The following is a 65,792-nucleotide window of genomic DNA, read 5'->3' on the forward strand; positions in this document are numbered from 1 at the left end:
GCGATCACAGGACGGATATATCCGTCCTCCTGCGCGAACTAGCAGCTGCTGAGGACGGATATATCCGTCCTTCGGCGTTAAGGTCATGGAGTGGCCTAGCCATTCTCCAGACATTAATCCCATCGAAAATTTATGGAGGGAGCTGAAGATCCGAGTTGCCAAGCGACAGCCTCGAAATCTTAATGATTTACAGATGATCTGCAAAGAGGAGTGGGCCAAAATTCCATCCAACATGTGTGCAAACCTCATCATCAACTACAAAAAAACATCTGACTACTGTGCTTGCCAACAAGGGTTTTGCCACCAAGTATTAAGTCTTGTTTGCCAAAGGGATCAAATACTTATTTCTCTGTGCACAATGCAAATAAATATATATATAATTTTGACTATTTGATTTTCAGTTTTTTTTTTTAAATATAATCTATCTCTCTCTGGTAAAATTAACCTAGCCTAAAAATTCTAGACTGTTCATGTCTTTGACAGTGGGCAAACTTACAAAATCAGCAAGGGATCAAATACTTATTTCCTTCACTGTATATATATATATATATATATATATATATATATATATATATATATATATATATATACACACACACACACACACACACACACACACACACATATATATATTTATATACACACACACACACACATATATATATATATACACAAACACACACACACACACACACACATAAACACACATGTATACATATAAACACACACACATACTTTTTAGAAACGTAGAAACATCCCACATGTTGCTCTAATGTGGTAATAGAGTGAAGCACAGGCCTCAGAAGCAAAGGAGCACCTAGTGGATTTTGGGGCCTCCTTTTTTTAGAATATATTTTAGGCACCATGACAGGTTTGAAGAGGTCTTGTGGGGCCAAAACAGTGGAAATCCCCCAAAAGTGACACGGTTTTGGAAACTACACACCTCAAGGAATTTATCTATGGGTATAATTTGCATCTTGACCCCACAGGTCTTTTGCTATATTTATTGGAGTTTGTCTGTGAAAGTGAAAATCTACTTTTTTTCTGAAAAAACATAAAAAAAAATATTTGCAATGAATAAACAATAAAAAGCACCCAAAAACTTGTAAAGCTACTTCTCCCGATTATGGCAATACCCCATATGTGGTACTAAACTGCTGCTTGGACCCACAGCAGAGCTCAGAATGAAGGAGCACCATTTGGATTTTTGAGCGCATATTTTTCTGGATTGGTTTTCAGTGTCATGTCGCGTTTGCAACACCCTGGAGGGACCAAAACAGTGGAAACCCCGCAAAAGTGCCCCCAATTTGGAGACTACACCCCTGAAGGAATTTTTCTAGGGGTATAGTTAGCATTTTGACCCCACAGTTTTTTTGCTGAATTTAGTGGAATTAGACAGCGAAAATGAAAATCTTTATATCTTTTCTCTGAAAAAACATAGAAATGTTTAATTTTTACAATGAATAAAAGGAGAAAAATCACCAATTTGTCCGGAATCCAGCAATACCCCATATGTGGTAATAAATTGCTGTTTGGACCCACGGCAGGACTCAGAAGGGAAGGAACAGTATTTGGCTTTTGGAGCTCAAATTTAGCTGGAATGGTTTTCGGGTGTTGTGTCGCATTTGTAAAGCCCCTGAGGTACCAAAACAGTTTAAACTCCCCAAAACTGACCCCATTTGGGAAACTACGCCACTTAAGGAATCGATCTAGGGGTATAGTGAGCATTTAGACCCCACAGGTCTTTTGAAGAATTTATTAGAATTAGGCCGTGAAGAAAAAGCACCCGAATATTTGTAAAGCAATTTCTCCCAAGTACGGCAATACCCCACGTGGTCATAAATGCTTTTTCAGTAGAAATGAATTAACCCTTTCAGGAGGGATCCATTTTTTGCTTTTACATTTTAGTTTTTCCCTCCCCGCTTTCAAAGAGCCAGAACTTTTTTTATTTTCCCGTCAATAGAGTGGTGTGAGGGTTTTTGCGGAGGGAGTTGTAGTTTCTAGTGACACCATTTAATGTACTGGGAAACTGAAATTAAAATTCTTTGGAGGCTGAAATTGGAAAAAGCTGTGATTCCTCCATTGTGTTTTGGGTTTAGTTTTTACGGCTTTCACCGTGCGATAAAAACAAGACTGAGACTTAGTACAATTACGGTGATTCCAAATTTATACGTTTTTTTTTTATATTTCACTACTTTTACAAAGTAAAAACTGTTTGTTAAAAAAACAAAAAAACGTTTTGTTTCACCACATTCCGGGAGTCATCAGTTTTTTTTTATTTTTTGGTTGATTAAGCGGTATGAGGGCTTATTTTTTGCGGGACGAGCTGTAGTTTTTATTGGTACCATTTTGTTTACATACAACTTTTTGATCACTTTTGAAGATTTTTTTTTAAAAGCGAAGGTGACCAAAAAACCTGCGATTTTGGAGTTTTAAATACTTTATTTTTTCAGCCGTTCCCAGTGCGTGTTAAATAACGGTATATTGTAATAGTTCGGACTTTTACGGATGCAGCGTTACCAATTACTTTAGAAGAAACATGGGAAAGGGGGATTTTTTTGGACTTTAAATATATTATATTTTTTGTCACTAATAACTTATTTTATTTTTTACATATTTTATTAGTCCCTTTAGGGGACTGGAACGAGCGATCATTAGGTCGCTGGTACAATACACTGAAATACTAATGTATTGCAGTATGTAATTTTTACATGCTCCTGTAACAGAGCGATCACTGTTCCTGTCCGTTAGTCCCGGGTGTCAGCTGTAATACACAGCGGACACCTGCAGTATATGGAGCCGGCGCAGCGCATGAGTCCGCTCCATATATAACCCCCCGCACCACGACATGCTATTAAGTAGTGGTGCACGAAGGCGTTAATGCGCAGCGGATGGTGCAAAGTGAAAATTAAAATTTTCCACTGATATGCCATTTTAATGCACAATACGTTGTGCCCAGTTTGTGCCACTGAAGACAAATACCTCATACAATGTTTAGCGGGTTCTCCCAGATATAAAATATCATATGTGGACATAAGCTGGTGTTTGGACACGCTGTGGGGCTCAGAAGGGAGGGAGCACCATTTGGCTTTTGGAGCACAGATTTTGCTTGGCAATAGTTCTGTTTGGGGTTTTGCTGGTATTTCAGTTTATAATGCGAGTTGTGCGGGGTACATCAGGGTATAATAAGAGGGTATAATCATGCGGTAAATAAATAATAATTCATAGATATGTGGCTGGTGTGGCTCTGATAAATGGCGCCCGATCTTATCCGCTTTTGGACACTGCACAATTTCTGTCGCTATATTCTGAGAGCCAGAACTTTATTATTTGTTCTCCCCCGAAGCTGTGTGAGGACTTATTTGTTGCGGAACAATCTGTAGTTTTCATCGGTACCATTTTATGGTACGTGTGATTTTTTTATCACTTTTTATTAGATTTTTTGGCAAGCAAAGTGACAGAATAACAAATTCTGACAATGTTTTTTGTCTTTTTTTTACCGTGTTCACCGTGCGCTATATATAACATTTTACTTTATTTTGCGGGTCGATACGATTACGGCAATACCATATGTATATCGTTTTTTTATTTTTTGTGGCGTTTGCGCAATAAAATCACTTTGATAAAATTATTTATTTTTTGTGTCACCATATTCTGAGAGGCATAGTTTTTTTATTTTTCAGTCAAAAAAGCTGTGTAAGGGCTTGTTTTTTGCGGGAAGGGTTGTCGTTTTTATTGATACTATTTTGGGGTACATGCGACTTTTTGATAACTTTTTATTCTATATTTTGGGAGGGTTGATGACCATTCTGACATTGTTTTTTAATTATTTTTTTTGCGGTGTTCACCATGCGGGAAAAATATTTTAATTTTATAGTTTGGGTCGTTACGAACGCGGTGATAGCAAATATGTGTACTTTTAACATTTACATCCTATCATAAAAGATTATTATTTTTACACTTTTTTCACACGGAGTATTTTGACGAGTTTTTTTGACGCGGAAACCGCGTCGCAAAACTCGGCAAAAACGGCCCGAAAATGCCTCCCATTGATTTCAAGGGAGGCGTCGGCGTCTTTTTCCTGCGAGCAGTAAAACTGCCTCGCGGGAAAAAGAAGCGACATGCCCTATCTTCGGGCGCTTCCGCCTCTGACCTCCCATTGACTTCAATGGGAGGCAGAGAAAGCGTATTTCGCTGTGTTTTATGCCCGCGGCGCTCAATGGCCGCTGGCGAAAAACGCCGCGAAAAACTCCGCGAAAATCGGCGTGCAGGGAGAGGAAAATCTGCCTCAATCATCCAAATGGAATTTTGAGGCAGATATTTCTCCTGCAACATACTCCGTGTGAACATAGCCTTAGAAAACATTTTTATTCCTTTTTTTTTTTTTACTTTTTACTTGAAGACCTGCAGCACTGATGGCTGCTATAATACATTTCACTACCTAGGTAGTGTAACGTATTATAAACGGTCAGTGTGACGTTGACAGTCACACTGACAGGAAGCCTATGAGGATCGGCCTCCGGCTGGTACTCATAGGCTGCCGTGCATGGCAGACCCGGAGGATGTTGTATGGCCTCCGGTTTTCCTGGTCCCCGGGAAATTTTTGTTGTAGCAACAAACTTTCCAGTTTGTTATAGTAACAAACTTTCCCTGCGATGACATGATCAGGACCTGAACCAATCAGGTCCCGATCATGTCTCCGGGACCAGAGGCAGGTGTTAACAGCGCGATCCGGGTGTCAGCGCTACTGAGACACCCGGATCTCGCTTTTAACAAGCACCGTGAATTCACGTTGGCGCTGCAGAGAGCCCAGCAAGTGCCGACATGAATTTACTGTGGGCGGTCGGGAAGCAGTTAAAGGGGTTGTCCACTTTTAAATTGTTTTATTCATTTATTTATAAAATAGGAAATTATACAGATTTCTAATATATACTTATTTAAAATTTGGAAAACAAATTTCTTATACCAGTGTAGTTGCCTTTGTCTAAAAAAATGAATACTATTTTTTTATAGATTAGAGATGGAAATGCATCCATAAGATAACCGAGTAGACTGAAGATAGTGGCAGTCATGTGACCCACATCTTGTGACCCCTGACATTCAGGTAACGATGTCTAGGTATATAATAGGTTATCGAGGAGCAAAAATTATGAAGTATTTCTACCTACAGCAACATCTCATGTCGGTCATTGTCTGTGTAGGAGCTGCTCTTACATTCTTCTCCGTGTTTTTATATTAATATTTAACTTTATTAACATCCCTAGAGACAGGCAGCCATTTTAAAAATCAGGCACAGTAAATACAGGCACAGTGAAGTAGATGTTCATCATCATTCCACCATAAGTCCTATTCACTTAGCCCATGCATGTGTCCTCTATCTGGCCACAACACGTATGTCATGCAACTGAATGCTAGGGGGTCACATTACGTGTGCGTATGTGGCCTTGTTTAGTCATATACCGCTAGCCTGTGGATGCATTACACAGGACTAATCTGTGGGTTATACCATTCTACTGTGACAGGGGCCTCATGCATGATAAAGAAAGGTATCTTTTGATCAAAATGTGCACTCCCTATTGTAAGTAGATTTAGCAGTAATGCATATTTATTTAAATTTAGTGGTTTAGGTTACATTGGTGTTCGCAGGGTGCTGTCGCCATTTCTTTTTCTGCTGTATATTTGCAGTCACAGGTGTCCTGCACCTGCTTACACATTTTATATCATTTTGTTGGAATGTGCAGTTCAAACTTGTGTTGTTTATGTGATCCATATATGTGGGGTTAGTGACTGCCTCCATTTTTTTGTTCTTGCACTCATCCCATTCTGCCATGGGTGATTTTAATTAGTTTAACCCCTTCCCGCCACAGCCCTTTTTCAGATTTTTTATTTTTTTCCTCTCCTTGCTCGTCGTTTTTACGGAATTCACTGTGCAAAACAACATGTTAACTTTATTCTGTGGGTCAACACGACTACGGCGATACCAAATATATATAGTTTTTTCTATATTTGACTACTTTTACAAGTAAAAACCTAAGTGTAAAAAAGAAAATGTATTTTGTGTCGTCAAATTCCGAGAGCCATAACTTTATTTTTCCGTCAATTAAGTGGTATGTGGGCTTAATTTTTTCGGGATAAGCTGTAGGTTTTAATAATACCATTTGTATATGCGACGTTTTGATCACTTTTTATTTCATTTTTTGTAGAGGTGACCAAAAAAATAGAGATTCTGGCGTTCACGTACGGGTTAAATAGTGATATATTGTAATAGGGATGTCACGATACCAGAATTTGGACTTCGATACGGATACTTCGTTTAGTATTGCGATACTTTGCCAACAGTAATAAAAAAAAGTTCTTCCATTTTCTGATGTGAGGCACGGCGTGTGATTCTAAATTTAACCTCCATTTGCCTCACATTAATAGTAATTAACCCCATCATGTTTCTCAGTCATAATGGGTTAATGTGTGAGGTACATGATGGGGTTAATTACTATTAATGTGAGGCACATGGAGGTTAAATTCATCACACCTCGTGCCTTACATTAATAAGTGAAAAGTAAAATTTTTTTTACAGCGTACACATCATAAATGCCGCAAAAAAATTGTTGTGCAGGTTATTGCGGCCACGCCAATACCGAATGTGTGTATATTTTATGTATTGAGACTTTTTTTTTTTTTTTACAATAAATATTAAAATAAGGCGTATGTGTATTTTTTTACATTTAACATTCCTTTATGTTTTTACTTTATTTTTAAACTTTAATGTACTGGCATATATCAGATATATGCCAGTACATTAGCCTGTGTGTATAGTACTCAGGCAGTTGTTAGGACATACCTAAGTAAGCCCTAACAGGAAATATGGTAAGACAGCCCTGGGGTCTTTCAATAGACCCTGGGCTGTCTGCCCATATATGGTATGGCTGTCAATCGAGTCACAGGAAGTCCCTGTGACGCAATCCAGGAGCATCCCCCCTTCTCACTTTCTCCTGAATGCTGCAATTCGCTGTGATCGCAGCATTCAGGGGAATAGCGGCGGAGATGAGAGGTTTCTCTGATCTCCGCCGTTATAGAGCGGGGCTGCGGCTGTGTAATAGTCATTGCCCCGCTCCTGACAATAAGTGCGCGCGCGGTCAGCATGAAATGATGCGGCCGGCGCTGCAGTAATGAGCGGCGGCGCAGGCACGAAGACAGAACACGGGGGTGTTTTGCAGTGCGGCCACCATGTTCTGTCTTCAGTGCCGGCAATCATTAGTGCTGCGCCGGAAGCATCACCTCATCCTGACGGCGCGCACTGGTCAGGTCTCAGGAGCAGGACAATGACTGTATTACACAGCCGCAGCTCCGCTCTCATACATTCATATATTACTACACTGAGCTGTGCGGGGGCCGCACAGCTAAGTATCGAAATACATGAAATAATAGTATCGAACAGTTTGGGGATGCACAGTATCGAAGTTTCGATGCATCCCTATATTGTAATAGTTCAGACTTTTACGGACACGGCAATACTAATTATGTTCATTTTTTTTTACTATGCTCTAGTTTTTTTTAAAACTAATTTTTTATTATTTCACCTAGAGGACTTCAACCAGCGATCGTTCGATCGCTTGCACGATATACTGCAATACTAATGTATTGCAGTAAACCGTGATTCTGACAGGCATCTATTAAGCCCTGCCAGAGGAGGAGCATAAAGATGGCAGACCTGGGGGGCAAACACTTTTTGATCAAAATGTGCACTTAGAACCTCCCTATTATAAGTACATTTAGCAGCAATGCATATTTATTTATATTTCGTGGTTTAGGTTGCACTGGTGTTTTCAGTGTGCTGTCGCCATTTTGTGTCTGCTGATAAAAAGGTATGTGAGCAGCATTTCTAATACACGTATATTAGAAAAATGTATGATTTCCTATTCTACAAAAAAAATAAAAAAAATTGAATGCTCCGTTAAGTGTTTTTGCTGGCTTTAGAAATGTGCAATGCTACAACAACCTAAAATGATTTAAATTGGCTAAATTGTTCAGTAAGAATAAAAGGGATTAAAAAAAGCCCTCACCCTCGAATTTTACTTGTGCTTTAGCAATTATGTCACTTGACAAAAACCTGAAAAGACTGCATTTGTTGTACATAAAGTCTGCATATAAACATTACTATCATAAAAGTATATTTCGTATGACAAAAGTTTACCAACTAGACTTTTAGGCTTCGTTCACATCTGCGTCAGGTGTCTGCTCTGATGTTCCATCAGAGCTTCCCGTCAGAACGGAGCCCTGACTACTGATCCGGCGCAAATGGTTTCCGTTTGTCTCAGTTGTGCAAGGGTTCTATCGTTTTGACGGAATAAATACTGTAGTCGCCTAGGAGCTGCTGCTGCTCCTCGTCTGCAGTTACTGAAGACGTATATTTTTAGGAAGTTTGAGAGATTTCAGAGAGCCTGCATTCAGGGAAAGCGGAGCTAGAGGCTGCTGGAAGCAGAGAAAGAGGTCACCTTCCCAAAATAATAAACTTTCATGTATTTCGAAGTATTAGGCCTCATTCACACGATAGGGATTCCCGTCCGGGTGCCAGCCGTTCATAAATAGGCCGGCACCCGGCTGCATTAGGAATAATAGACCCCTAATGGGGCTATTCACACGACCGATTTTTTGACGGCCGGGAAAACCGTCCGTCAAAAAATAGGACATGCTCTATTTTCGGCCGGGTGCCCGGACGCCCGGCTCCCATAGAAGTCTATGGGGCCGCGTAATACACGGCCATCACCGGAATGTGTCCCGAGTGATGGCCGGGTTTTCCGTGGCTTGCGCTCCATCTCCTCCTCCTAGTGCAGAGTGCATGTGAGGAGGAGGAGGAGGAGTTGATGCCATTCGGACGAATGGCTACGCTGTACACTGGTTGGCAGGGCCGGGGTGTACAGCAGGTGGAAGGGAGCGCTGCGCTGGCTCCCTTCCCCTGCTTGTTAAAAGCGCCCTGGCCCGGCGACACCTTCCATGGCACCGCTAGCAGCTGCTGCTGTAGCGACGCCACTATAGCAGAGCAGGGAGGTATCTCCCCGCTCTGCTATGTGCTAGCTCCATTTTAGCTCCCTGAAGGAGCGGAATCCCAGTGTATTCGGGGATTCCGCTCCTGGACAGAGCGCTTGATGTCTCTGTCCATATCTGGGCAGTGACATCAGGGGAAACTCCTGAAGCGGAATCCCCGAACACATGGGGATTCCCCTTCAGGAGTTGCCGCTGATGTCACTGTCCAGATCTGCCCGGCCCGGATGCAAAATGGCCGATTTTACCGGCCGACACTCGGGCTCGGGCGGGACCCAGTCGTGTGAATCCCGCCTTACTATTCTATGCAAAAAAAACACTGTTACATTATCTGGTAAGCTTTATGGAAAGCACAGCTGGTCTGGTTTGCTAAACCTACGACGCCCCGAGTCATGGTAGTTGCTTCATGTAGTCTAGATTAAAGAGCTGTTTCATGATCAGGCCGGATTCACACAAGCGTGTGCGTTTTGCTCGCGCAAAAGGCACTTGACAGCTCCGTATGTCAGCAGTGTATGATGCGCGGCTGTGTGATTTTCACGCAGCCGCCATCATTATGACACTCCGTTTGGATGTTTGTAAACAGAAAAGCACGTGGTGCTTTTCTGTTTTCATTCATCCTTTTCACAGCTGTTGTGCAAATCATCCGCGTCACAATGAAGTGCTTCAGTGTGGTGCGCGTGATTTTCACACCCCCTTTGACTTCAAGTGCGTGATGCGCGAAATACGCCCAAACGACGGACATGTCGTGACTTTTTCGCAGCGGACTTACGCTGTGGAAAAATCACGCAACTGTCTGCACTGCCCCATAGACTAATATAGGTGCGTGCGACGCGCGTGAAAATCACGCGCGTTGCACGGCCGTATTTCCCGTTCGTCTGAATAAGCCCTAAGAGTCCCTGTCCATGTGCCCTGTAAGGGAATACGGATATCATAGAGATGGCTCCCCTGCTTGGTACCTGATGAGCTAGATTGAAAAGCCGATATGCAAGACTCCCACTTTGGTAGACTGACTGCATGCATGCATTACATGGTCGGCGATTAATCTAAACAGATATTATATCTTTGTTGTTAGACATGGCTTTTCCTTCACTAATTGACAATTGTTAAGTGTTAGAAACACTAGACCTGATGGGATAAGCTGATTAACCCTTGAAGTGGCAACATGGCTTATACAATATGATCAAAACGTATACCGAAATCTTCACGTTCATCGTAATTTATTTTTTTTACTTACTGCTAATAGATCATCATTTGGATGTATTTGTGGTATTTTGAGGTGCTATTTTGTCTGCATAAACACTTCATAAGCAAATATAAAAAAAAAAAAAAATTTCCAAAGTTTTTTTTAAATACATTTTTGGGTCTTTTAAACTAATTTTCATACACCAAACTTAAACAAACACACCACTAATGTTCCTGCTGTCCTTGTGCCGTCCCAATTACCATTAGCAGATTACAAGCCATAAATTGTACATTTAGAATATTATTTGTCTGCCCTGTGTATACACCAACTAGTTCACTCGAAGAGCCATCAGAAAGAGAATTACAATATGTATTTCTAATATCCCATAAGCGAACAGAGTTGTCCATTGATGCAGAGGCAATTAAAGTACTATCGGGGCTGAAGGCAAGACTGTTGACATTGTCAGTATGCCCTCTGAGTTCCTTATAAAGTGTACCGGATATCAGATCCCATAGTTTAAGTCGGTTGTCCTCTCCAGCTGAAGCCAAGTACCTTCCATTAGGGGAAAAAGCAAGAGCAAGAACAGGCCCCCGGTGGCCAGTAAAAAGTCTCACAGAGTTTCCCTGCTGACTGCTCCATAAACGAACAGTTTTATCCATAGACCCCGTGGCAAGGTAATTAGAATTGGGATGGAACTTAACACAGTCCACATCTGCTAGATGTCCAGAATATATCCGGAGAGGAAATTTTCGGTCAAATGACCAAAGTCTGGCTGTGCGATCATGAGAGCCACTGGCGAAAAACAAACTACAAGGGCTAACATCTAGATCCCATACTGGGTATGCATGACCTTCATAAAGTACTGTGCTCGTAAAGCTCTTCAAATCCCAGTAACGAATAGATGCATCTTCAGAGCACGACAGAAGTCCTGAACTGTTTGACAGGAAACGTGTGCTATAAACTGGTCCACAGTGGCCTCTTAGAACCTTCATTTCAGTTGCACTCTGGTCATCCAATTCATCCTGTTAACATAAAAAAAAAAAGTATAACGTTCCAAAATGCAATCCACTTTAGAGATTTCATACAAGATGTAAATATAGGTCTGCTGCATGTATACTTCATTTTAGTACTTTATCCTGGACCTGACTGTTACAATCTTCAACTCTTATTAAATGTACACTCTTCATGTACTTCTCAACATTTACACTTCCACAATGGATTTGAAACAAAGCAATGAATATTATAGCCACCTTAAAAAGGGAAGGTGTCATGATTATTTTTTTTGTAATTAAATAGCTTTTTAGATAAATGTAAAATATGTTTTTTTTTAATTTATGTTGTCACTTTCAACTTTTTAATGTATTAATACTTTTACTTCTCTATGTGGGGGGCTGCCATTTTTTTTTTCATCTCTGTATGTGGTCGATTAACGACACATACTAAGATGGTATACGCACATACAATCCCATAGAGAATGCGAACGGGAGCCGTTCCATTCTCAGAAGCGTGCGCCATCTGTGTGTGAACTGCGCTTGCGCAGTTCACACACAGACCAGAACGAAGCTCGTTCCTAGAGAGAAATCTGGCGCCATTTTCACGTGGAACGGAAGTCGGTGCTGGACAGTAAGATGACAACTTCCGGCCACGGCTTCCTGCCATATGTTCAATGAAGCATAGGCAGCAAGAACTCGGTAAGACGCTCAGAAAATGGTGGCACACAATGTAGGCAGTTTGAAGACATTCAAACCCCTCCCCCGCCTGGCACTAGTCAGAAGAAGGGAGGGGGGGGGGGGAGGATTGTGTGAGGACACTAGAGGAGTGTGTGTCCACTCCAAATTTGCAGTAGAAATCAATGAGGTTGCTTTACCACATGCCAATGCTGCAATTTTGGGAAATGCTCCCTCTAGTGGCCAGCACATGGAAATATTATAAATTAGAATCTAATTTATAATATTTTTGGACTTGTGAAAAAATTAAAAACATTAAAACAATGTGTAATCAGTTATATACTCATTGTTTAACTGAAAAAAAATATATAGAAAAAAATTCTAGCGACACATTCCCTTTAAGCCTTGAAATGCAGCAGAAACTGAATGGGTAGCTCAAATGGTTTTCGTCATCTTCAATTATGATAATACCATAGCAGAGAGCAGTAAAGATCAAATCTGTGGCACTCTGCAGGCTGTCTGGGTGCTATAGGTAGGGTACCACCCAGTCTATATTTAGAAGGTAAACTCAAGCCCTCTTAGGTCAATATGCAGAAAATAGATTTCATTTGAATGAGGCAATATACAGAGATAAGTAATATTTCGGCCACAATTCGGCCTTTGTCAAACTCTGCAAATAAATGCAGAAACAATATGTAAATATAAAATAGAATTATTAAAATCACATAGAGTGGCCATGTTCCAAATGTGGATTATCCTGCTATACTGAAAATATATTACTATTATTCTCTGTGCACAAATTCAGTGTTCTTGAGTCACTCTACTCGGTCTGGACTATTTTGTATAAGCCTAAATGTATTACTTCAGTGCATATATTGCTGTATTCTTTGTCCTGTATTAAACATTCCAGATATATACACATATCTATACCATTAGAATGGGAATACTGTACATGTCTTATGTTCGTTCTGCACTACTGTTATTCCCAAGTATATAGTGACTTTTGTGCACCATACATTATACATATGTATTTAAATCATAGATCAGTTCCCTATAGGACCACAAGTGGCCCACACACTTTTCCTCTTATTTTTTTCTTTAGAATTTTTTCTTCCTTAACCCCTTAATGACCAGGCCATTTTGCACGTTAATGACCAGGGATTATTTTTTGTTTTTTCACGGTCGCATTCCAAGAGTCGTAACTTTTTTATTATTCCGTCGACATAGCCGTATAAGGGCTTGTTTTTTGCGGGACGAGTTGTATTTTGTAATTGTACAATTTTTAGATGCTTATAATATATTGATTAACTTTTATTAACTTTATTTTAGGAGAAAATTCAAAATAAGCAGCTATTCCAGCATTAATTTTCACGTTATAAATTTACGCCGTTTACTATGCAGAGTAAATAACATGTTAACTTTATTCTATGGGTTGGCACGATTACGGGGATACCAAATATGTAAAGGTTTTATAGGTTTTTCCTACGTTTGCACAATAAAAACCCTTTTAGAAAAAAATTACTTGTTTTTGCATCGCCGCATTCCAAAAGCCGTACTTTTTTTATTTTTCCGTCGATGTGGCCGTATGTTGGCTTGATTTTTGCGGGACAATGTGTAGTTTTCATTAGTACTATTTTGGGGTACATAGGACTTATAGATTAACTTTTATTTTTTATGGGAGAAGAGAGACTTTTGCCCTTGCTTTTTGCGTTTTCTTTGGACGCCGTTCATCCGGCGGTTTAATGTGTTCATTTTATTGGTCAAGTTGTTACGATCGCGGGGATACCATATATGTGTGATTTGTTTTGACACTTTTACAAAATAAAACCACTTTTTGGGCAAAAAAAGTAGTTTTATTTGACTGTCATGTTTTATTTTTTTTCCCACAAACTTTATTTAACCCCTTCCCGCAAAATCACGTACAGTTACGTCATGGGAGATGGACTGTTCCCGCATCTTGACGTAACTGTACGTCATGGAGATGAAGCTGGCTCAGGAGCTGAGCCAGCGACATCACCGCCGGGTGACAGCTGTATGTTACAGCTGGCACCCTGAGGTATCGGCCAGGACCGGAGCTAGCCTCCGATCCGACCGATTAACCCCTCACATGCTGCGTTGAATAGCGATCGCAGCATGTGAGGAGTTTATAGCCACCGGCGCCCCAGCAACATGATCGCTGGGTTGCCGGTGGCTGCAAAGGCGATCGGAGGGCTAATGCTTACCTCCCGGTCCGCCAGCAACGGAATCCTCCTATGCCCCGTCGTCGGCGGGGCCCAGGAGGCTTCCGGTACCATCGGCAAGATGGCGCCGGCTCAGCTTCCGGCTCAGAAGCTGAGCCGGCGTCATCAGCAGTGGGTGTCCGATGTATGTTACAGCGGACACCCCGATCTATCGCCAGGAACGGGAGCTAGCTCCGATTCCTGGCATTAACCCCTTCGATGCAGCGATCCATTGTGATCGCTGCATCCTAGAGGTTTGTAGCAAATCGGCAGCCTTGCCACGCGATGGCAAGGCTGGCGACTGCTACCATGGCAACAGGAGCCCTAACAATGGACTCCTGTCTGCCATTACGTAAGCTGATTAGGCCCCGCCCAGAGGCGGAGCCTGATCGGATTGCTGTCAGTGAACAACTGACAGTTCTAATACATTGCACTACATAGGTAGTGCAATGTATTAGAACATCAAACAAACTGTTGGACCTTCAAGTCCCCTAGTGGGACTAAAGAAAAGTGTCAAAAAAAGTGTCAAAAAAGTAAAAATAAAAGTTGTAAAAAATACAATAAAAGTTTCAAATAATAACACAAAACACAATCGCCCTTTTTCCCTTATCAAGTCATTTATTATTGAAAAAAATAATAAAGCATACATATTTGGTATCGCTGCGACCGTAACGACCTGAACTATAAAAATATTATGTTATTTATTCCGCACAGTGAACGCCGTAAAAAAAATAACTAAAAAATACTGACATAATTGCTATTTTTTGGTCACTTTGTCTTCCAAAAATTGAAATAAAAAGTGATCAAAAAGTCGCATGTACCCAAAAATGGTACCTATAAAAACTATAACTCGTCTCGCTAAAAACAAGCACTCATACAGCTCCGCCGACTAAAAATTTAAAACCGTTATGGCTCTCACAACTTGGAGACAGAAAAAATCCATTCTCTTTACAAAAGTTATTTTATTGTGCAAAAAGTTGGAAAACATAAAAAGTGCTATAAATTAGGTATTACCGGAATCGGACTGACCCGCAGAATAAAGGTAACATGTAATTTATAACACGTGGCGAACGCTGTATAAAAAGAACTAAAAAAATATGCCAGAATTGCTGTTTTTTGGTCACCTTGCCTCCCAAAAAAAAAAGGATAACAAGTGATCAAAAAGTCGCGTGTACCCCAAAATGGTACCAATAAAAACTACAGCTCGTCCCGCAAAAAAAAAACAGCCCTCATACCACTACGTCTATGAAAAAATAAAATTAGTCAAGGCACCAATAAGCCAGGAAATAAAAATATGCAGTTGTGCAGCCCGAGGGGAATATTTCTTCTGTTTCAAGTGGCGAATTATCAAGGCCCCTAAAATTAGGGATCCAGGAAGGGGAGGGCCCAAACATATCTGCTGGAAGTGAGGGCGCCCGTATTATACCAGGACAACACGTCCCAGCAAAATTCCCCAAACTTCAAAAGGTGCGGAGTGCGGACCAAAAGGGGGATAAGTAAAGACCATTTATTAGTGCGACACCGGCCTGTGCAGAAAGGATTGTGTCACAGCATAACACACATCTATGGATTATTTTATTGTTTTTTTTTTACCCCACTATACCACCTAACTATGCCCCTTATATACTCCGCCCGCCTTACATGTACCCCCACATTATAAACGGAAACACCAGTAAGACTCCAAACAAAACTACTACAAGCAAAATCCACGCTCCAAAAGCCAAATGGCTCTACCTCCCTTCTGAACCCTACAGTGTGCCCAAACAGCAGTTTACTTCCACATATATGGCATCGCCATACCCGGGAGAACCCTTTTAATAATTTTTGGGGTGTGTGTCTCCAGTGGCACAAGCTGGATATTGGCATAGCTATTGAAAAACCATTTTCACTCTGCAACATCACGTGCACACCAATTTCTGCCAATAACCTGTGGGGTTAATATGCTCACTACACCCCTAGGTGAATACCTTGAGGGGTGTAGTTTCCAAAATGGGGTCACTTCTGGGGGGGGATCCACTGTTTTGGTCCCACAGGGACTTTGCAAATGCGACATAGCGCCCAGAAACCAATCCAGCAAAATCTGTACTCCAAAAGCCAAATGGCGCTCCTTCCCTTCTGTGCCCTACTCTGTGCCTAAACAGCAGTTTATGACCACATATGTGGTATTGTCATACACAGGAGAAGTTGCTTTACAAGTGTTGGGGTGCTCTTTTACATTTATTTGTTGAGAATATGAAACATTTTCAGCTAAAACTACGTCTTATTGAAGAAAAAGGATTTTTTTTATTTTCACTGCCCAATTCTAATAAAATATATGAAACACCTGTGGGGTCAAAATGCTCACTACACCCCTAGATGAACTCCTCAAGGGGTGTAGTTTTGTGAATGGAATCACTTTTGGGGAGTTTCCACTGTACTGACACCTTAGGAGCTTTGCAAAAGTGACATGGTGTCAAGAAACCAATCCAGCAAAATCTGTGCTCCAAAAGCCAAATGGCACTTCTTCTCTTCTGATCCTTGCCGTGTGCCCAAACAGCAGTTTATGACCACAAATGGGGTATTGCCGTACTCCAGAGAAGTTGCTTTACAAATGTTGGGGTTCTTTTATTCCTTTATTTGTTGAGAAAATGAAAAATGTTGAGCTAAAGCTACGTCTTATTGGAAAAAAAGGATTTTTTTTATCTTCACTGCCCAATTCTAATAAAATCTATGAAACCCCTGTGGGTTCAAAATGCTCACTACACCCCTAGATGAATTCTTCAAGGGGTGTAGTTTCCTAAATGGAGTCACTTTTTTGGTGTTTTCACTGTTTTGGTCCCTTAGGGGCTTTGCAAATGCGACGTGGTCTCCGCAAACCATTCCTGCTAAATTTGAGCTCCAAAAGCCAAATGGCGCTCTTTCCCTTCTAAGCTCCGCCGTGTGTCCAAAAAGCCGTTTATGACCACATGCGGGGTATTGTTTTACTCGGGAGAAATTGCTTTACAAAAGTAGTGGTGCATTTTCTCCTTTTAGTCCTTGTGGAAATTAGAAAAAATTAGCTAAACCTACATTTTCTTTGAAAGAATGTAGATTTTCATTTTCACGGCCTACTTCCAATAATTTCTGCAAAAAACCTGCGGGGGTCAAAATGCTCACTATACCCCTAGATAATTTCCTCAAGGGGTATAGTTTCCAAAATGGTGTCACTTTTGGGGGATTTCCACTATTTTGGTGCCGCAAGAGCCTTTCAGATCCGACATGGAGCCTAAAATATTTTCTAATAAAAAGGAGGCCCCAAAATCCTCTAGGTGCTCCTTTGCTTCTGAGGCTGGTGCTGCAGTCAATAAGTGCACTAGGGCCACATGTGGGGTATTTCTAAAAACTGCAGAATCTGGGCAATAGATATTGAGTTGCGTTTCTCTGGTAAAACTTTCTGTGTTACAAAAAAAATAGATGAAAAATGAATTTCTGCAAAAAAAAAAAAGACATTTGAACATTTCACATCTAGTTTGCCTTAATTCCTGTGAAACATCTAAAGGGTTAAGAAACTTTCTAAATGCTGTTTTGAATACTTTGAGGGGTGAAGTTTTTAAAATGGGGTGACTTATCGAGGGTTTCTAATATAGAAGGCCCTAAAATCCACTTCACATCTGAACTGGCCCCTGTAAAAATAGCCTTTTGAAATTTTCTTGAAAATGTGAGAAATTGCTGCTAAAGTTCTAAGCCTTGTAACGTCCTAGAAAAATAAAAGGATGTTCAAAAAACGATGCCAATCTAAAGTAGACATATGGGTGATGTTAATTAGCAACAATTTTGTGTGGTATTACCATCTGTCTTACAAGCTGATACATATAAATTTAGAAAAATGCAAATTTTTGCAATTTTTCGCTACATTTTGGTGTTTTTCACAATTAAATACTTAATGTATCGAGCAAATTTTGCCAGTAACATAAAGTCCAATGTGTCACGAGAAAACAATCTCAGAATCGCTTGGATAGGTAAAAGCATTCCGGAGTTATTACCACATAAAGTGAAACATGTCAGATTTGAAAAAATCGGCTGTGTCCTGAAGGCCAAAACAGGCTGTGTCCTTAAGGGGTTAACGGATTGACTTTTTTTTTTAAGTCCCACCAGGGGACTTCACTATGCGATCTGCTGATCGCATATATAATGCTTTGGTATACTTAGTATACCAAAGCATTATTGCCTGTCAGTGTAAAACGGACAGGCAACCTGTTAGGTCATGCCTCCGGCATCGCCTAACAGGCAGATGCTGAAGGCAGACCTGGGGGTCTTTGTTAGGCCCCCGGCTGCCATGGAAACCCGACGGCGACCCGCGATTCGTTTGCGGGGGCGCCGATCAGGTGACAGAGGGAGCTCCCTCCCTCTGTCAAACACATTAGATGGCGCTGTCACTATTGACAGCGGCATTTAATGGGTTAAACTGCCGGAATCAGAGCGCGCTTCGTTTCCGGCAGTTGCAGCAGGAGCCAGGCTGTGTATAACAGCCGTGCTCCTGCCGCTGATCGCGTGGGTACAGTGGCAGTACCCGCGCCATCACAGGACGGATATATCCGTCCTCCTGCGCGAACTAGCAGCTGCCGAGGATGGATATATCCGTCCTTCGGCATTAAGGAGTTAAGGACGCAGCCTGGTTTTGACCTTAAGGCTCAGAGACCATTTTTCACTTTATGTGGTAATAACTTCGGAATGCTTAAACCTATCCAAACGATTCGGAGATTGTTTTCTCGTGAGACATTGGACTTTGTTAGTAGTAAAATTTGGTCGATATATTCAGGGTTTGTGAAAAATAGCAAAATTTAGAGAAAATTTGAAAAAAAAAATAGCATTTTTCTGAATTGAAAGGCATCTGTTTGAAAGACAGGGTTATACCACCCAAAATAGTTACTAGTTCACATTTCCCATATGTCTATCTATCATGTAGGGGGCCGTCGATGTTAGTTTAACTCCGAAGAAGCCGCTATCGCTATTGAACGCGGCTTCTAAGGGGTTAATCAGCGGCGACAACACGATCAGTCCCCGCTGAAGGAGCTGCGGAAACTGCTGTACAAGACAGCAGTTGTCACAGCTCCTGTGTGTGTTGGGAACACAGCCGAAATGGCCGTTCCTCCCGAGACGTACTATTAGGTCATGGAGCGTGAACGATGCAGTTACCATGACCTAATAGTAGTTCCTGGAGTGGGAAGGGGTTATACTACATATTTTGCATTTTGATTGCCATAAATATGCCAAATGTTTTTCATGTTATCCTTGTATGACTATTCTATATGTGATTAATAATTCTATTTTATATTTACATATTGTTTCTGCATTTATTTGCAGAGGTTACTTATCTCTGTATATTGCCTCAAATTAAGTCTATCTTCTGCATATTGACCTAAGGAGTGCTTGAGTTTACCTTCTAAATAGCAGAGAGAAGTGTGAGTGGAGGAGCTTCGGTGCTGGTGATATACAATGCAGGGGGAGGGGGGGGGGGGGGTTACTAGTTCGGTATAGTGCTGCTGATAGTAAATCTAAGACTTGCCACAGACGTTATGTCCAAAGAGAAGTCAAATCACATGCAGACTTTGGGGGTAGTTTATACACCTTTCTACACCGGAAAAAGTCATAAAAGGGCCCAGAAGTCACAATTTGCTGTACAAGTTGTAAAGCAATGTGAATGGAGCCTTATGTGTATTTTACCTCAGGTCTCACTGTTCTCCTGCTACTCATACATGCACCACACCATATATACTGCACACTGTTTACTAGCAACGTACCATATATAGCCTGACTGGTATTTTTTTTTAAAGTTTAACAAAAATCAAAAGAGATTTAAAAATCGAAAAATAGTTCATAGAGTTGGGGGGGGGGGGGGGGGGGGAATAAATAAATAGAGATTCTATTTTTTGGGCAAAATCGCCCAGCCCCACAAGGGGTTTAACTAAAATATTGGATTAACAGTTTAGGAATTACAGCCATTTTTTTTTTACATGATCCCTTCATTTCCACAGGCTCAAAAGTAGCTGGACAAGATTATTTTTAATACTTGGATGAAAATCCTTTGCAGTCAATGACTGCCTGAAGTCTGGCAAACAGAAATAGGCAGCACTTCCAAAAATATAAGCTTTTAATCACCCGTGCAACATTTCGGTTGTTTGGACTGAAACATTGCATGGGTGATTAAAAGCTTATATTTTTGGAAGTGCTGCCTCGCTGTCTACTCCAGTTTGCCGGATATTGAGGACCGTGGACCAGAGGTGGCATGCACCTCTTCTGTGGTCCAGTGCTGTGGAATCTTTTCCTTTGTGCCTGCAGTCTGGAACGCATGGAGCTGAACAGAGGAGTTTCTTCCCTTGGGATGCTTAGCCAGGTCTTTTCTGCAGCCTTCAGTTACTGCTTGTTTGTGGTCTTTCTGCCTTGAGTTAATGAAAAGCCTGTTCAGTTGGGTTGAGGTCAGTTGACGGACTTAGCCATCAATTTCTTTTTCTTGACAAGCTCTTAGTTTTATTTTGCGGTGTGTTTTAGTTAATTATCCATCGGTACTGTTAAAGAGGACCTGTCACTAGCTTGTACAAAGTGAGTTATTAGACTTCCGTAATTGGCGCCGTGACACGGAGTCTCACGCGATGACGCTGGCCTAGGAGAATCTAGAGCAGGGGTCTCAAGCACGCGGCCCGCATGCGGCCCCTGAGGCTGTCATCTGCGGCCCGCGGGACACAGAGCCGCTAGTGCAGGCTCTGCTCTGGTACTCTGAAATCCCTAACATCGCTGTCCATGAATGGACACGCGATGTCAGGGGCTTACCCAGAGCGGAGTCCCGGGCAGAGCGCTAGCATAGGCTCTGCTCCGGGACTCTGGAATCCCCTGACATCGCTGTCCATCACGGACAGGCAGCCTATTCAGTCCTGCCTCTGGAAGGGCCTAATAGGCTTCCGTAGATGGCAAGCCATAAGGCCTCTGGTTGACATAGCAACCATCTGTACCCTGCGATTGCGATCAATCGCAGTATTTAAGGGGTAAATTGGCGGGGACTACCGCGATCGGTCCCCGTGGAATAAACGGTGATAACGGCTGTACGAGACGGCAGTTTTCACAGCTCTTAACCCCTTAATGACCGCCGATACGCAGTCATTAGTGGGCTTTATTCTGATGCAATAGCCTTATCACGGCACCGCATCAGAATAAACAGAGAAGGGAGCCGTTAAATGTCCCTGCTCTCAGCTAGCTGAGAGCATGGGGCATCGCTGCTCGAACGGGTGAGATCGATATTTGTAATCGATCTCACCCGTTTAACCCTTCAGATGCGGCGCTCGATAGTGAGCGCCGCATCGGAGTTGTTTTGGAGAGAGGGAGGGAGGGAGCTCCCTCTCATCCCACTGACACCCCGGTGTCTTTGGCTCCAATGGCAGCCAGGGGCCTAATAAAGACCCCCAGGTCTGCCTGTAGTAAATGCCTGCTAGGTCATGCCAGAAGCATGGCCTAGCAGATGCCTGTCCGTTTTAAACGGACAGGCAGTAATACACTGCAATACAGAAGTGTATTATAAATATACAGTGTATTATAAAAGCGATCGGATGATCGCATATTACAGTCCCCTAGTGGGACTAGTTAAAAAAAAGTTTAATAAAGTTAATTAAATTTTTTTTTAAAAAAAGTGAAAAAAAATAAAAATGAGAAACACACTTTTTCCCCTTACTAAAAAAACCAAAACAAAGCAAAAAAGTTACACATATTTGGTATCGCCGCATCTGTAAATACCACGACTATGAAGCTATTACAATATTTAACTCGCACGGTGAACGCCGTAAAAAATAAGAAAATGGAAAAGTTACTGTTTTCTGTGAATCCTGCCTTTAAAAAAAATATGTGATAAAAAGTGATCAAAAACTCGCATCTACTCCAAAATGGTACCAATAAAAACGACAAGTCGACCCGCAAAAAAAAAATAGCCCTCATACAATTGCATCGGCGGAATTAAAAAAAGTTATGGCTCTTCAAATATGGAGACAAAAAAAACAAGTAATTATGAAAAAAAAAAAAAAAAAAAAAAAGGGTTTTTACTGTATAAAAGTAGTAAAACATACAAAATCTATACAAATTTGGTATCGTTGCAATCGTAACACCCCATTGAATAAAGTTAGTGTTATTTATACCACACGGTAAACGGCGTAGATTTAGGACGCAAAAAAAAGTGTAGAAATTTAAGTTTTTTTTCTATCCCCCCCCCAAAAAAAAGTTAATCAATAAATATGTACCCCAAAATGGTGCTATTAAAAAAATACAACTTGTCCCGCAAAATACAAGACCTTATACAGCTATGTCCACGCAAAAATAAAAAAAGAAAGTTATAGCTCTTCGAATGGCACGATGGGAAAAACTTTAAAAATTGCTTGGTCATTAGGGCCCAGAATGCAAGCAGGGGGAGGGGGTTAAATATGTTAAGGGAGGGGGGGCTAGTGCCGGGTTAAATCTGCGACGAACTATTACTGAGCGCGAACGATAAGCTCAGCTCTACGTAGTAGTACTGCGCAGGGCGAGGAGGGGTTAATGACCAAGCAATTTTTTTCAGTTAATTTTTTATTTGCGAGTTTTCAGGACCAGACACCGTTTAGCCCTTTTTAGCACGTGTTAGTTAAATGGCTATAACTTTTTTATTTGTTGGGCTAACGACGTGATTTTTGCGAAGTTTTTCCGTAGACAATGCAGGTTTCTTTTTGTATCGTTTTTATACACCCCTTTTTTGCGATTTTAGAATTTATTCATAAAGTTTGAAAAGAATAGTAAAAAAATAAGCTTTTTTACGTTTCAGCTATTTTATTTTGGTAATAACAGTTTTACCCTAAAATCGACCTTTTATTTGTGATCGTCATTGTCTACCGTAAATTTTAATATATTACATGTCTATATTAGGGTAATTGGGTCAGCGCTAGCGTTACAACAATGATTGGCGGGGGTGGGTATTTTATGTGTAATTATTTAATTTTTTTTTGCACTTTACTATTTTTGTATTACTATGGTCTATCCCTCAAAGGTCAAAAAAGACCTTTGGGGAACTTTATATATATTTTTTCTTTCTTTTACACCATGTTTTTCCACTGTAACTGGAGCTGCAGAGCAGCCCCAGTTACAGGGGAAATCAGCCCTCATAGTGACGATTGTCACTAATAGGGCTGTGCTGGGTCTTGTAAGACCCAGCAGCTGTCTGTCAGTAAGGGCACCCGGCGATCATGTGACCAGTCGCATGATCACCGGGAGGAATAGAGACAGCGCCGCTGCCGGAGACCCGACATTCAGCTGCCCAATCGCGCGGGCAGCAAGTTAAAACCCGGGCCGTAAAAAATCTATGGTTCGGGTTTTAAGGACGCTGGCCGTAAAAATACAGTCAGCGGTCGGGAACCAGTTAAAAGCAATAGCTTTTTTATTTTCCCATAGACAGCCATGCGAGGGCTTGTTTTTTGCGACACAAACTAAGAGCAATAACATTTTTAGCTTTCCGCCGGTGTAGATGTAGGAGAGCTTATTTTTTTTGTAGCGACGAGTTGTTTTTATTGGTACCGTTTTGGGGTAAATACAACTTTTTGATCACTTTTTATTGCATTTTTATTGATTCTGGCATTGTTCAATTTAATACAGCGTTCACCGTGCAGGTTAACCCGTTCCCGCCACAGCCATTTTTATTTACGTTTTTTCATCTCCACGTTCCAAAAGCCAGAACTCCTATTTTCCCGTCAAAGCTATATGTGGACTTGAGTTTTGTAGGACGAGTTTTATTTTTTTAATGGAACCATTTATTGTACTATAAAATGTACTAGGAAACTGGGGGGAAAAAAAAGTGTGGGGGTGGAGAAAAAAATAAAAAAAAGATTCCATTTATTTGAAGTGGTTTCGTTTTTAAAAACACTCGTTAGAGAGACTCTGTCCACATAATGTGATCGGCGCTGTAATGTACAATACAGCAGTGTTTTTTATTTAGAAAAACCATCATTTTTGACAGAGTTACGACCTATTTTAGCTTTATGCTAAGGAGTTTCTTAATGCCCAACTGGGCGTGTTTTACTTTTGGACCAAGTGGGTGTTGTGAAGAGAAGTGTATGACGCTGACCAATCAGTGTCATACACTTCTCCCCATTCATTTACACAGCACATAGTGATCTTACTAGATCACTATGTGCAGCCACATACACACACATTAACGTTACTCAAGTGTCCTGACAATGAATAGACATCACCTCCAGCCAGGACATGATGTCTATTCAGAATCCTGACACTTCGCTAACGTTGGTGTGTGATTTACAGCACAGCACATAGAGATCACGCTGGGCTGTCATTTACAGCGTAATCGAGAGATTACGCTTCCTGTGCTGTAAATCACACACAAATGTTAGCGAAATGTCAGGATTCTGAATAGACATCACGTCCTGGTTGGTAGTGATGTCTATTAACTCTCAGGACACTTGAGTAACGTTAATGGGTGTGTATGTGGCTGCACATAATGATCTAGTAAGATCACTATGTGCTGTGTAAATGAATGGAGAGAAAAGTGTATGACGCTGATTGGTCAGCGTCATACACTTCTCTCCACAACGCCCACTTGGTCAAAGTAAAACACGCCCAGTTGGGCATTAAGAAACTCATTAGCATAAAGCTAAAATAGGTCATAACTCCGTCAAAAATGATAGTTTTTCTAAATAAAAAAACACTGCAGTAATTTACATTACAGCGCCGATCATATTATGTAAAAGATAGGGCATTTATAATGTGGTGACAGAGCCTCTTTAACGTTATTCTGCGGGTCAATACAATTACGGCGATACAAATTTTATATAGTTTAGGTTTTACTACTTTTACAGGAAAAACACTAATTGTTAAAAATAAAATTAGTTTTGTGTCACCATATTCTGAGAGCCATAACTATTTTTCTGTCGACTGAGCAGTAGGAGAGCTTATGTTTTGCGGGGCGAGCTATAGTTTCTATTGGTATCATTTTGGGGTACATGAGACTTTTTGATCACTTTCTATTAAAAAATTGCGTGAGAGGGGGGTAAACTAAAAACAGTGATTCTGCCATTTAAATGTTTTTTTTCTTTACGGAATTACGGCTTTCACAGTGCGGGTTAAATGTTATATTGTTATAGTTTGAACTTTTACGGAAGCAGTGATACCAGTTATGTTCATTTACATATTTTTTTTTACATTGCTTTTCGGGGAAAATAGAGAAAAAGGCTTTTATTAATTTTTTTAGGTATACTTGCACAAAGTCATTGATTTTGTAGGATTATAGTCAGGTGTCTGATTATACCAAACAGGTGATGATGATCATTTTCATATGTAGGTTGAAACAGTCATTAACTGTAACAGCTGTTTAGAAAGCTTACAACTGGGCGTGGAACAGCCAAACTCTGCTGCAAAGATGAGGTTGTGGAAGACCGTTTCATGTCACAGGTCCACCATGGCAAGACTGAGCACACCCACAGGATACAAGGAAGTTATACTGCATCAGCAAGGTCTCTTCCAGGCAAAGACTTCAAAGCAGACTGGGGATTCAAGATGATGTTCAAGCTCTTTTGAAGAAGCAAAAGGTGGACCGTAGATCGGCCAAGGATACTAAGTGCAGCAGACCAAAGACAAAAAGATGTCAAGCAGTGCCATCAGCTCAGAACTGACAGAAATCCGTGGGACCCAGGTACACCCATTTACAGTTCGAAGACAACTGACCAGAAAAGGTCTCCATGGAAGATTTGCAGCAAAAAAAGCCACAACTTCGACGTGAAAACAAGGCCAAGCAATTCAACTATGCAGGAAAGGTAGAATTATGCCTCATCGATAATTAGGTTTTCATGAGTCCACCTTCACAACATCAGCACCGCAGACATTGTAACTAATAGGAACAGGAAACAGAGGTTAAAAGCCCCCTCCCCCTTCCTATCCCCAGTGACTTCCAACTTAAAAAAGGACAGACACCAGGGAATTAAATACAAGCAGAAAGTTAATGATGCACAAAGAGGAAGGGAAATAAACTGTGCTGTCACGGTGGACTCATGAAAACCAAATTTAGGGTAAGGCATAATTCTACCTTTACATTTTGCCACCATGACCGCACCAGCACTGAAGCCTTGTAGGACTCACATATAGCCATTTTTAGCCATCGGGCAATGGTGCCTTTGGAGGCTTTTTTTGTCTTTGTTAGGCGCCTGATATTGAACAGGTTTAAATCTTTTCTCCATGTGTGTCATATGTAGGTAGTTTAGGTTAATGCGTCGGTTATCCAAAAGTATGGAATTCTTCTTCCTTTTTTGACTTTGGATTAGAACGGAAGGAAGGATGAATATATTGTATGTATTTTTGGGTGATTACATTTACTGGTCACATTTGCATGAATTGTTATTTGTATGTTCTCTTGTGCTTTATAGAAAAAAATTATTTTTTTCCTGGCCAGGTAGCTTTTTTTTACTGTGTCTCCTTAATCTAACTTTTTGGTATTTCCTCATGTGAATTGGTCTGTGATATGACTTTTTTTACTACTTAATAAAATTATTTATTTTTACTACATACCCATGTGAGTGCTGATATATCCTAGAGGGTTTTTTTGTTTTTGCTTTTCTGCTTTAATTACTAGGATAGCACCGTGTGGCATTCGGTCCACAAAATCTCTTGGGTTATTGGATATCAAATCTTTTCTTTTTTTCATGAATATATTGTGACCTACGAAAGTCAGTAACTACCTTATTGTGACCTACGAAAGTCAGTAACTACCTTAGGTAGTAAAGCCAGATCAGCCCTGAGCCTGGTGACTCATCTGAGGACTAAAAAAGAGGTTATTTTATGGATAAGGCCTGTAGTGCACCTGTCCTTCTTGCTGATGTTATGGTTACCAGAAAAATTGCTTGTATGGTGATGAACTTGATGGAAGCTTCTGAGAGTGGTTTTGCTGGTTAACGCTGTAAGTACCCAATTTGGTTTCCAGGAAGGAACCAAGTTTGTAATTCTAGGTCTTAGTTTGTTGGCCTAAAGAACCATTTAACCCCTCAATGACACAGCCAATTTGAGTTTATTTTAGTTTTTCCTTCCCGCCTTCCAAAAGCCATAAACTTTATTTCTTCGTCGACATAGCCACATGAGGGCTTGTTTTTTGCAAGACAAGTTGTAGTTTTTCAAGGCACCATTTATTGTACCGCATTCACATTATGTACTGGGAAACTGGAAAAATTATTTGTGCGGTGAAATGGCCAAAAACAGCGATTACGCCATTTGGGGGGGGGGGGGTGGGCTTGTTTTTACGGCGCCCATCAGGCGGTAAACCGGCTTATTCACCTTATTCTACAGGTTGATACGATTACGGCAATATCAAATTTATGTTTTGTTTTACTACTTTTAAAAGAATGAAAGCAATTTGCTAAAAAAAATAAATAAAAAAAATTGTTTTTTCGCCTTTATCTGAGAGCCATAACTTTTATTTTTCCATCAATTTAGCAGTGTGGGAGCCTAAATTTTGCAGGACGAGCTGTAGTTTTCACCGATACAATTTTGGGGTACATGCGACTTTTTGATCACTTTTTATTAAAAAAATTTTGAGAGCGAAGGTGATGGGTGCACTGGGGATGGGCGCATCCACTCTGAGGCAAAACTGTTCTGTAGATTTAACCCCTTCGGGACCCAGCCTGTTTTGGCCTTAAAGGGAAGGTGTCAAAAAAAATTCTCATGTTTTTGATTTTAGTATGTTATTAAAATAAATTTGGTGTTTTTGTGTTTTCTTTTTTCGGACTTTTACTTCTCTATGGGGGCTGACATTTTTTTTTTCATCTCTGTATGTGTCGATTAACGACACATACAGAGATGGAATACGGCACATACATCCGCATAGTGAATGCGAACGGGAGCCGTTCCATTCACTATAGTGTACGCCGTCTGTGTGGGAACGGCGCATGCGCCGCTCCCACACCGTCCAAATGGAAGGTCTTCGGCAGTGCGACATCCAGCCCCATTTTCATGTGGACCGGAAGCCGCGGCCGGACAGTAAGAGTACTACTTCCGGTTGCGGCGTCCGTCCATATGTTCTGAACCAAGGACTAGGAGTGGAGGGAGCGGCGGCGGCAGGAAAGTCATGTTTGTGTATGTTCGTGTTATAACCACTGTATCTAATCCTCCTACACTGTGCATTCGCTCAAAAAATGTCGGCACACAGTGTAGCAGGTTTGAACATTCGACCCCCTCCTTTCTCCTGGCACTAGACAGGATAAAGGAGGGGGCAATGTTTGAGCACACTAGAGCGAGTGTGTCTTCTCCAATTTTGCAACATTAAGCAATGAGGTTGCTTTACCACATGACAATGCTGCAATTTTGGGAATTGCTCCTTCTAGTGACCAGCACATGGAAATGTTATAAATTAGAATCTAATTTATAATATTTCCTGACTTGTGAAAAAATAAAAAAAATTATAACAATGTGTTTAACAAAAAAAAAAAAAAAAAAAAAAAAGACTTTAAAGACTAAGCAGATTTTTTTCAAATCTGACATGTGGCACTTTGGATAGGTAAAAGCATTCCAAAGCTATTACCACAAACAATTCTGAGATCGTTTTCCCGTGACATTTTGTACTTTGTTACTGAAATAATTTGGTCAATAAATTCAATATTTAGGCGAAATTCACATGAGCACGTTCGGTCCGTGATATACGGTCCGTATGTAGGCCGCATTTCCCGGACCAAACACACTGCAGGGAGCCGGGCTCCTAGCATCATAGTTATCTATGTTTCTCTCCGAAGAACTACTGTCCCGTACTGAAAACGTGATTACAATACAGGACAGTTTTCCCGCAGCGAGGCAGGAACACCTAGCGTCATCGATAACCATGATGCTAGGAGCCCGGCTGCAGTGTGTTCAGTTCGGAAAATGTGGCCGACATACTGACCATATATCACGGACCGAACATGCTCGTGTGAATCCAGCCTTATTTGTGAAAAACACCAAAATTTAGAAAATTAACACTTTCCTAAATTTAAACATATCTGCTTGTAATCACACAAAATAGTTACTATTTCCCATATGTCTACTTTATGTTGGCATTGTTTTTTTGAACGCTTTCTTTTTCTAGGACGTTACAAGACTTAGAACTTTAGAAGCAATTTCTCACATATTCAGGAAAATTTCAAAAGGCTATTTTTTTCAGGGAGCAGTTCAGTTGTGAAGTAGCTTTGAGGGGCCCATACAATACAAACCCACGTAAACCACCCCATTTTAAAAACGGCACCCCTCAAAGTTCTCAAAACAGCATGAGGAAAGTTTAACCCTTTAGGCGTTTCACAAGAATTAAAGCAAAGTAGGGGTGAAATGTACAAATTTCATTTTTTGAGAAATTTCATTTTATCAGTTTTTTTCTGTAACCTAGGTTTTACCAGAGAAACGCAACTTAATATTTATTGCCCAGATTTTGCCGTTTTTAGAAATATCCCACATGTGGCCCTAGTGTGCTTAGGGACTGAAACACAGGCCTCAGAAGCAAAGGAGCACCTAGAGGATTTTGGGGCCTTCTTTTTATTAGAATATATTTTAGGTACCATATCAGGTTTTAATAGGACTTGTGGGGGCAAACCAGTGGAAACACTACCAAAAAGACAAACTATGCCCCTCAAGGAATTTATCAAGGGGTATAGTGGGCATTTTTACCCCACATGTGTTTTGCCGAATTTAGTGTTATGAGGCCATAAAAATAAAATTCTAAATTTTTTTCCAATAAAACGCAGAAATGTAAAATTTTTACAAGGCATAATAGGACAAAAAACACGTACATTTAAAAAACAATTTCTCCCGATTATTACCACATATGGGGTATTGCTGTAAACGGCTGTTTGACACACGGCAGGGCTTAGAAGGGAAGGAGCACCATTTGGCTTTTGGAGCTCAAATTTTGCTGGAATGGTTTGTGGCGCCATGTCACATTTGCCAAGCCCCTGCGGGACCAAATCAGTGGACACCCCCAAAAGCGACCCCATTAGGGAAACTACACACCTTAAGGAATTTATCTAGTGGGATAGTGAGAATTTAGATCCCACAGGTCTTTTTGCAGAATTTATTGGAATTAGGCCGTAAAAATTAAAGTGTAGCTAAACGTTTCACAAACTTCTGACACGTCATAGTGACGTCAGAAGTTTGGATTGGTAGGGGTCCGAGCACTGAGACCCCCACCAATCGCTAGAACGAAGCAGCTGAAGCGCTCAGCCGCTTCGTGTCTATTCTGCTTTTTCCGGAAATAAATGCATCGGTGTACCGACTCAATAGAAAGTCTATGAGCCCGTACTCCGATACATCGGCTTTCTGGAAAAAGCCGAACAGACCCGAAGCGGCTGAGCGCTCACACGAGCGCTTTAGCTGCTTCCTTCTAGCGATTGGTGGGGGTCTCAGTGCTCAGACCCCCACTAATCCCAATTTCTGACATGTCACTATGACATGTCAGAAGTTTGTCAAATGTTTAGCTACACTTCAAAATCAAATTTTTTTCACTAAATAGTTGAATTTTTTCATTTTCACAAAGGATAAGAGAAGTAGCCGCCCATCATTTGTAAAGCAATTTCTCACGACTAAGGCAATCAAACTAAGGCAGTCAAACTATTTCCATACACAGCAAGGCTCTAAAGGGAAGGAGCGTAACTTGGTTTTGGAGTGGAGATTTTACAAAATTAGTCTTGACACCATATTGCATTGAGCGAAGATACCAGTACATTGGAAAGACCCGAAAAATTACCCCATTTTGGAAACTACATCCCTGAAGAAATTAATCTAGAGATATTGCATAGAGCATTTTGACCCCGCAAGTGTGTTGCAGAAAAAATTGCCATTTTCCACTGACATGCCATTTCAGTGATCAATATGTTGTGCTCAGATGGTTCCCACTGGAGACACACACCCCATACATTGTTAAGCGGATTCTCCAGAATGCAGTAATACCCCATATGTGGTCATAAACTGCTGTTTGGCCACTGTCAGGCTCAGAACGACCGCCATTTGGAGTGTAGATTTTGCTTGGTAGTAGTTTTGTTTGGCGTTTTACTGGTATTTCATCTTATAATGTGGGGGCATACGTAAGCTGGGCGGAGAGCGTCAGGGCATACGTAAGATGGGCGGAGAGCGTCAATAATTAAATAAAAATAAATTCTGTTCGTTTTTTATCTATTTTTCTTTACTGTGTTCACAGTGCGGTAAAAATAACATGATATTTTTATAATTAAGGCCGTTCTGAAGGCGGCGATACCTACTTTAGGACTTTATCAGGGAAACAGGGCGATTGTTTTTATTACCTAAAACTTTTTATTTATTTTTAATTTTTACACTTACTTGGGGACTTGAAGATCTGGTCTTCTGATCCCTGTACAATACACTGCACTACTTATGTAGTGCAGTGTATTGTAACTGTAAATTTTCACCTGACAGTTAAGCCTATTAGGCTTGGGCAGGACCTAGTAGGCTTCCGTCTCTGGCCAACGAGGAAGCCGTTGCTAGGCTTCCTGGTTGCCACAGCAACCATCAGCACCTGCGATCTCTCAAGGTGGGGGCGGTGGAGTACAGAGGAAGCCCCTACCATCTGTCAACCACTTCAATGCGGCGGACGCCATTGACTGCCGCATTGTAGGGATTAAACGGCGGCGATCGCCACTGTTGCAACGGGAGGTCAGCTGTGTATTACAGCGGTCACCCGCTGAAGATGAAGCGAGCACAGTTCCTGTGCCCACGTCATCTACATGACAGGTCTGGTACATCGGATTGCGGTAAGTTACTTGCAATGCCGACGTACCAGACCAGTCATCTAGCCGGGAGGGGTTAATGACTTGGAAAACACAAACATTGATGTTTTGAATAAAAAGATAAAAACATACCTCTTCTTGGATATCACAAACTAGTCGTATGCGTGAAACATCTACTCTGTTCGGTTCTGTTTTAAGTCGCTTTGTCCTCAGACTCCACAATTTGACAGACGAGTTATCAAACCCAGCAACAAGGAGTTTGCCATTAGGGGAAATATCAGCAGTGCTCAACAAATTTTCAGTGTTGTAAAAAGCATAAAAACACACAGTTGTAAGTGAAGGTGGCCCATCTTTAACTCTTTTTATACAGTCCTGAAGCTGCTCCAAGGCGGCTTCATTTTGGAGAATAGGAGCTGGCACATCCTGTGGATCAAGATTATTATTCCCTCCTCTTGTAGAAACACCATTACTTGCATATAGTTGGTACTCTATTCTCTTTAGTGGCTTTACATCTAAATGGATGTGTAACGTCAGAGCCTTAAGCAGGGCAATGTTATTATCACTTTGCAGGTAACGAAGAAGATAATTGTAGCCGTCATCGTGAAGGCGAACAACATACTTGTTATCTAGGAATGCTTGCAACTTAAAGTTGGAGTGTATATCTTGCATAGTCATGGTTGTCTGAAGCTGTTCAATGATGTCTCGTTGTGCTGGATTCTGAAGAAACATTCCATGGAAACGACTGTAGAAGCTATCCACCATACTTTTTAGGCAATTCTGAACCATGTCAAGATGGAGATAAACAAATAAAGGGTAGAGCACAGCAGTCACATCCTGGCTTTCAGAAGAATCTTCTTCTGTATGAGAAACAGTATGAGTAATTAAACAATTCATCTTAATCAGAAAAATTAACTCCGCTTAGCACTTTAAAAATTTTCAAACGTTCTTGGATTGGCTTCTGTATTGCCTTAAATATATTTCCGCCCCCAGTGCTAGACAACTTCATCTGGCAAGGAGTTCCATAGTCTCACTGCTCTTACAGCATGGAAGCCCCCTGTTCACACAGTTTTTTTTTGCAGGCAGAAAATTCTGCCTCAAAATTCAGTTTAGAATTTGGATGCAGATTTTGATCTGCCTGCACGGTTTGCTGCGTTTTTTGCCTGCGCCCATTGAGCGCCACAGGCAAAAACGCAGCGAAATACCTTTTCTCTGCCTCCCATTGAAGTCAATGGGAGGTCAGAGATGTAAACGCCCGAACATAGGGCATGTCCCTTCTTTTTCCCGCGAGACTGTTTTACCGCTCGCGAAAAAAATATCAATGGGAGGCATTTTGGGAAGTTTTTTGGCGCAATTCCCAACGCGGTTTCCACGTCAAAACTCTGTGTGAACTGACCCTTAAGAGTTCTAATATAAAAAGATCACGAGAGATCTCTGTATTAACTATATAAATATACACACAGGCGTGCATCTGTCTTCTTAGGCCTTGTTCACACGGCGCTCAAAAAAACAAAACCGTGTAAACGCTAGCGTTTTTGCACAGCGCTTTTTAAAGTGCATGCGTTTTTTAGGCATGTAATAAGGACTCCTAATGACTATGGGAATTTGGCGTGTTGTCAGCACGTTTTACATGCCAAGAATTGACCTGATGCTTTTTTTATATGATGCGTTTTCAAACCACGCACACGTAAAGAAACCGCGTTGTATGCGCTACAATGCATTTTCCCATTGATGTCAAGCATGAGTTTAACACGTAAAACGTGGCACAAACGTGAGAATACACGCAGTATGAACAAGGCCTCCCTTTACAGCATTTTTCCAAAATGGAGTGTGTGTGTGTGTATATATATATATATATATATATATATATATATATATATATATATATATATATACACATATATACACACACACACAAAAATGAATGGAAAAATAAAAAAGGAAGTTTTATGTAGAAAAAAAATTAAAAAGTTAAAAATAAACCTTTTCCTGCTAAAGAATTGTAGAAAAATAAACATAATTAGTATCAAGCGTCTGTAAACACATCTGACCTATTAGAAAAAAAGCTTAAACTGCATGGTGAACACCGTACAAAAATACCTAATTCCCACCCGCCCCCCCAAAAAAAAAGGAATATAAAGCTGATCCAAAAAACACACATGTACCCCAACGTGGTAACCATTAAAATCTACAGCTCATCCCACAAAAAATTAGCCCTCATACCACTCAATGGAAAAATAAAAGTTATGGCAATGTAGCGACACAATAAATTTTATTACATATGTTTTTTCCTAGTAAAAGTAGTAAAAAACCCCAAAAAATTACAAAGATTTTTTTCCCCGTTCTAGGTGATTTAAAAAGACTGTCACCACATTATAAGTGCCCTATCTCCTACATAAGGAGATGGGCACTATAATGTAGGTGACAGCAGTGCTTTTTATTTGGAAAAACGATTTTTACCAATTTATGAGCGATTTTTAGCTTTATGCTAATTTGTTTTTTAATGCCCAAGTGGGCATGTTTTTACTTTAGACCAAGAGGGCATTGTACAGAGGAGTGTATGACTCTGACCAATCAGGGTCATACACTTCTCTCCATTCATTTACACTGCACTAGCGATATAGCTATATCGCTATGTGCAGCTACATACACACACTATAACATTACTGCAGTGTCCTGACAATGAATATACATTACCTCCAGCCAGGACGTGATGTGTATTCAGAATCCTGACACGTCTGAATCTTTTCTGTGAGATTTCCAGCAAGGCAAACGTAATCTCGCGATATTACGATGTAAACAGTCGTCATTTAAAACGAGATTACGTTTGCCTTGCTGGAAATCTCACAGAAAAGATACACTCCTCTGTACAACGCCCACTTGGTCTAAAGTAAAAACACGCCCACTTGGGCATTAAGAAACTCATTAGCATAAAGCTAAAAAAACAAAAAAAAAACAAAACGCTCATAAAGTGGTAAAAATATATTGTTTTTCGAAATAAAAAGCACTGTCACCTACATTATAGCGCCCATCTCCTTATGTAGGAGATAGGGCACTTATAATGTGGTGACAGAGCCTCTTTAAAAAAAAAAAGTGACAAAAATGTAATTGACTTTTATAAAAAAATTGGTTTCGTTTTTCTAACACTGCTTCTATGTATCCTCTATGAACTAGATGAACTTAGATTTGGATCAATATTATGGTGGTCCTGTATGTTAGACACAAACAGGATCCACTCTCCAGCTGAACTAACGGAATCAGCTCATAGCAAACGATTTTGCTAAAATTTTTAATAAATCAAAATTAGAAAATGTTTAAAATAACCTAAAACATTGAACACAGAGCTTTTATAAGTGTACAGAACTGTCAAATATAATGAATCTAACATGATATTCAAGAGACATTCGCTTAAAATCACTAACCAGAAAGAAAATTCCGAAGCCGTGCAAACTGCAATTCGTATTGTTGTGGTTCTACTTGACATGGTGCTGAAGATACAATATTTGAACAACTAGATTCTGCTTGTACTAAAAAGGAGATAATGAAAAAGAATGAAATATTATTTGATAGACTTCAGTTGGTTAAAGAGGATTGTTTGATTAAGACTCAAAGGGGTTTTTACATCTTGGACCTTTATGGCATATCCACAGGATATGACAAATGCCTGATAGGTGGGCACCTCTCTCTAGAACAGGGCCCTTGTCCTACCTTGCCCCGCTGCCAATGATCTCTCACCACTGACTGACGAAGCGGTCGGAAGTACAGGAACTGCATAGCTCGCTGAGCTACCCGGTTTCCTTAAATACCATAAAAGTGAATGAGAGTTTCAGAAACAGCGTACCAGAGTTCCGAAAATAGCGTAGATCGCCATGTTATGCTGTTCCCATAACTCCCATTTACTTCTTTAAGAGCTCGGCTGTTTCCATACTCTGTTTCCACTGACTGACACCTCGTCAGTCAGTGGCTGAATAGCAGCGACAGCGGGACAAGGTAGGATGGGGGCCGAGTTGTAGAGATAGGTGACATCTGGGACCCGCACCTATCGGACATTTACAGCACATCCTGTGGATAAACCATAAATGACCAAGATGGGAAAACCCCTTTAAACATGGGAAAGTAGCTGCTGGAATAGTTATAAAATAAAAAAAATTAACACATTAGTCACCTTTTAAATCACCTGCTGCTCCAGTGCCGATACCCAGCCAAAGTTTGTCTATTTTCCTGGAGGAGTGACGTGCTGTTCATCCACGTGACTGCAACAGCTAATCACATGGATGTACTGTGCATCATTCCAGGTCACTCCTGGAAAATAATAAGTGACTGGAAACAGCAAAGCATCGGAGCTGGAGAAGCAGGGGATTTAACAGGTGACTAGTGTGTGATTTTATTACATAACATTACCTGCAGCTACTTTTATTTCTTTAACTCTTGGTCAACTCCTTTAAGGCTGGATTCACACTGAGTTGTTTTGCAGGAGGAAAATCTGCCTCAAACTTCAGTTTGGAATTTTGAGGCAGATTTTCCTCTGCCTGCACACCAAATTTTCGCAGCGTTATTCGCCCGTGACCATTGAGCGCCGTGGGCATAAAATGCTGCGAAATACGCTTTCTCTTCCTCCCAATGATGTCAATGGGAGGTCAGAGGCGTAATTGCCCGAAGATAGGGCATGTCCCTGCTTTTTCCCGCAAGCCGGTTTTTCCGCTCGTGGCAAAAAAAAAAAAAAAAATAACTCCTCTGCCTCCCATTGAAATCAATGGGAGGCATTTTCGGCCGTTTTTTGGCACATTTTGCAGCGCGGTTTCCGAGTCAAAAAAACTCGGCCAAAAACTCTGTGTGAAGTCCCCCTAAAAAGGTCTTAATTATTTTTGTTAAGAAATATTTTCATCTAACAAGACCTCAATCCATTCTGAAAAACAAACCGTGACGCCTATTTTTTTCAAGCTTCCTCAGGGTATGTTTACACGCAGTGTTTTCAGACGTAATTCGGGCGTTTTACGCCTCGAATTACGCCCCTAATACGCCTACAAACATCTGCCCATTGCTTTCAATGGGAATTACGAGGTTCTGTTCCCACGAGCCTCTATTTTACACGTCGCTGTCAAAATACTGCACGTAAAATGACGGCTCGTCAAAAGAAGTGCAGGACACTTCTTGGGACGTTTTTGGAGGCGTTTTTCATTGACTCCATTGAAAAACAGCTCCAAAAACGGCCGTAAAAAACGCAGCGAAAAACGCGAGTGGTTAAAAAAGAAACGTCTGAAAATCAGGAGCGGTTTTCGCCTGAAAACAGCTCCGTATTTTCAGACGTTTTTGGTCACTACGTGTGAACATGCCCTAACAAGCATACATCTGCCTCTGTTTATCACTGCACTACGTGGTAGTTCATTTATTCAGAAGTCTAGGAAAAAAATAGGTGACAGTCCCTGTATGAAATGTAAATTTTTTTCTATTCAAAAACTCTTAAAAAACACAGAAAGAAGTGGTGGTTATAAAACTGAGAAACAAGTAAGAAGGACACTAAAAAGTGTCAGTCCAGTTATACTCTTTCGCCCGAACTAACATTGGGGGCGTATAGAGACGCTCCTGCACGCTGGGCGGTATTATTGCCGTGGCAACTGTACGACGCCCGGGGAGAATTGTGCATGGTCTAATTCTAATTAATTGGACCTGTGCATGATACTCTCCGGGGAGTGCAGAAGCGTCTTTCCATGCTCGATGTTGGTTTGGGCTGGAGAGTATAACTGGACTGACAATTTGGGGTATGTGCACTGTTTTTTGCCAAGCAGAAAAAAAAAATCTGACAATTTTTTTAAGCCATTTTAAATGGGACAAATGAATGAAGAAAAAGAATGAACAATATTAGTAATGGGCGAAAATATATAAAGAGTTGGTTTCAAAAACATGGAATTAACGGATTTTCTTTGTAGCTAATGAGAAAATAAACACAAATTCCATAGAAACAGATGTGTAAAATTTTTTCATGTGCTTTATAGACCTGGAATGAACAGGATATTTGTGTCGTTTATAGTAGAATGAACACATATTCCGTAGAAACAGATACGCAATTATTTTCCAGAATGAACAGGATATTTGTGCAGTTTATAGTGGAATGAACACATATTCCATAGAAATAGTGGTCTAATAATTTTCCTCTGCTTGATAGGCCTGGACTTGTATATGTATAGTTATTGACAATGAACACATTTCTAATAAACAGGTGCCACTGGATCCGTGAACTAGTTTTGGTATGATAGTTCTTTATGGATATACACGGTCACCATATTTATGGTCTTTGCATCTCTCTTTCTTATCTCAGTGCACATCCCAATGTTCTATGCCGGCCTTTGGTGCAGATTTAAGTCTATAAGAAATTGATGAGCCGTGAATGTGGATAATTATGTTAGTTATCCAGTATTACTGCTGTACATGCAATTATTGTCCCTGACTATACATGTAACTGACTGGCTCATCCATGTCTGGGAGTGGATTCAAGTGCAGCTTTCACCATTTGCATTGAAATGGGTTAAATTCATTATATTTTTTCGACAGCATGCAATATTTATAAAACCTCTGTGTGTGAACATAAAACTAGTTTCTCTTTGCTTTCTGTAGCCCTCCTCTACCCTCACACTCTGCCACTTCACTGTTTAGTACGTCATGTTAGAATATATGTTGCTTCTCCAGACTGAGCTGACAAATTGGCACAGCATATATGTATTTTATCTTCAGCTGAATTGTTGTTTTTTAATTGTTTACTTTCTAAGGCCTCATGCACACTTCCATCACCGTTTTAGCGGCCGTTTTTGATGGATCCGTGTGTCCGTTTTTGTTTCCGTGTGCACTCCGTTTCCGTTCCGTGTTTCAGTTTAAAAAAACGGATGTGAACTTGACTTGAACCTGTCACATGTCCCAGGAAACACCCATAGGAAGTTTACAAGAAGTTTTTGGTGCGGTTTTCTTAGCTTTCAGAGCATAGAGAACAGTTTGAGATTACTCTGCTTGGCTTACTTTGGATTTACGGGTCGTAATTACGACCAGAAATAGCGGGCCCATAGACTTCTGTTAGCCACGGGTACCTTCCCGTTTTCTCACGGGAAGGTGGCCGAGCCGAGCCGTTTAAAAAGCTAGAACATGTTTTTTTATTTTATTTTACGGGCCGTGCTCCTATACTTTATAATGGGAGCACGGCTCGGAAAAACGACCGGCTGCCCGTGCTCATCTCCTGAAATACTCTGTGCTGCCTTAAACTCTGTGGTCAGGATCCTGTTTCTTTTAAATGCTGCTGGGGAACCCGCTCGATCCACGATATAAGGCTGCGCTACAGTGCAGCATTTAAAAGAAACAGGATCCTGACCTGTCCATAGAGTTTAAGGCAGCACTGAATATTTCAGGAGAGGAGCGTGTGATTGGCTGCAGAGGCCGCGGCAGCCTGTGATTGGCTGCAGAGGCGGTCACGTGACGAGCGTGACCGCCACTACAGCCTGTGATTGGCTGCAGCGAGCGGTGACATGGATGAAACGTCATCGCTGGAGGCCGGACAGGAGGAATGTAAGTATGAACGTATTTATATATATTTTTTATGACAATAAAATTTTATTTTCCGCGCGCCGAGCATGGTACTGTCAAGGTTGTTAGTGCAGCCCATTAACTCTATCAGCACCCTGGACAGTACCATGCTCGGCGCACGGAAATTACAGGTTCGGTCAGAACTAGTTCGGTCCGAATCGAACTTTTTCGTGAAATTCGGCGAACTAGCCGAACCGAACTTTTCATAAGTTCGCTCATCTCTACTAGAAATAATACAGAATACAACTGTGCAAGGTCTACGCTATCCTCAGACACACTTGAAACTGCGCAAAGTCTATACCGGTCAGAATTTTGGGATTGCAAAGCACATGTTATAAGACAGCAGGTGAATGCGAAAATAACATTACTGTGGGTGTGTAAAGTTTACCTACTGAGAATTACTTACAATGGAACAAAAGAAAAGCGTGCTCAGAAAACAAGCAGTGCAATGTGTGCATTTACTTACTTATTTTGTGACGCTGGGCACTAGTTCCCTTCTGCCATCTGCGTGTCAAAAGCTCCTTGGCAAGCTCCTCCCACGCGGTGTCCTTTTTATAACGGTCGTGGTAGCATTCTGTGCGCGTATCCCACAGTTCTGGGTGATCCTGCACCAATGCTATCATTCCTTCCACATCCATCTTCAGAACTGACTGGCTACTGTAGACTGAGTCTGTGAACTTTGTCCCACCCAGCCGTTGCTATGGCAACGGATCAGTAAAAAACGGACAGCACACGGAAGCCTTCAGTGTGCCATCCGTTTTTTTCACTGACCCATTGACTTCTATGGGCCACACGGTCACTGAATCACTGAGCAAAGTAGGACATGCTCTACTTTGCACGGAACGGAACAACGGATCCGTTTAAATAACGGAAGTGTGCATGGGGCCATTGCAATGAATGGGTTCAGGGTGCTATCAGTGACAAAAACGGATAGCACCCTGAAGGAAAAAACTGAAGTGTGCATGAGGCCTAAATGTCTACCTAAAAGTTGACAGGCTTCCAGTTTTCATATATTGCATTCAACCTACATCTTCATTAAACGTCACCCCTGTCTGCATCATGTGACATGCAAAGAAATGTATCAGTTCTGAGTCATGGAACAGCATTATAAACTACACATAGATACTGTACATTCCACTATAAACTACACATAGATCCTGTACATTCCACTATAAACTACATAGATCCTGTTCATTCCACTATAAACTACACAGATCCCGTACATTCCACTATAAACTACACAGATCCTGTTCATTCCACTATAAACTACACATAGATACTGTACATTCCACTATAAACTACACATAGATCCTGTACATTCCACTATAAACTACACAGATCCCGTACATTCCACTATAAACTACACATAGATCCTGTTCATTCCACTATAAACTACACAGATCCCGTACATTCCACTATAAACTACACAGATCCTGTTCATTCCACTATAAACTACACAGATCCTGTACATTCCACTATAAACTACACATAGATCCTGTACATTCCACTATAAACTACACAGATCCCGTACATTCCACTATAAACTACACATAGATCCTGTTCATTCCACTATAAACTACACATAGATCCTGTACATTCCACTATAAACTACACAGATCCCGTACATTCCACTATAAACTACACATAGATCCTGTTCATTCCACTATAAACTACAGATCCCGTACATTCCACTATAAACTACACAGATCCTGTACATTCCACTATAAACTACACATAGATCCTGTACATTCCACTATAAACTACACATAGATCCTGTACATTCCAGGTCTATCAAGCACAGGAATTTCCAAAGGCGTCTGTTTCTATGGAATTTGTGTTTATTTCCTCATTAACTACAAAGAAAATCTGTTCATACAATGTCTACCAAACACGAAAAATTCATCATGCCTTTTTTTATATTTTCTTCCCATTAATAATCATGTTCATTCTTTTTAGTACTTTCCCGTTCTAATTAAACAAATGCAAAAACCTATTCAAATAACGCTCCAAAACGAACGGCCCGTTTTTTCCCCTGCCTCTTAAATCAATAGAGGGAGAAATGGGACTTTTTTTTGGCACGGTTTCCGACAGTTTCTGCCCTAAAAAAAAATAGTGACAAATGCTCACCAATATTTAAGAGGTTATTCAAGATTTAACCCCTTGGTGTAGTGTGCTGTAAACATATGGCACTAGGGGCCTGTAGCCTCTACTTTGTGGTCAGGGTAGTACATTTAGGGCATGTCCATACCGCTTATTTTCGGCTGTTTTTCAGGCGTAAACGGCCGAAAAGTCGGAAGCAGAAAATCTCCAAACATCTGCCCATTGATGGGGAAAAACGGCGGTCTGTTGCGACGGTACGTTTTTTTACGCAGCAGTTTTTAAAAAAAAAAAAAAAAAAAAAAAACACTCGCAAAAGAGAATGGTATGTTCACACGCAGTGTTTTCAGCTGTTTTTCGGGCTGTAAATGTCCTGAAAAATCGGAAGCAGAACACCTACAAACATCTGCCCATTGGTTTCAATGGGAAATACGGCGTTCTGTTCCGACGGGGCGTTTTTTACGCGGCCGTTTTCCAAAAACGGCACGTAAAGAGACACCCGCCAAAAAGAAGTGCATATCACTTCTTTGGACGTTTTTGGAGCCATTTTTCATTGACTCTACAGAAAAACAGCTCCAAAAACGGCCGTAAAAAAGGACGCCAAAAAAGCGAGTTTGGTTAAAAAATGGCTGAAAATCAGGAGCGGTTTTCCCTTTGTATGGTAAGCGTGTGAACATACCCTTAGCCTTTTGGTGTGTCCTATAGCTTCTGCCAGCTGCAGAATCACACCCAAAATGGCAGCCGGACAATGCTTAACAATTTGAAGACACCTTTTCCTGGCTTGTAGGAGGGGGGGGTGAGATTCCCTCCCACATTTACGGCAGCTGTGAGTCAGGTTGCTTTGCCTTATTCACCTTGCTGTAATTCTGGGAAGTGCTCCCTCTGGTGGCCAACATAGGAAAACATGTCAAAGTATTTAATTTGTAATACTTTCCAGCATGTGGAAAACAAAAACAAAAAAAAAGACCACAGCAAAAAACTAAAAAAATATATGTAATAGAAATAATTAACTTACTATAAAAAAAAAAAAAAAAAAAAAAAAAAGTCTAATTCGCAGACGGCACATGACACAAACATAGATTTGGCATCATAGTAAAAAAGGATTCTAACAGATGTATTCACTGGCTTCTCCTAGACCTTTCTAAAAGGTTATCATGTTAGGGGGGGGGGGGGGGGGGCAAAAGTGTTTGACTTCCCTTTGATGTTCTTTTACGGTACAGTGCCTGGTGTAAATAGAATATTTTCAAAGTGTATATTATGATCGCAAACTGTACAAACATGCTACACTCTAATCTCTGGTTTTCACAACTCCAAATATAATAAATTGTCCACCTACCAGATAGATTAGATGCCATTTCCTCTGCATTCTGGCAAAGTCGAAGCCCTTGCTTTAGGGATCCATCTACATCAATGTAATGACGGCGTTTGAGATAGCAGGTCACAGCCAACTGAATCTGCTCTGTGCGAACTCGCTTCATTGTCTACAGAAAGGAGAACATGGGGCAAAAAAAGTAATAAGAATGGGGGAAACAAAAAAAAAACACCAAAATAAGCAACATCAAACTAATGCTATTTTAACCCCTTCCCTCTTTGGCCACTTTTGACCTTCCTGACAGAGCCTCATTTTTCAAATCTGACATGTTTCACTTTGTGGTAATAACTTCAGAAAACGTACCTATCCAAGCGATTCTGAGATTGTTTTCTTGTGACACATTGGACTTTAAGATAGTGGTAAAATTTGGTCGATACATTCAGTATTTAATTGTGAAAAACACCAAAATTTAGCAAAAAATTGCAACAATGATCTATTTAAATGTATCTGCTTGTAAGACAGGCGGTTATACCACACAAAATTGTTCCTAATTAAACATCCCCCATATGTCTACTTTAGATTGGCATAATTTTTTGAACATGCTTTTATTTTTCTAGGACGTTACAAGGCTTAGAACTTTAGCAGCAATTTCTCACATTTTCAAAAGGCTAATTTTAAAGGGACCAGTTCAGTTGTGAAGTGGTTTTGAGGGGCCTACACAATACAAACCCTACAAGTCACGCCATTTTAAAAACTGCACCCCTGAAAGTATTCAAAATTTAGAAAATGTATTAAGCCTTTAGACGTGTCACAGGAATTAAAGCAAAAGTAGAGGTGAAATTTACACATTTCATTTTTAATCCATTTTTTTTGTAACACGGAAGGTTTTACCAGATAAATTCAAATGAATATTTATTGCCCAGATTCTGCAGTTTTAGGAAATACCCCACATGTGGCCCTAGTGTGCTAATGGACTGAAGCCACAGGCCTCAGAAGAAAAGGAGCACCTGGTGGATTTTGGGGCCTCCTTTTTTAGTAGACAATATTTTAGGCACCATGTCTAGTTTGCAGGGCTCTTGCGGTGCCAAAACAGTGGAAACCCCCCACAAGTGGCACTAGTTTGGAAACACCCCTTGAGGAAATTATCTAGGGGTGTAGTGAGCATTTTGACACCACAGGTTTTTTGCAGAAATTATTGGAATTAGGCCGTGAAAATGAAAATCTAAATTTTTTCAAAAAGGAGGTAGATTTAGCTAATTTTCGAATTTCCACCAGGACTAAAAGGAGAAAAAGCGCCACAACATTTGTAAAGCAATTTCTCCCGAGTAAAACAATACCCCACATGTGGTAATAAACGGCTGTTCGGACACACGGCAGGGCTCAGAAGCGCCATTTGACTTTTGGAACTAGGATTTAGCTGGATATGTGTGTGGACGCAATGTTGATTTTGGTATAATAAAAGGGGTTAATGAAGCATGAAATTACTAATTTATGGATGTATGGTACTCTTTGAAGCAATCCTTGATACACAGGCCTGGTTTTTCGGGGCAGGTTTCACAGTGGTAAATAGTATATTTTTTTAATTCCCCTTTTGGAACACACACTGCACCTTTTTTTGTGTCCTTCCCTTCTTTGCAATTTGGGGCACTTCATTGGGGAAGTGTTGCCATGGTACAATATGTGGACCATCGATACCAGGAGATGTACTTGGGCCCTCCCCTGCCTGGTTCCCAAATAGAAGTGCCTTGATCAACACCTATTGAAAGTTAAGGAATGTCCCTGTCCGGCCTGCACATCGGGATAGCACGTAAGCGTTATACAATGCCATCTGTATAATGTGCATGGCCAGCTTTTTCTACCACACCTTTGTTTTCCGCAGGGCACCATACGGCTTCAGTACTTGATCAGAGATCAACCCCGCCCATGTACTTATTACAGCCCAGGATTCAATTGGGCTTGTGGGTCACTGTGGTGGTACCTCGTTCGGGGACAGGGGTGCTGCCGCTGCCATCAATTGTGATCAATATAAGGACATCCCTCTTGTCCTTATATTTGACGAACAGCATGTTCTCGCTGCATAGTTCCCTGCCCTCACCCCTTCTGAGGCTTTGGCTAAGCAGTGTTTTAGGGCGGCCTCTCTGATTTTTGCGCACAGTACCACACCCTACAGTACTTCTGGCAGAAAGGCACCTAAATAGTGGGATGCTGATATAGAAGTTATCCACGTAAAGGTGATAACCCTCATCCAGCAATGGGTGTATTAAATCCCACAATATTTTCCCACTAACCCCCAGGACAGGGGGGGGGGGGGGGGGTATTCTTGTGGTTCAATAATAGGGTCCTTCCCTTCATAAACCCTAATCCTGTGTGCATACCCAGATGTACTCTCACACAGTTTGTACAGTTTAATTCCATACCTTGCCCTCTTATTGGGCAGGTATTGGCAGAATTTAAGCCTCCCCTTAAAATGAACAAGGGACTCTTCTATGGAAATATATTTATCGGGGGTGTGCACTTGTGAAAGTTTTGTGCTGCCAATGACTGGCCTAATGACATTACCAATGACTGGCCTAATTTTCATATAGACTGTCAAATGTGGGGTCGTCCTGGGGCGGGCACTGTGCATTATCATTATAATGCAAGAATTTTAAAATCGCTTCAAAGCAAGTCTGGGACATGGCCAAGCGGTAAATTGGGATGTTGTACAAAATATCCGCACTCCAGTATTGCCTAATCTCTGGCTTCCTCACTAGTCCCATATGCAGCACCAGGCCCCAAAATGTCATCATCTCCGCTGCATCTACTGGGGTCCACCTAACAAATGATGAAGAGGGGTTTTGGGCGCATGGGGCCATACAGTTTGCGTATCAGAGCTCTGTATTCTAAAAGAGCTGTGCACCGGTGTCCATAACATTACGGCATTGGATTTTCACACAATGCGAGTTCCCATTGAATGACCAAGAAGAAAAGCATGGGAAATTGACTATGTAAATATACTAAACAATTGCATATCATTCTATAAAAAGAAATTTGCAGAAATTAGAAAACCCCTTTAAGTGGATTTGCACAGACATGTCACTTTGTGGGAATACCTTTTTAACCCCTTGGAGAGACAGCTAGTTTTGGCCTTGTGGACACAGCTCATTATTTCAAATCAAACATGAATCACTTTATGTGCTAATAACTTTGGAATGGTTTTACTTATCCAAGAGATTGACATTTTCTTGTGACACATTGTACTTTGTTAGTAGTAAAATTTGGGTTGATACATTGCAGTATTTGTGAAAAACACAAATTGAGAACATTTAGATTTTTTTTTCTAAATCTGCAGTGACTTCTATATCAGAAACCCCATAAATAGCCCCATTTAAAAAATTACACCCTTCAAAGTATTCAAAACAGCATTTACAGAGTTTAACCCTTTAGACATTTCACAGGATTTAAAAACAAAGTGGCGGTAAAATATACTAATTACATTTTTTGCAAGAAATTCATTTTTAATCCATTTTTTTCTCTGTAAGGGTATGTTCACACGCAGTGACCAAAAACGTCTGAAAATACGTAGCTGTTTTCAGGTGAAAACAGCTCCTGATTTTCAGACGTTTTTGTAGCAACTCGTGTTTTTCGTGGCGTATTTTTACGGCCGTTATTGGAGCTGTTTTTCAATGAAAAACGCCTCCAAAAACGTCCCAAGAAGTGACATGCACTTTTTCGCGGGCGTCTTTTTACGCACCCTATTTTGACAGCGATGCGTAAATTTAAGGCTCGTGGGAACAGCACACCGTGAAACCCATTGAAAGCAATGTGCAGATGTTTGTAGGCATATTAGGGGCGTTTTTTCAGGCGTAATTCGAGGCGTAAAATGCCCGAATTACATCTGAAAACACTGCGTGTGAACATACCCTAACACAGAAGGTACTAGAGAAACGCAACTCAATATTTATTGCCCAGATTCTGCAGTTTTTATAAATATCCTACGTGTCACCCCAGTGTGTTACTTGACTCAAAACACAGGCATCAGAAATGAAGCAGTACATAGTGGACTTTGGGGGGTTCCACTTTTTGTTGGAGTATATTTTAGGTACTATGTCAGGTTTGAAGAGGTCTTGTGGTTCCAAAACATAGGAAACGCCCCCAAAAACACAATTTTTTTCTAGTTTTTTTTTTGCTGAAATCATTGGAATCTAAAATTTCTCATGAAATGATGTTTTAGTTCAAATGTTTTCATTTTGATAAAAGGAGAAAAAGCACCCCGACATTTTGCAATTTCTCCTCAGTACGGGAATGCCCCATGTGCGGTCATTGACGGCTATTTGTAAACATGGCAGAGCTGAGAAAGGAAGGAGCGCCATTTGGCTTTTTCAGCCGAAATGTTGCTGGCATGGTTTTGGGTGCCATGTCGCATTTGCAAAATCCCTTACGGACCAATACAGTGCAAACCCTACAAAAAGCGACTATTTAGGAAACTACACCTTCAAGGAATTCATCTAAGGCCTTATTTACACGAGCGTGTTAAACGTCTGTGTGACGGCCGCTGAAACAACGGCCGTCCCACGGAACATTGTAATTCAATGTGGCCTTTCACACAGCCGTTGTTTCAACGGACCGTGTGAAAATAGGACATGTCCTATTTGTTCACACATCCCTCCATAGACTCATCTATGGGGGATGCGAGACATCACGTCCTGCAGCGCAGAGCACAGATGCACCTTGGTCGTGAAAAACTGCAGTTTTTCACATACGAGATGCGCCACGCTCGTGTAAATAAGGCCTTTGGGGTCAAAATGTTTGCTGTAACCCTAAGGCTTTTTGATTAATTCGGTAGATTGAAAATGAAAATCTAAATTTTATTTCAATATTTTATTTTAATTTCTACAAAAGGATTAAAAAGGATTTGTAGAGCAAATTTCTCCAGAGTTTTTGGGCGCCATGTCACATTTGCAGAGCCCATGAGGTACCAGTACATTGAAGACCCCTCAGAAGGGAGTCCATTTTTTGAGACTACATGCCTCAGGGCATTTACCTAGGGGTGTAGTGAGCATTTTGACCCCACAGGTGTTACAAATTTTATTAGAATTATTTTTTCCAAAAATGTCGATTTAGCTCCCAATTTTTAATTTTCACAAGGGGTAATAGCAGAAAAACCACCACACATTTGAGAGTCAATTTCTCCTGAGTAAGGCAATACCCCATATGTGGCCCTAAACGGCTGTTTGAGTACATGGCAGGACTTCGAAGGTAAGGAGCACCATTTGGCTTTTGGAGCACAGATTTCCTGGATTGGTATTTGGCACCATGTCGCATTTGGTGAACCCCTGAGGCACAAGTACAGTGGAAACCCCTGGGAAGCCATTTTGGAACTACACCCCTCAAGGCATTTATCATTTGCCTAAAGATATGGCAGGGCTCAGGAGTGAAAGAGCACCATAAGCATTTGTGGCCTATTTTGGTGATTTTCACAGCATTGGCCAACTACTGTAGGACTGAGAATAAATAGTAAAACAATCCCCCAGACAGTGACCCCTATTTTGGAAACGACACCCCTTAGGCCATTTTTAAAGGACCAGTGTCACGAAAAAAAAAATTTTTATATCAATTTGCTTTTAGTGTTTTATTAAAAATAAAAAAAATTATTTGTGTTTTACTTTTTTTTATTTTTTAACTTTTTCTTGTCTATGGGGGCTGCCATTTTTTTTTCCATCTCTGTATGTGTCGATTAACGACACATACAGACATGGAATACGGCACATACAGCCCCATAGTGAATGCGAACGGGGCGCCGCTCCCACACAGTCCAAATTGAAGGTCTTCGGCCGAGCGATGTCCGGCGCCATTTTCTTATGGACCGGAAGCCACGGCCGTACAGTAAGATTACTACTTCCGGTCGCGGCTTCCGGACTTGTGCACTTGGAGCGGAGGGAGCAGACGGAGCGAAGGCGGCAGGAGCAGGTAAGTTAGGTCTGTGTATGTACGTGTTTTACTGTGTGTTTACTACTGTATGTAAACCTACTACACTGTATTCGCTCAAAAAATGGCGACACACAGTGTATGAGGTTTGAACGTTCAATCCCCTCCTTTCTCCTGGCACTAGCCAGGATAAGGGAGGGGGGATTCTGTGAGCTCACTAGAGCGAGTGAGTTTTCTCAAATTTTGAAGCATAAAGCAATGTGGTTGCTTTACCACATGCCAATGCTGCAATTTTGGGAATTGCTCCATCTAGTGACCAGCACTGGGAAAAGTTATAAATTATAATCTAAATTTATAATATTTCCTGACTCGTTAAAAAAATTAGAACAATGTTTAATCACTTATACACTAACTGTTTAACTAAAAAAAAAAAAATATTTTTCTAGCGACACATTCCCTTTAAGGGGTGTGAAGGATGATTTATTTGCTTATATTCTCTGTATGAAATTACATTGTGAATTATCAAGCAGGATGCCGAATTACTAAGATATGTAATATGTGAAAGTGATGATAATGTTTAAATGATTTAGTTTCGTGCAGCAGCCATCTTGTCTGGAGTTCCCATCTTGGTTTTATTGTAGTGAATAGAAAAGTCATTGTTCCTTTAATACAAGTAATTTCGTATGTTTTATCTTTGACCTTGGTTCCCATGCGAAGTTGGTAAAGAATGGACAGGGAGGGAGATGGGAGGGTGGCAAGTATGCGTGAAGGAAGGTCTCTCCCCCATCTCCACGAGAACATTGTGTCCAAAAGAGATAAGGCCTGTAAAACCTAATGTGTGAAGAATTATAATGATGTATCTGGGATGTATTTTATTGTATGCTTTTTACTGAATAACAAATATTGTTACATTGTCTCTGATTGGTTTACCTCAAGCCTACACCCCTTCTGAATTTCAGTTTAACAGTTTGAGTTTGGTAATAAATCCTTCAGAGGAGCATTTTGAACATTTCAGCGTGTCTGTGTGTTTTCTTTTCCTCTCTCGATATATAATCGGTGAAATATCCTAATTAGGATACTGACTAATGGAGTCTGGCCTTGAGAGTCTGTTTGGACTCGTATAAATTTCAGTCTAATATATTTTGAGCGATGGATTTCCACGACAGGGGTGTAGTTAGGATTTTGAGCTACAGGTGTTTCTTACCAGAATTTAAAGCACAACGGATGGTGCAAAGTGAAAATTGAAATTTTTCACTGATATGCCATTTTAGTGCGCATTAGCTTATGCCCAGTTTGTGCCACAGAAGACAAAAACCTCAAACTGTTTAGTGGGTTCTCCCAGGTATGGCAATGACAAATGTGAGCATTAACTGCCATTTGGGAACACTATAGGGCTCAGAACGGAGGGAGCACCATTTGGATTTTATAGCGCGAATTTTGCTTGGTAGTAGGTGTTGCTGTAAATAAATAATATTCATTAGATGTGTGGCCAGTGTCACGCTGATAAATGGTGGCCATTCTTATACCCCTTTTGAAGCACTCTGCACCTTGTGTCGCCATATTCTTAGAGCCATAACTATTTTTTTGACGGAGCTTTGCGGGGGCTTATTTTTTGCAGGACAATCTTTCGTTTTCATTGGTACCATTCTGGTATATGCGACTGTTTGATCACATTTTTTTTTCACAAAACAGCAGTTCAGGAAAGTTTATTTTTTTAAGTGTTCACCGTGCGCTATAAATGAAATTAACTTTATTCTGCCGCACGATACGGATATTACGATACCATATGTATATGGTTTGTTTGTTTTTTTTATTATAAAAGTTTACACAATATAATTACTTTTCTATTTTAAAATGTAGCTAAACGTTCGACAAACTTCTGACATGTCACAGTGACATGTCAGAGGTTTAGATTGGGGGGGTCCGAGCACTGAGACCCCCACCAATCGCTAGAACGAAGCAGCTGAAGCGCTCGTGTGAGTGCTGAGCCACTTCGTGTCTGTTCGGCTTTTTCCGGAAAGCTGATGTTTCAGAGTACAGTTTTAGGCTATGTTCACACCGAGTATTTTGGGGGAGGAATATCTGCCTCAAAATTCCGTTTGGAACTTTGAGGCAGATATTCCTCTCCCTGCACGCCGATTTTCGTGGCAATTATCGTGCCGTTTTTCGCCCGCGGCCATTGAGCGCCGCGGGCATAAAACAGCGAGAAATACGCTTTCTCCTGCCTCCCATTGAAGTCAATGGGAGGTCAGAGGCGGAAGCGCCCGAAGATAGGGCATGTCGCTTCTTTTTCCCGCGAGGCAGTTTTACTGCTCGCGGGAAAAAGACGCCGACGCCTCCCATTGAAATCAATGGGAGGCGTTCTCGGGCCGTTTCTGCCGAGTTTTGCGACGCGGTTTCCGCGTCAAAAAACTCGGCAAAATACCCCGTGTGAACATAGCCTTATAGACTTTCTATTGAGTCCGTACACGATACATTTATTTCCGGAAAAAGCCGAACAGACGAAGCAGTTGAGCGCTCACACGAGGGCTTCAGTTGCTTCGTTCTAGCGATTGGTGGGGGTCTCAGTGCTCGGACCCCCACCAATCCAGACTTCTGACATGTCACTGTGAAGTGTCATGTGGAATTTTGAGGCAGATTTTGATCTGCCTGCACGCCGTTTGCTGCGGTTTTTTGCCTGTGGCCATTGAGCGCCGTGGGCAAAAACGCCACGAAATACGCTTTCTCTTTTTTATGTCAATGGGAGGTCAGAGACGCAAACGCCTAAAGATAGGGCATATCGCTTCTTCCCGTGAAAAGGTTTTTCCACTCGCGGGAAAAAACCGCCTCTGACTCCCATTGAAGTCAATAAGAGGCATTTTCTGACGTTTTTTGGCGCGTTTTCCAACGCGGTTTCTGCATCTTTAAAAACGCAGTGTGAACAGGGCCTAAATGATTTATTTTGTGTGTCACATTCTAAGAGCCAGAACTTTTTGATTTTTCCATTAAGGAAGTGGTGTTAGGGCTTGTTTTTTTGCGGGACGGGCTGTAGTGTTTTTAGTTATAGTTTTGCAGTACACGCAACTTTTTGATCGCTTTTTAATCTATTTTTTGGGAGAGGTGACCAAAAATAGCAATTCTGGCATCGTTCTTGAGGCGTTACAAACCCAAACATGAACACTAGGACCCTTAGATCGTGGCCCGATAAACGGCATTGGCCGTGTGTATGAGACCTAAAGTGCAAAACATAAGGCTTGTACAGTAGGGAGGGGGACACAGGCTTTGCGACTGCGCTATTTATTCTAGTCGAAAGAACGGAAACCTGCGGGAATGTTGACAAACGGAAACCATTAGCAATGCTTCCGTCACCATTGATATCAACGGCGATGCAACCAGAAGCTAAGGTTTCCGTTTGGATTCTCGTTGAGGGGTTCACCCGACCGAAACCCAACACGGACGTGAACCGGCCCTAACAGTGGCAGGCTCACACCAGCAGATTTGGGCAAGTTATCACCATTGGCCTGGCTACCTAACTGTATTATGCTAAAAGGATAGTCCCATCTTATAATGGTATAGTATATCACTAGTATAGCTAAAAAATATGATGGTGTGGGTCCAACCTCTAGTTACACAGCTCCATAGAAATGGTCAGGAGCACCTCCTGTGAAGCAGCAGCGCTTACCCTGCTTGCCTTCATTCTGGCGGATTGGACCCTAGCGATATGTCATCACTTACTATCATGGGAATACCCCTTTAAGTGGCTTATGCGGTTTATTTTGCCGCAAACTGTCTGGATAGGGGTTTAAGATGTGCATAACCTGCAGCAACGGGTCTCGGCACGAAGCTCCGAACAAAGAGTGCTCTCATTCACGCAAAAATATAACCCGCCCACCAACTTATACACGAAATATCCAAAAATATTTGCATAATACCTACTTTCTTTATTAATAAAATAACCGCATAATATCTACGCTCTTTAAAGCTCACGAACAAGGGTGTTGACCTGGAGAACAGGGGCAGCGTACTGCAGCATACAGCTACCAAACCGTAATCTGCCCTGATAAAGTCAAGTAAATATAACCACAACGAATTTCATCAGCCAGCTCGCCCCCATAGAAACAGATTAGATACTCTTACCGAACATCGCAGTAACACTCGATGCTTCGACCGCGACCAAGAAATACTTTGGCGCCCGCCGAAGGAAGTTCAACTACAGGCTTCCGGCCTACACTTTAAAACAACGTAAGACACTGGCCTGCGCGAAAAGGTCTCGGTGGGTTCCGGTGACGTCCATTGAAAGAGCGGCTTCCATCTTTCGACTGCTATTTTTGTTCTAATGCAAGGCAACGGAAAGCGTTAAAACCTCGTCGCCGCCTCCCCGGAAGAGTGGCAACTAACACGCCCTCACCTCACGCTGCTAGGCCTTCTATTCTCTCCCATAGCCCGTAGAATAAATGGAACGTTGCGTGGGACCGCAGTAAAGTTATTGTAGTCTGCTACGTTTCATTGTTTTCCCCGTGAAAGGAAGGTTCCGTAACGTAATTCTCTTGTGATCCTGTCATGGATTTTGAAACGAATTCTACTGTATGTAATGAACAGGATAACCACTCGCAATCCGGTCTGCAGCATTCAGGCTGCTCTTTACAACTGTCATTTCCCTACAGGGCTGCAGAGGCAGACAATATAAGAAATAAGGCTGAGAAAATATCGAATAGTCGAAGAGTAGGCCATAGGAACCACTCAGATTTCAAAGCATATTTTTTTTTTTGCTCATATTTGTGGCACTGAGTACAGCAAACCAGATACTAGTTTTGCTGCAGTTGGGATTGTATTTTATCTAAAAGAAACCGTTTTACAAAATGTCTCTAGAATTGCTTTTATGATCAACTACATTTTGGTACCAATTATGCCTCATGTACACTACTGTGTGTGCTGGCCTGGCCCCGTCCATGATCCAGATGTCCTATCTACCCACGGATGTTTGGGGCAATTTTCTAAATACCTTTTATTAAAAATTATTTAAACTTTTTGAGATACAGCCGCTTTGTATCCTGTATACAGAGCAGCTGTATCTTGCACTGAGACCTGAATCCGTCAGGTCAGCGGCACTGACAGGTTTAGTGACATGTTTATTTTAAAAAAAAACTATTTCAGAGGTGTACATAGCGTTTAAAGGGAATGTGTCACCAGACAGACCCCTTTGAAGTGGTTGTCCTACCACCACAACATATCACCTATCTACAGGATAGGAGATACGTGTTTGATAGCAGGGGGTCCCAACTCTGGGACCCCCATTGATCAAGAGAATGGGGGGGTCCCAAATCCCCTTATGCATGTTTACGCTGTTTCCGTATGCTCCATAGAACTGAAAGGTAGTTACAGAAACGGTGTAGCTCGCATGCTACACTGCTTCCGTAACTGCCATTCACTACTATGGGAGTTACGGAAACAGCGTAGCTCAGCAAGTTACGCTGTTTTCGGAACTCACGACCATATAACCTATTTTATGGTCGGAATTCACCTCATTCAGCCGCAACACAGAGTGGCTGAACAGGGTTTAGGGGACCCAGTTCTGGAGATAGGTGCGGGTCCCAGAGGTCCTGTGGAGATGTCATAAATGTCCTTCATGGAAAAACCCCTTTAATAACATGCAATGCACAGTTATGTCGTTGCCGCCAATTTCTTAGTACAAAACCACGTAACTACGTTGTAGGGATGTTCAGCTTCTGAGCCTGCGCCATCACCAGCGGGTGTCAGCTATATAGTAATTTTGTTGTGCAAATATTGTAAAACATAAAAAAGAACTATATACATATGGTATCGCTCTAATCATATCGAACGGCAGAATAAAATGAATATGTGATTTATAGAGCATGGTGAATACTGTAAAAAATAAGAATAAAAAGCAATACCAGAATTACTGTTTTTTGATCACCTTGCTTCCCAAAAAATGGAATAAAGTGTGATCAAAAAGTCACATGTACCTCAAAAATGGTACCAATGAATACTACAGATTGTCCCGTAAAAAATACGCCCTCATGCAGCTCTGTCGACAAAAAACTATAAAAATTTATGGTGACACAAAAGGTGCTGAGTGTGTTCCTAAAGGGGGATAAGATTGAGTAATCTATGGATTATCATTTATTTATCACACTATTTTTCTATTTGACCATATAATTATGCCCTGATGTACTCCGCACAGCTTACATACACAACCACATTATACATTGAAATACCAGTAAAACCCCAAACAGAACTAATGCCAAGCAAAATTTGTGTTCCAAAATACAAATAGCGCTCCCTCCCTTCTAAGCCCTACAGCGTGCCCAAACAGCAGTCAATGTCCACATACTAGTCCTTCTCAATGAATTAGAATATCATTAAAAAGTTTATTTCAGTAATTCAATTCAAAAAGTGAAACTCATATATTATATAGATTCATTACACACAGAGTGATCTATTTCCAGCATTTCTTCATTTCATAATTTTTTTTTTTTATGTTGATGATTATGGCTAATGAACAGCCAATAAAAGCTAATGAAAACCCAAAATTTAGTGTCTCAGAAAATTAGAATATTATATAAGCCCAATTTCAAAAATGATTTTTAATACCGAAATGTTGGCCTACTGAAAAGTATGTACAGTATATGCACTCAATACTTGGTCGGGGCTCCTTTTGCATGAATTACTGCATCATTGCGGCGTGGCATGGAGGCGATCAGACTGTGGCACTTCTGAGGTGTTATGGAAGCCCAGGTTGCTTTGATAGCGGCCTTCTGCTCATCTGCATTGTTGGGTCTGGTGTCTCATCTTCCTCTTGACAATACCCCATAGATTCTGTAAGGGGTTTAGGTCAGGCGAGTTTACTGGCCAATCAAGCACAGTGATACTGTGGTTATTAAACCAGGTATTGGTACTATTGGCAGTGTGGGCAGGCGCCAAGTCCTGCTTGAAAATTAAATCAGCATCTCCATAAAGCTTGTCAGCAGAGGGAAGCATGAAGTGCTCGAAAATTTCCTGGTAGACGCTGCGCTGACTCTGGACTTGATATAACACAGTGGACCAACACCAGCAGATGACATGGCTCCCCAAACCATCACTGACTGTGGAAACTTCACACTGGACCATAAGCAACTTGGATTGATGCCCCTCCACTCTTCCTCTACACTCTGGGACCTTGATTTCCAAATCAAATGCAAAATTTACTTTCATCTGAAAACAGGACTTTGGACCACTGAGCAACAGTGTTGGTCCACTGTGTTATATCAAATCCAGAGTCAACGCAGCCGTCTACAAGGAAATTTTAGATTGATGCAGTAATTCATGCAAATTGATTCAGTAATTCACGCAAAAGGAGCCCCGACCAAGTATTGAGTGCATATACTGTACATACTTTTCAGTAGGCCAACATTTCAGTATTAGGCTGGGTTCACACGACCACATTAACGTCCGTAATGGACGGACGTATTTCGGCCGGGAAGTCCCGGACCGAACTCAGTGCAGGGAGCCGGGCTCCTAGCATCATAGTTATGTACGATGCTAGGAGTCCCTGCCTCTCCGTGGAACTACTGTCCCGTACTGAAAACATGATTACAGTACGGGACAGTTGTCCTGCAGAGAGGCAGGGACTCCTAGCATCGTACATAACTATGATGCTAGGAGCCCGGCTCCCTGCACGGAGTTTGGTCCGGGACTTCCGGCCGAAATACGTCCGTCCATTACGGACGTTAATGTTGTCGTGTGAACCCAGCCTTAAAAATCCTTTTTGAAATTGGGCTTATATACTATTCAAATTTTCTGAGACACTAAATTTTGGATTTTCATTAACTGTTAGTCATAATAATCAACATTAAAAGAAAAAAAAATGCTGGAAATTGATCACTCTGTGTGTAATGAATCTATATAATATATGAGTTTCACTTTTTGAATTGAATTACTGAAATAAATTAACTTTTTAATGATATTCAAATTCATTGAAAAGGACTAGTATATTACCCTACATAGGAGAACTTGCTTAACAGGTTATAAGATATTTGTCTTCAGTGGTACAAACTGGGCACAACATATTGTGCACTAAAATAACATATTAGTGGAAAATTGCAATTTTCACCATCCGCTGTGCGTTAATTTGTGGTACAAAAAAAAGACACCTGTAGGGTCAAAATGCTCACAATACCCCTAGATATAGGCCTTGAGGTGCCAAAACATTATTAGCACCCCAAAAAAGCCCACATTTAGGAAACTACACCCCTTAAGGAATGTATCTGGGGGTGTAGTTGTCACGTTCTGTGGATATGTGGACCCACTTGGCCGTAGCGGGATAGCAGCTGGCCAACAGAGTACCAAGTCAATATATAAATAGTCCAAGCACAAGGGTACTTGTAGTGGTTCAGACAGTAGCAATGGCTAGGCACAAATGGAACCTTGACAGCAGATACCAGACGTGGTGTAACAGCAGATGAAACCAGTGGCACAACACGACTCCAACAGGTTTAAGGCACAGGAACAAATAGCACGGCAGATAGGGTACGGGTAGCAGGGCACGAGAACAGGATAACACTAAGGGACCATTTGCAAGACTAACATAGGAAAACACAACAATGCTCAGGCAATGAGCAAAGGGGCAGGGCCCTTTTTATAGTCCACGGTGATCATGGGCGAATGAATGATAATTCCCATGTGCATGCGCTGGCCCTTTAAGGCTGGTAACGAGCGTGTGCGCGCACCCTACGGGACACAGCGGACCGGAGCAGAAGGTTGAGGCCGCCAGGGGTGAGTAATCCCGACGGTATGCGGCCATTAAAATTGGTCCATAAAAAAGAACATATATTTTTTCCAATAATGTGTCGTTTTAGCTCCAAATTTTTCATTTCCACAAGGAATTCAGGAAATTCCCCATTATATGCTACACAGTTTGCTTTAGTGTGGCATACCCCATATGTGGTCAAGAACTGCTGTTTGGACACACTGTAGTGCTCAGATGTGAAGGAGTGGCACTTGGCTTTTGGAGCGCTGATTTTGCTGGATTGGTTTCTGGGTTCTATGTCACATTTGCAGAGCCCCTGAGGTACTAGTACAATTGAAAACCCTGGGAAGTGACTCCATTTCAGGTATTACACGCTTTAACGATTTCATCTAGGGGTATAGTGAGCATTTTTACCCTGCAAGTTTTTTGTTTCATTTATTAGAATAGGGCCGTGAAAATGAAAAAATTACTTTTTTCTAATAAGATGTGTCACGATCCGTGGGTATGTGGACCCACTAAGCTGCACCGCCGTAGCAGAGTAGCAGCTGGCCAAACAACAGTCTACAAAATCTATGCAAACTCCTAGCACAAGAGTATCTGTAATAGTCAGACAGTAGCAGAGGCTGGAGCATGGATGGAACTCGAAGGTATATAACGCCTCACGTGGAAGATGATACCAGGCGTGGCAGATGACACCAAACATGGTGTATGATAACAGATGTGGCTCCAATACTAGAAGAGGCACAGAAACAAATACAACACGGTATACAGGTAGCATGGCACGGGAACACTGGGAACAGGATACGACTAAGGGACCATTTGCTAAGACTAACATGGGAATATACAACAACGCTCAGGCAAGGAGTGAAAAGGCAGAGCCATTTTTATAGTCCACGGTGATCTGGGGATAATTTGTAATTATTTTAAGGCCAGGAACAAGTGCACGAACGCACCCTAGAGAACACTGCCGAGCAGGGCGAGGAGGAGAGAGACGCTGCCAAGAATACAGAACGACAGACTGCGACCGCGGACGTTACAGTACCCCCTCTTACGCCCCCCTTTCTTGGGTCCGGAGCATGAGAGCAATTTCTTAATGAAGGCAGGAGCATTAAGGTTTTCTTCTGGCTCCCAGGACCTCTCCTCAGTAACAAACCCTCTCCAGTCCACTAAATAAAAAGTCCTGCCTCCTACTCTCTTGTAGTCCAGAGGATCTCCTTCACCTCGAACACATCAGAAGAACTTCTGGGAGCAACTGCAGGACTAGGTGCTTTATTGTAGCAGTTCAGAACCACAGGTTTCAGGAGGGACACATGAAAAGAGTTGGGGATTCGGAGGGTAGGAGGCAGCCAAAGCTTATAGGAGAAAGGGTTTATCTGTTGCAGGATCTTAAAAGGTCCGAGGAACCTGGGAGCAAATTTGTATGAGGGCACCCTCAAGCAAATGTTCCTTGAGGACAGCCAGACTTTGGTTCCAGGAATAGACGGAGGCGGCTCTCTTCTTTGTGTGTCTGCTTTCCGCTTCATGTGATCGACTGCCAGCAGAATTGAGGACCTGGTCTGCTGCCAGATTTGTAGAAAGTAAACAAATGCAGAGTCAGCTGCAGGTGCCCTAGATGTAGCCGGAACAGGAAGAGGGATTCGTGGATGTTGACCATGGAAAATATAGAATGGTGTGGAAGTAGTGGACTCACTTGTGTGGTTGTTATAAGAGAACTCAGCTCATGGAACAAGCGGTCATCATGCTGCATGGAGATGAAGTGGCGAAGATAATTCTCCATGATTTGGTTAATCTTCTCGACTTGACCATTAGACTGAGGATGGTAGGCTGAGGAAAAGTCCTACTTCACATCTAGGAGTTTACAGACGGCTCTCCAGAATTTTGAGGTGAATTGCAACCCCCGATCAGATACGATATGAAGGGGCAAGCCATGCAAGTGGAAGATATGCAGAATGAAGAGATTTGCAGAAGGTAGACTGGTTAACGGGATAAAATGTGCCAACTTAGAGAACCGGTCCACCACCCCCCAGACAGTATTGCATCCTGCTGAGGGTGGAAGATCTGTAACAAAGTCCATTGCAATATGCTGCCAGGGAGCGTTGGGCACAGGCAGAGGGGGGAGCAGGCCAGCAGGCTAGGAGTGGGCACCCTTATTAGAAGCACAGACAGTGCAGGAAGAGACATAGTCCACAATATCTTTGGGCAGCGTGGGCCACCAGAAATGACGCGCTATCAGGTCTCGATTCTTAGGAACACCAGCGTGCCCAGCCAGTTTGGAGCTGTGTCCCCAGCTAAGGATTCTCCTCCTGTCTGCCAAACGAACAAAAGTCCTCCCCGGTGATGTCTCTAACTTGCAAAGGATTGGCAGTGACAATGCAGGACATGTCTATGATACTTTGAGGGGTCTGCACAGTGTCCCCTTTTTCAAACGACCTGGACAGGGCATGGGCCCTCACATTTTTGTCAGCAGGACGGTAGTGGAGTACAAACTGGAAATGGGTGAAGAACAGCGACCACCTGGCCAGTAGCTCCCGATCCCCAATAGAGTAATTGCGCTCTGTGGAAGAAAAAAGTCTTGAGTAATAGCCACAAAGTACTGCCCTTCCTTTGAAGCCTCTCTGGAATAGAAGTGCATCTGCACCAATAGAGGAAGCGTCCACCTCTAACGAGAACTGTCGAGACACATCAGAATGATGGAGGATCGAGGCTGAAGTGAAGGCACTCTTGAGGCTATTAAATGCTGATTCTGGAGTCCACACTTTGGCGTTCATACCCTTCTTGGTAAGGGTAGAGATGGGAGCCGTCAGTGACGAGAAATTTGGGATAAACTGAAGGTAGAAGTTAGCAAATCCCAGAAAACGCTGTGTGGAACGGACTGTACTTTCTCAGGGTTCATCTTGAGGCCTTGGTCTGATATGATGTAGCCCAGGAAGGGCAGGGAATTTTTTTGGGCATACAGAGGATTCTCCCTTAATTGCAACAGAAATTAACGGACATGCCTCTGATGTGTCGTTGGATCTGGATCGAAATTTCATCAAGATAGACCATCACACAGTCATAGAGGAGATCTTGGAAGATATCATTCACGAATTCTTGGAAAACCGCGAGAGCGTTACACAGACCGAAGGGAATCACCAGGTATTCGTAGTGCCCATCTTGAGTGTTGAATGCTGTCTTCCACTCGTCACCTTGACGGATTCGGATCAAGTTGTAAGCCCCACGCAAGTCCAGTTTAGAGAAGATCCTGGCTCCTTGTATACGGTCAAATAATTCGGAGATCAGTGGCAATGGATATTTATTCTTGACAGTGATCTGGTTGAGACTACAGTAGTCAATGCACAGTCGAAGAGATCCGTCTTTCCTTTTTACGAAGAACCCGGCTCCAGCCAGGGAGGTGGACTTTCGTATGAGGCCCCTCACCAGATTCTCCTTGACATAGGCTGACATGGACTGGGTCTCTGGCAGGGAGAGAGGATATACCCGTCCACAGGGAGGTGAAGCATCTTGAACCATGTAGCGTCCACGGACGCGGACCGCTGTTCCTACTCACCCCTCGGCAGCCGCGGCCATGGATCTGTGAGTGCTGGTCGTCATCTCCTTCCTAGGAGATGCCAGCACTCACTTCCGCTCGGCTGTGTCGTGTAGGGTGTGTGCGCACACTCGTGCCTGGCCTTAAAGGGCCAGCGCGTGCACATGAATTATATCACAAATTAGTCCTTATCACTCTGGACTATAAAAGGGGCCCTGCCCTTTCACTGCCTGAGCATTGTTCGTATTCCTCTGTTAGTCTTGCAAATGGTCCCTTAGTGTTATCCTGTTCCCGTTGTTCCCGTGCCCTGCTACCAGTATCCTGCATCCCATGTTGTAGTTGTTCCCGTGCCCGCTATAGTATTTAAGTCGAGTTTTGCCATCAGCCACGTCTGCTGTGTTACACTACATCTGGTGTCACCTGTCTCATCTGCATCACCTGCCGTCAAGATCCCATCTTTGCCTGCCATTGCTACTGTCTGGACTATCACAGATGCCCTTGTGCTTGGACTATATATATATATTCACTTGGTACACTGTAGTTTGGCCAGCTGCCATCCCGCTATGGCGGTGTGTGGCTGAGTGGGTCCACACACCCACAGATCGTGACAGTACGCTCAGGCCATGGACCCCGCTGGGCAACCCAAGACCATGCATTGCAAGTCATGCGGGCGGAGATGCTTGACCTCCGGTCACGACAGGAGCAACTCCTCCAGGCAGTGAAATTATTGCGCATCGGATGAATACGCAAGTTGCAACTTCCCAGCCCCTGCTCTTATTGCTCCTGCTGCTCCTCCTGCTACACCTCCTGGCAGTACTGATTCGCTATTCTCTCTGCCACTGCCTCCTCGTTACGACGGAGACGCGAGGACCTGCCGGGGATTTCTGAACCAGTGTCAGATACACTTCAGCCTACATGCCAGTGCATTTCCTTCTGAAGGCGCAAGGATCACATTCCTAGTTTCTCTCCTTAATGACAAGACCCAGGCATGGGCGAACCCCATCTGGAAACGTCAGGGACCGGAGACCTATGACGTACGGTGTTTCCTACGGGCTTTCTGCACTGTATTTAAGGAACCTGGGCGAGTCTCTTCAGCGGCTGCATCCCTGCTGACCCTTCGCCAAAGAGATACCTCGGTGGGCGAGTACGCCTTTCAGTTCCGTACCCTGGCGGTAGAGCTGATCTGGAACAACGAAACCTTAGTGGCTACATTCTGGCAAGGTCTTTCCTCCGATATCAAAGACGAGCTTGCTGCTCGAGATCTACGCTAGATGACCTCATCCTTCTAGCCACTCGGATTGACATGAGGATCCAGGAACGGTCTCTAGAGATTCACCGGGTCAGGAGATTGTCCAGGCTGGCTCCTACATTCCAGCAACCCCTGCTGCCCTCATCAGCTGACCAATCAGAGGAGCCTACGCAAATAGACCATCTCAAGTTCCCTGTCCAGGAGAAAGCGCCGACGCACTTCGGGACTCTGTCTGTATTGCGGCCTTGGAGGCCATTTTGTGCGTCTGTGTCCCAAAAAGCCTAAAAAGCTCCAGAGCCTAGGATTGGTTGGAAAGATAGCCCTAGAGGAAAAAGGTCTAAATACTAAACTCTCTCCAAAATTGTCCATTCCCGTGACCATATTGTCCGGTGAAAAAACGCACCGGGTCTCTGCCTATCTGGACTCTGGGTCCACGGCAAACTTCATCCAACAGGACTTAGTGGATCAGCTCCAGTTGCAGACGGTTCCCTTGGAAACACCCGTGGCTGTTGCCTTGGTAAATAGACTTCCTCTGCCCCACCCCATTATGTCCGAGACTAAGCCACTGAAGCTCCAAGTGGAAGCCGAGCAGATTACCTTTCTTGTTTTGCCCAAAGCCATCAATCTGGTGTTGCTGGGTCTGCCCTTGCTCTGGCTTCATGCTCCATTCCTGGACTGGAATTCCAGAGAAGTTCTCCAATGGGGCTCCAAATGTCTCCACCGCTGCCTGCTACAGGTTCGTCCTGTTCTGCCTCCTATGTCTCAGTTGTCAGGACTACCTACAAATTTTGCGCAGTTTGAAGAAGTCTTTAGCAAGAAAAAGGCTGAGATGCTTCCCCCACACCGGGCGTACGACTGCCCGACTGAACTAGTTCCTGATGCCTCACCTCCCCGTGGTTGCGTATATCCCCTCTCCTTGACAGAGACTCAGTCCATGTCAGCCTATATCAAGGAGAATCTGGAGCGGGGTTTCATATGAAAATCCTCCTCCCCAGCCAGTGCCGGGTTCTTCTTTGTAAAGAAAAAAGACGGATCTCTTCGACCCTGCATTGATTACCATGGTATTTGATCGCATGCGTGGGGCTTACAACCTAATCCGAATCCGTCAAGGTGACGAGTGGAAGACGGCATTTAACACTCGAGATGGGCACTATGAATACCTAGTGATGCCCTTCGGGATGTGTAACGCTCCAGCGGTCTACCAAGAATTTGTCAATGATATCTTCTGAGACCTCCTCTATGTCTGCATTGTAGTCTTACTTGATGACATTTAAATTTTCTTCCCAGATCTGACGACACATTGGAGACCTGTCCGTCAAGTTCTGCTGCGATTAAGGGAGAATCGCCTATATGACAAGTTGGAGAAATTTACTTTTGAAAAAGATTCTTTGCCCATCCTAAGCTACATAATCTCGCATCAGGGTCCCAAGATGGATCCTGAGAAAGTAAAGTCTGTCCTAGAGTGCCACGTCTACAGGGTCTGCGGGCCATACAGCGCTTTTTGTGATTCGCTAACTTCTACCTGCAATTTAACCCAAATTTATCTTTACTGACGGCCCCCATCTCTACCCTTACTAAAAAAGGTATGAACGCCAAGGTGTGGACTCCAGACGTGGAATCGGTATTTAATAGCCTCAAGAAAGCCTTCACTTCAGCCTCAATTCTCCATCATCCTGACGTGTCTCGGCAGTTCTCATTGGAGGTGGACGCTTCTTCTGTTGGTGAAGGTGCTCTTTTTTCCCTTGCAGAGCGCAACTACTCTACTGGGGATCGGGAGCTACTGGCCATCAAGTTGGCTCTGGAGGAGTGGAGACATCTGTTAGAGGGTGCAGCTCACCCCATACAGCTCACCCTCACCTATCTCCAGTCGGCTCAACGGCTAAACCCTCGTCAAGCCAGGTGGTCGCTGTTCTTCGCCTGTTTCCAATTTGTGCTCCACTACCGTCCCACTGACAAAAATGTGAGAGCCGATACCGTGTCCAGGTTGTTTGAAATGGAGGACACGGTGGAGTCCCCTCAAAGTATCATAAACCCGTCCTGCATTGTCACTGCCAATCTTTTGCAAGTTAGAGACATCCCTCCGTGGAGGGCTTTTGTTCGGTTGGCAGACAGGAGAAGAATTCTCAGCTGGGGGCACAGCTCTAAAGTGGCTGGGCATGCTGGTGTACGTAAGACCCGAGACCTGATAACTCATCATTTGTGGTGGCCCACGCTACTCAAAGTGTGTGTGCTTCTAACAAGGTTGCTCACTCCAAGCCTGCCAGTCTGCTCCAACCTCTGCACATACCCAATGCTCCCTGGCAGCACATTGCGATGTCACAGACCTTCCTCCCTCAGCAGGATGCAACACTGTCTGGGTGGTTGTGGACCTCTTCTCGAAGATGGCACATTTTGTCCCGCTGACCGGCCTTCCTTATGTTCCTTAACTGGCAAATCTGTTCATCCAGCACATTTTCCGCTTGCCCCTTCACATCGTGTCTGATCGGGGGTTCAGTTCACCTGGAAATTCTGGAGAGCCCTCCGTAAACTCCTGGATGTGAAATTGGACTTTTCATCAGCCTATCACCCCCAGTCCAATGGTCAAGTCGAGAGGATTAATCATATCATGGAGAAGTATCTCCACCACTTCATCTCCATGCAGCATGATGACTGGGTACAGCTGCTTCCATGGGCCGAGTTCTTATACAACAATCACACAAGTGAGTCCACCACTTCCACACCATTCTACATTGTGTACGGTTTACATCCTAGAATCCCTCTTCCTGTTTCGGCTACATCTCAGGTACCCGCCGCTGACTGTAGATTTGGGGACTTTCTGCAAATCTGCCAACAGACCCGGTCCTCTATTCTGCTAGCAGTTGATCACATGAAGCGAAAAACGGATATAAGAAGAAGAGAGCCGCCTCAGTATCTTCCAGGTACCAAAGTCTGGCTGTCCACACAGAATATCTGTTTAAGGGTGCCTTCGTACAAGTTCCACAGCAAGAAGGTAGGGGGAACGACTTTCTATTTGATAGACTGGAGAGGGTTTGGGCCTGAGGAGAGATCCTGGGAGCCAGAAAAGAACCGCAGAAATGTCCCAAAAAGAGGGGGCATAATAGGGGGGATACTGTAGCGTCCACGGCCGCGGACCGCCGTTCCTACTCACCCCTCGGCGACCACGGCCATGGATCTGTGAGTGCTGGATCTGTGAGTGCTGGCCATCATCTCCTTCCTAGGAGACGCCAGCACTCACTTTCGCTCGACTGTGTCCCATAGGGTGCGCACGCTTGTGCCTGGCCTTAAAGAGGCTCTGTCACCAGATTATAAATGGCATACACTTCTCATTGTTCCAGTCCAGCTTCTTTCACTGCACAGTGTGATTGTGCACAGTGTGATTGTACAGTGAAAGAAGCTGGGCTGGAACAATGAGAAGTTTATGACACTGATTGGTCAGCGTCATACTCTCTTCTGTACAAGGCCCAGTTGGTAAAAAGTAAAAACACGCCCAGTTGGTCATTAATAAAGAAATTAGCATAAATCTAAAATTGCTCATAACTTGCTCAAAAATGATTATTTTTCAAAATAAAAATCACTGTTGTTATCTAC

General features: G+C 42.2%; 1 protein-coding gene across 2 annotated transcripts; it reads right to left on the bottom strand.

Moving 5' to 3' along the window:
- Positions 1–9,686: 9,686 nt before the first annotated feature.
- Positions 9,687–53,309, bottom strand: TAF5L (TATA-box binding protein associated factor 5 like). 2 transcript variants are annotated; one of them, XM_075864356.1, is made up of 5 exons: positions 52,821–53,309; positions 42,822–42,966; positions 35,245–35,349; positions 31,958–32,679; positions 9,687–11,244 (listed from the first exon to the last, which is right to left on the bottom strand). In XM_075864356.1, exons 2-5 carry the CDS (start codon positions 42,961–42,963, stop codon positions 10,447–10,449), a joined length of 1,767 nt encoding a protein of 588 aa, XP_075720471.1. In that variant the 5' UTR covers positions 42,964–42,966; positions 52,821–53,309; the 3' UTR covers positions 9,687–10,446. The 2 variants fall into 2 exon arrangements, with proteins under 2 accessions (XP_075720471.1, XP_075720470.1); XM_075864355.1 differs by having other exon boundaries at positions 9,689–11,244; positions 31,958–32,682; positions 52,821–53,308.
- Between the last annotated feature and the right edge of the window lie 12,483 nt (positions 53,310–65,792).

Source organism: Rhinoderma darwinii, chromosome 4 (genome assembly GCF_050947455.1).
Source record: "Rhinoderma darwinii isolate aRhiDar2 chromosome 4, aRhiDar2.hap1, whole genome shotgun sequence".
Classification (NCBI taxonomy): Eukaryota; Metazoa; Chordata; class Amphibia; order Anura; family Rhinodermatidae; genus Rhinoderma; species Rhinoderma darwinii.

Bases quoted from the DNA above. Each gene is read 5' to 3' on its own strand.
- TAF5L (XM_075864355.1), bottom strand. From the start codon at position 42,963: ATGAAGCGAGTTCGCACAGAGCAGATTCAGTTGGCTGTGACCTGCTAT. The intron at 32,683-35,244 runs GTTAGTGATTTT...TTTCTCATACAG, and splicing joins GCTTCGGAATTTTCTTTCTG to AAGAAGATTCTTCTGAAAGC. The intron at 11,245-31,957 runs GTATGTTTTTAT...TTATGTTAACAG, and splicing joins TTTGTGATATCCAAGAAGAG to GATGAATTGGATGACCAGAG.